The 60,948-nt window shown below is 42.6% G+C and overlaps 1 protein-coding gene across 2 annotated transcripts; it reads left to right on the top strand.

Moving 5' to 3' along the window:
• The first annotated feature begins 740 nt into the window (after positions 1-740).
• Positions 741-31,746, top strand: EGLN3 (egl-9 family hypoxia inducible factor 3). Of its 2 annotated transcripts, none has more exons than XM_017977046.4 (5): positions 741-1,144; positions 25,266-25,385; positions 27,625-27,761; positions 29,774-29,847; positions 30,675-31,746. In XM_017977046.4, the coding sequence occupies exons 1-5, from the start codon at positions 1,070-1,072 to the stop codon at positions 30,704-30,706; spliced, it is 438 nt and encodes a 145-aa protein (XP_017832535.1). In that variant the 5' UTR covers positions 741-1,069; the 3' UTR covers positions 30,707-31,746. The 2 variants fall into 2 exon arrangements, with proteins under 2 accessions (XP_017832535.1, XP_002753845.1); XM_002753799.7 differs by having other exon boundaries at positions 741-1,426.
• The last annotated feature ends 29,202 nt before the right edge of the window (positions 31,747-60,948 follow it).

The raw sequence follows: 60,948 nt of genomic DNA, 5'->3' as shown, positions 1-60,948 counted from the left end.
TGGGGTAAATAAGAAAAGACACTAGGTAAAGACAGAACAAGACCACTAAGACCACTGCTTAATAAATATATTTATTCTTAGGTTTTTTCTTTCTTTTTTTTTTTTTTTTTTGAAATGGAGTCTCGGTCTTGCTGCCCAGGCTGGAGTGCTATGGTGCAATCTCAGTTCACTGTAACCTCTGCCTCCCAGGTTCAAGCGATTTTCCTGCCTCAGCCTCCCCATTAGCTGGGATTACAGGCATGTGCCACCACGCCCGTCCAATTTTTGTGTTTTTAGTGGAGACGGGGTTTCTCCATGTTGGTCAGGTTGGTCTTGAGCTCTCGACCTCAGGTGATCCGCTCAGCTCAGCCTCCCAAAGTGCTGGGATTACAGGCGTGAGCCACCGCTCCCAGCTTCTTGGGGTTATAATTTTGCTCAAAAGTCTATGAGATGTTGCAGTTAACTCCATTTACATTTTCAATGTGAGATCTAGGTTTTCAAGTTTGTTATGTGATTTTACGCAAAACAATATGCAAATCCAGCGCATTCTAAAAATTCAGTTTGTTCTCCAGCTGCTCCCCTGGTCACAAACAACTAAGGTTGGCGCCGGACTCTCCGGGATCCTTCGCGGAGGGGCCAGAGCAGGCGGGGATGATGGGCTGGGAGGAAGGGCGGACCCGAGGCGGGGAAAGGGCGGGGCTGGGGCGGGGCCCGTGACGCGCGGAGTTAGCCGGTTTAAAGGCCAGACCTCTGCCTCTCCCGGAGTCTGGCCACAGTCGCTGCGGTGGTGACTTCTCATCTCCTAAAGGCGTCCTCCGACTCATTGCGCCACCCTGCTCGCCGGGCGAGTCCGGCGCTGGGTCGTGGAGCCCCGCACCACTCCTGCTGGTTCCCGAACGCAGATCCCTTCTCCCGAGAGTTCCGAGCAACTTTCCCCTGTCCCTGGCGCTGCAGCGGCTCGGGGACCGTGGCAGGCTCTGGTTGCTGAACCCCGGGCCACGCTCCCCGCGCGTCGGCTTCGCGCTCGTGTAGATCCTGCTCCCTCTCTGGGTGCACGCTGGGGGTCCCGGACCTCGACTGTGCGGGCGAGATGCCCCTGGGACACATCATGAGGCTGGATCTGGAGAAAATCGCGCTGGAGTACATCGTGCCCTGTCTGCACGAGGTGGGCTTCTGCTACCTGGACAACTTCCTGGGCGAGGTGGTGGGCGACTGCGTGCTCGAGCGCGTCAAGCAGCTGCACTGCACCGGGGCCCTGCGGGACGGCCAGCTGGCGGGGCCGCGCGCCGGCGTCTCCAAGCGACACCTGCGGGGCGACCAGATCACGTGGATCGGGGGCAACGAGGAGGGCTGCGAGGCCATCAGCTTCCTCCTGTCCCTCATCGACAGGCTGGTCCTCTACTGCGGGAGCCGGCTGGGCAAATACTACGTCAAGGAGAGGTCTAAGGTAGGACGCGCTCGGCGCCCTGCCGCGGCTGCCCCCGCGGGGACGGGAGGCACTTGGAGTCCGTTGTGTATCACCTTCTCAGGGCTGCAAGCGAGAACTTTGTTTTTTAACCAAGAAGTCAGCCTGGTTTGTCTCTCCTCGCTGCTTCCCCCCACCCCTCGCCCCAGCTCTTCTGAGCGAAAGTCCACGTTAAGGGGCTCAGGTGAATCATGATGATGACCTTCCGTTGACTTTGAAATATCGGTTCTGGTGGGTGGCAAAAGCCGGACAAACTGTGGCTTTCGTCCGATTTTAAGACAAGAGGTTCTCAAAGATCCAAAGGAGGGAAAGGGTATTAGAAACACTGTGTATCATCTAAGACACACGTGTTCTTATGATCTTAAATGCCTACTTTGAAGCCACCTAGTATTGCCCTTGGTTATGATCAGAAGAGATTTCTACAAAAGCACTCAGAATTCTGGAGGCAGTTGTGATTTTGCCATGTGGCAGTTGGTTTGTGGAGCCGGGCAGGTGTGAAAGGGTAAAACTCCACTTCTGAATGCTGCCTCTGCCCTCTGGGACCATCTTCTTGACTGAAAATTCTCTCCTGTGCTGAGCCCTACCCCACCACGTTCCTTTTCCTATCAATTGATGGCAAAGTCCACTCAAAACAACCAGTTAAGTGCTCACTAGAGAGTAGTCAAGCACCTCCGGAAAGAAACCGTGTTTTTGTTCACATAGCAGGAAGTGACTCCCTGGGTGGTAATTTATCTTGGAAACATTTACAGGTAGATTGGCAGAAAAACGGGAACATGTAGGTACTTCGATGTTGGTGCATGTTTATTACTTTGGGATAAGCTTTCTGGGTCTTTCCTTAAATGATGGTTGAGCCAGTTTTCCAGTGGCAATTCTGAGTGACTTGCAGTTATCTTATGGTCTGGTTAATGGGCATTCAGAACTATGGAAAACTTTTACTGAAACAGCGAAGCAAAGCATATTGGCATGAGAGGGAAGATGGGCATTCACCTATGCACCGCTCTTTGACAATAAATGTAGTCTTTCTCAAATCAGTCTCAAGACTGATTCTGTCTCAAAACAGACCATTGTTCTCTCATTTCTCTATTACACTGAGAGGAATACTCTCAATGAAGGCCAAGTGGTGAGGATTGGAAACGTGTGGGAGTAAAGGGGTGGAGGTGAATATGAGTGTGGTGGAGAGTCATAGGTTGCTGTACACCTTCCAAGCCAGAGGCCATGAATAGAATATCTGAAAGCATCGTTATTAACGCACACAAGTAAAGTAAATCTTAGGAGAAAATGCTGCTTTCTGAATTCTACTTTGGGGAAAGATTCAGTGTTAGCTGAACTCGGTAGAAGACTGATGTTAAAGTGTTTCTTTACTCTTCTACCATTTTGGTGGTGGATTAGTCATTTGTCTTTGACTAGTTTGGTTTTTGCATTAAATCACCTTGCTGTCTTCTATGGTGGGGGTGGGGGAGGGGAAGGGTCGGCCTCAGTGTCACCGAGGTGCTGATAGCTTCAACCTGGAAGAGCAGATGGCTTCCTATCGGGGTTGTGAATGTTTCTTCTTAACTCAGGTGTTAGGAATTTTTCCTCATCATTCTAAGAGTGGAATTTTGCTCTGGGGGAAGTCAGGATTAATTGGTACAAAGAGGCCACTAACATGTTGAAAATTAAATGTTTTTATTTAGCTTTGACCTAATGGTTAGCGGCAGGGTTTCAGACTAGAATTTAACTCAAATGGAATGAAAAACACTAAGTTAGGTTCAAGGGAAAAAAGATCTTGTAGATACAATTCATCAGTTATAGGTTATCTTTTGGGTGGAATGAAAAGCGTTCCAAGTGACCCTGTCAGAAGGTGATCGTGAGTTGAAAAGAAGATTTATCCTGCCCCACACCCAGATTTCCAGGTTTACTTTGGCTGGTTTGTCCCAAAGCTCTTAGTTCTGCCCTTCAGATAAATCTCCTTTCCATTAGAACATTCCCTGGCCAATGAGAACCAAATGCAAACCAGGCTTGAACAAACAATTTGTGTAAATTGTTTTAAGTGTGCTTTGCTTGTATACAGAAATCTCCTTAGTGTTGTCTCTTGGTCTTGGGTTTCTTGTTTGAAGTTCATTATTAAAGTATTGTAGAAACACTTTCCATTTCTATATGATTTATGTTGGTTTCACCTTTATTCCTTTTTTTTCTTTAGTCACTTTTCATCCCTCAACTGAGTTCCTTATTTTGTGCTGCTTTCCAGAGCAGTGATACAGACCCAGTTGACTGGTACATCTTTCACGTGTATTTTCAAGAAAAACTAATGTTTTAAATTTATTTTTAAGTTTTTCTTAAGGATTTTTTTTTTTTTTTTTTAATTTTTAGTAGAGATGGGGTTTCACCGTGTTAGCCAGGATGGTCTTGATCTCCTGGCCTTGTGATCCACCCAGCTCAGTCTCCCAAAGTGCTGGGATTACAGGCATGAGTCACCATGCCCAGCCAGGAAATTTTCAAACATACATAAACATAAGAGGCTAATATAATGAGCTCCCATCACCCAATTTCAACAATTGCCAACATGTATGTTTATTTCGGACCAATTGTTTTTAGCTACTTTAAATTTCTTGAGGTTATGCTTATTAATACACTTACCCAAGTTTTGGTGTTTTTTTTTTGGTTCTTTGCTGGACTTGGAAAGATCATTGAATAATATAATATTCCCCTTTATCTCAATGAAGCAATAACAAAGACATTGTAGTAAAACAGAAAGATATACTGGACCTAAAATTGAAATTGTGGAAAAATATGGAAAGAAACATTAGATGGTCCTGTTCCCTGCCAAAAACGTGGTTAATGGTCAGAGTTTACCTCATTTTTGTTGGACAAAAATCCAAGGGTGAGAGCCAGCTGTGGTGGCTCACGCCTCTAATCCCAGTACTTTGGGAGTCCCAGGTGGGTGGATCACAAGGTCAGGAGTTTGAGACCAGCCTGACCAACCCGGGGTTTCTACTAAAAATACAAAAGTTAGCTGCGCCTGGTGTGTGCCTGTAATCATGGCTACTCGGGAGTCTGAGGCTGGAGAATTGCTTGAACCCGGGAGGCGGAGGTTGCCATGAGTCAAGATTGCACCATTTCACTCCAGCCTGGGCGACAGAACGAGACTTTCTCTCAAGAAAAAGAAAAAAATCCAAGGGTGTTGAAGACCCCTTGGCGGAAGTGGTTCCTGCAACCACTTCCATAACCCCATAGAGCAGTATGGCGCCCCCTAACTTCAAGCATGATCATCGCTTTCAGGTTAACAAAGGATTTATCCGCTACTCCTTTTTGGACATTTTAGACCATATTCAAGATAAATATTGGTCATAATTTTCTCCTTTTTCTTTGGCTGCCTAGATCTTGAGAATGGCTGTTTTCCAGCGTATGTATAATTTATCGAACCAAAAGTGTCTCTGATGCAAATAGCTCACTGCAGACTCACTAGTGACTCTAATAATATGAACTACCTTTTATTGAGCAGTTTCTATTGTCTGGCACTGTACTAAGCACTTTACAAATACTATCTTGTTTCATCTTCAGAAACAGAGTCTTAAACATATTGAGTGATTAAATACTTTGCCCAAAGTTTCAAAGCCAGTGGTAAGAAAGAATTTAACTCAGGGTTAGGAGCTTAGCCTCGGAGTTACCAACCTTGTGGCTTTAGGCAAGTTGCTTGGTTTACACCAGGTGTAAAATGAGAGGAAATAGTGCCTTAAAGCTGTTGGGGCAAGAAGCATTAAATAAGATGATGTATATGAGTTTTTTAGCAGAGTTCTGAGCCTTCATCATTGTTTTAAGTCTCCAGAGGGAAAATTCGGGATTCTACTCAGGTTTGTCTAACTCCAGAGACTATGTTCTTTCCTTTTATGCTCTCCTACTTCCATCCTTTCTTTTTTCTTTTTTTTTTTTAAAGGTGGGGTTTCACCATGATGGCCAGGCTGGTCTTGAACTCCTGATCTCAGGTGATCCATCCACCTTGGCCTCCCAAAGTGCTAGGATTACAGGGGTAAGCCACCACGCCTGGGCCCATCGTTTCATTTATTCAGCAAATGTTTATGGAGTGTTCTCTCGGTGTGGGGTACTGTGCAGATGTGGTGGCGCAGTGATGAATTTATACTTTCGCATACCTTTGAATTGTAGGCTTGTCTCATGCACACTTGACTAATTCTCAGGCTTAAAAAAATACCCTCAAACATTGAAGTGGGTCAGTTGAATACATTTGAAGAAGAAATGGAGTACTGTGCTGGTGTTTTCCTACAGTTATTTTTAGGAAAATATTTCCTGAGAGGATTTGTTCTTAGGATTCCTGACCAGACTAGCTCTGGAAGATGGCATTGTGAGGACTGCATTGTGAACAGACAGATTAGTCCTCCCCTGGAAACAATAAAGAGGAATGATGAAACAGCAAAAAAATCGATGAATGAAAGAATATGTGTTGCAAGGTGGTGTGTTTATTCCTTTGCTGTTGAGCAATAGCAGTTTAGGCCACCTTTCTCCTGTGAGGTCAGGAATATCCATTACTGAATGGAGCTTATCATGGTTGCAAGCTACTTTTAAGAAAAAATGAGATATGTACTATGAAGATCAGGTTATCTCTCAGGATCCAAGTGCAAGAAATGCAGTCAGAGTCCTCAGAAGCCTAGAGGCATGAACTAGGAACCAGAAAGTCCTCAGCATCCAGGACAACTGATGCGTTCTTTTCTTTTCTTTTGAGACGGAGTTTCACTCTTGTTACCCAGGCTGCAGTGCAATGGCGCAATCTCGGCTCACCGCAACCTCCGCCTCCTGGGTTCAGGCAATTCTCCTGCCTCAGCCTCCCGAGTAGCTGGGACTACAGGCGTATGCCACCATGCCCAGCTAATTTTTGTGTTTTTTTTTTTTGTAGGGATGGGGTTTCACTCTGTTGACCAGGATGGTCTCGATCTCTTGACTTCGAGATCCACCCGCCTCAGCCTCCCAAAGTGCTGGGATTACAGGCGTAAGCCACCGCGCCCAGCCGATGTGTTCTTCCCCCAGGAGCCTCATGACCTCCATCGCTGCTTCCCTGCTTGTCCTCATTTCTTCCCCTCCTTTCAATCCAGCTTTTGCTGCCCACCCATGCACATGGCTCAAGATGGCTGCTCCACAATGGCCACCTCAGCCTTCAGTTCCAGATGAGCAGAGAATTGAGGAACATCATCGAATCCCTATTTTCATGGCCTGGGAGAAAGTCTGATTGTCTCACCTTGGCTCAAGGGACCTATCTGCCTTAGTCAGGCACAGTGGGAGGCATGTGGAAACCATGTGTCACAAATATGGTTGCCAGGGCCCATGAGAGGTATAGTTCTTTTGAGAGCTGGATTCCATAAATGGTTCCTCTGCAATTAGAATCTTAAAAATCTATCTGTGAACAAGGTATTTTGGGGAGGAGTGCTGAGTTTGAAGTTCTGGAACATCCTTCTGTAAGGATGTGAGGGAGTCTAAAAGCTTTTGTATTAGAAATAACCTGCCCAGACCGGTGGCTCACGCCTGTAATCCCAACACTTCGGGAGGCTGAGGTGGGCGGATCACAAGATCAAGGAACCTAGACTGACCTGGCCAACGACAACAACGGTGAAACAGCGTCTACTAAAAATACAAAAATTAGCTGGGCGTGATGGCAGGCATCTGTATTCCCAGCTACTTCTGAGGCTGAGGTAGGAGAATCCCTTGAACCTGGGAGGTCGAGGTTGCAGGGAGCCAAGATCGTGCCACTGCACTCCAGCTTGGCAACAGAGCAAGACGCCATCTCAAAATAAATAAATAAATAAATAAAATAAAAATAACTTAGCTCCTGGAGGAAGGAAATTACTCCACAGTAGTAATTTACAGAATGCAGCCCTAGTGACGGTGAAACAAGTCTCTCCAGTGGGCAGGCCTTCAAGGTGTTTTTTTGGTCTATTTTGTGAATGACATTTGGAAACAAAGAAGGCAGGGGGGTGTGTGTGTTTAATTTGTAATTTCTTTTGCTCAATTTTGGGCCACTGGCCACTTCACTACAACCTTATCTGCTTCAGTGAAGTGGATAATCAGGGGATATCGATTTAATTCATTCACAGATCACTCAGTGCTGCACGCTGTGGTAGACCTGTCCGTGGACAGTGGGGAATGGAGGTGCCAAGTCATTATAAAACCACCGAAGAACTAAGCTGAGAGTTGAGCGTACCATGCAGTGGTTGTCACCAACTCTTTCTCTTTTTCCGGTTAAAAAGCACACTTTTACAGTCATTAGCCATTGTTTCTCTTTGGGTTTTCTCCAATTTCTCTGTTAACTTAAAATGAAGCAGCCAGAACAACTGATCAAAACTATACAGGACTTCAATAATATGGGTTTTTAGGGCTAGAGAGATATTAGAAAGCACATCTTGCCAATGTCTCAATTATTCAGCAGTTGTTTTTATATTTGGAGAGATGATATCTTGAGCAGATCCTTGAGAAGGGATGGGTAAAAGGTACTTTAATAGAGAAGGGGTGGTTGGATGCGGTGGCTCACACCTGTAATCCCAGCCCTTTGGGAGGCCGAGGTGGGTGGATCATGAGTTCGAGACCAGCCCGTCCAACATGGTGAAACCCTGTCTCTATTAAAAATACAAAAAATTAGCCAGGCATGGTGGTGTGCACATGTAATCTCAGCTACTCAGGAGGCTGAGGCAGGAGAATCGCTTGAACCCTGGAGGCAGAGGTTGCAGTGAGCCGAGATTATGCCATTGCACTCCAGCCTGGAAAAAAAAATAGAGAAGGAGCTACGCTGGCTGGAGTTGTTCCGTGAGTTAGGTAGACTGGGCCCAGGGTCTGTAGGTTAATTCAGCAGCATCACCATTTTATTTTGGAATTTTAAATATAATTCTGACTGAAAATTGATAAACACCCTTATGCAAACCTGTCTCTGTATTAGGCTTTGGAGCGTCATGAATTATTTCCCTTTCTAACCTTTCTGCTTCAGCTCAAGCAAAATTGGTAAGTTTTCTCCTGATTCCTGAATCTGGCTGGAAAAACTTGTCATTTCATAAGTAACAAACAGCCTAGCATTTTATGACCCTCTCCCAAGAGCACACCATGTATGAAAGACTCCTCTGATGAAGCTTAAAGGTCAGGGTGGAGTTCTACCCAACCTATAATGAGCAGAGTTCAGGCACCCCCAGCATCTCGTGTACTTCATGATAAAGCTTGGAAGGCCACTCATGTTTGATTTGGCAAGGCCTCTGCTTTTGACCTAACTTTGCACCCCTAGGTAAATTAAATGACATTTTGATCCATGCCCACTGAAGACCAAGGAGTCGCTTGCAGGTTAACACTATGGAGACGGTTATTAATTTTTTGTTAATTATAACAAACAGACTTGACAATTCCTAGCAACACTTTGTAGTTCACTAATATTGCTCTAAGAAACAGGCGTTGCTTTTCTCTAGCATTTGTCAAATGTACATGTTCTGACAGTCATGATAGTTCAGATGTATTTTGTTGGTTATCTGCCAGGGGTGCCCAGCAGGTAGCTGAATCCAGAGAATCTGGAATTGTAAATACAACAGACAAATCATTTTATGATGCCAGACTAAGGAGTTCAGCTTTGGCAGATTGCCAGGAGCCGTTGATTTGGCTCAGATTCAGTGCTATATGTCTGTTTGCCAAGAAGATTAGTTGTCTTGGTTAATTATACATGGAATTTGCACCCCCTTTCTCTTGACTATTTCCATCGTAAACCAGTATGGCACTTTAATTTTGCATCTTGTTTCGATATTGATTGTGGGTGAGTTTCTGTCCCTGTTTTCGGTGAGTCTGTAGTGACTACATGTTTTCCTGCCCTGGTGCCAACACAGTCCCAGCCTTACAGACCCTGGGTTTGCTGGTGTATAATGCAGGCTTTCAGATCGTGCACTGGATTCATTCTGTACCTTGTTACGGAGTGTTCTTCGTGGTCAGTAGTGTGTCAATAACTCCTTGTGAAATCAAGCCAATTTTTGATTCTTTAGAAGGTACAATGATCAACGATTCTCAGGTTCTGGAGTAAATGTACCTATCTCATATTAAACATGTTTTTTCTTTCCAAAATGAGGCCAAAATACTGTTGCCATACAAAAATAATTCCGGAATACAAAGAATCTAGTAATATGATAGTAACCTTGATTCTTTGTCAGTGGGAAGAAGGCAAAATGAAAAACTCAATTCCAGGTGTCAGTAACATCAATTTTTTATTCTAATATGAGAACCTGAAGTTGTCAGAACAAAGATTCAGCCCAATAAGAGGGAACCCTCCCTCCAGGTTCCCTCTTATTTCTGCTCATTTATCTGGTCAGACCTGAGGGACCCATCATTCGGAAGTCTTAATGCACCCCACATGACTGCTGAGTTCTTTTTTGGGGCGGGTAAATGATTTCTTTAATGTTCATATTGTTTTGTGGGTTAAACTGAATGATTGGAGTCAAATAAACAAAACTTATATTTATTTATTTTTGTAGAGATGGGGTTTCGCCAAGTTGCCCAGGCTGGTCTCGAGGCCTCCAAAGTGCTGAGACTACAGGTGTGAGTGCTAGGGCAATAAAACCCCTTTTAAACACAAAATACTGATGAAAGACCCAGGCAGGAACATTCAGTATTGTTAGTGAAGGACCTATTGTGCTTTTTTTGTTTAGTTTTGCTTTTTAGGTTCACTATAGAACCTCGAGTCTTGTCTTTTTTTTTTTTTTGAAAAAAACCCTGAATTTTCTTCCTTTTCTTAGTAGAAAAATCCTTGAGGGGGGAAGTTTAAAAGTAACTTACTGTAACCATAAATCACTTGCCTTTGGTTCTCATTCTCCCTGTAATCTATTTTACGTACTTTTGCTGGAGTATAGTAATCCCAAACCCAATTCTAATCATGTAGTCGCCGTGCTTAAATAAAAACAAAAAATCAAAAAATCCAACCATGCTCTCTCTTCATTATCTACCATACAACGCTGTAAACACTGTAAACGTAGCCAGCTTTGAAGGCCCTCTGTATCTGACCACATCTGACCTTTCCACACTTAATAATTTCCCACTGCTGCCTTCCTTTTTTCCCAGTCCCTGAAATGCTAGAAACTGACTTGACCGGCATAATGAGCTTCCCCATTGTCTTCCACTCATCAGAATCCATCTCTCCCGCCTTCTAGTGTTTGTTTCTGGAAGTCTTCCCTTCGGCTTCCCAGAACTCTGTGGTGGCTCAATCCAGGCTGCCCCAGTACATTAATTTATTGGGCTGTTTTTGCTGCCCACTGTGTGCTCAGAAATTTCTTGAATGCAGAGACTGTTAAGCTTATACTTGTAGTGCCTAGAACACTCTCTTACACTTCATAGGTGCTTGTTGGCCTAATTTCATCTTCAAAAGACACTTTGATTTCAATGAATATTTGGGTCTTAAAAAAAACCTAAAATTTTTTTGCAGGGGGAGAGTGGGGGGAAATGAAGGGGGAAGGCGGGTGGCTACAGCTTGGTCTCTAATTTGATGCCTAAATATTTAAATATTTTATTAGAGTTACATGATATGTGAGACCATCTCAAAGGAGGACCTTGGCTTTGTAAGTTTTTTTTTCTTGGTTTCAAAATTCTAGGCTTCACCCTGGAAATACCTGAATCACACCTGGATCCTAGCAGCTCATACATACAGGTCTGGATCAGAGAGAAGCCAGGGCCATTTGGTTCTCATTGTCTCTGTAATCTATCTTATGTACTTTGGCTAGAGTGTAGTAGTCCCAGTTCTAATCATGTAGTCTCCGTGCTTAAATAAAAACAAAAAATCAAAAACCTCAGGGCCCCAGGTTCTGGTCCTAGTTTAGCCCCTGCTAAGTTTCATGGTCCTCAATTTCCACTTCTTTATGGATGAGTTAGATATTTGATTCAGTTTTGAACTTCAATTTGGTCAGCACCTACCACTTGACATTAGGATGGACACCTCAGATTTTATATTATCTTCCTATGATCTTGGGTAAGTCAGTTCTCTGAGCCGACCTTCGTCATCTATAACATAGGCACAATAATACTGTATATCTACCTTTAGGATAAGGGATTAAAGTTGAGACTGCATTTCCATGCGAGAGGGAATATAGTTGCTTTCAGTGCCTCTTATTTGATTCCTGGAGAGAGTAGACTTGTACCAACAGTCAAACCCCGGCACTGATATGACAGTAATCCTCAGAGGCAGAGCCCAACACAAAACAGCAATGCTAGAAAGTTACGATTGGAAAGTTTCCTGCCAGCTTCAGGAATGACACTGCAAAGCTGGTGCCAGAAACTGCTGTAGTACTTCTCCTCATTACTGCTCTACCCATCCACTTTCTGTTCCCCAAATTAACTAGTGCAGTTGACTAATTCCTCTTTACCTTTATCATTTAGGGTGAGGCATTGCACAAGAACTCTTATCTTTGCCTTATAATGGTTGTGCTTCTCTGTGGTCCCTGGATAAGCATCACCATTATCTGGGAACATGCTGTAAATGCAAAATCTTCAGTTTCTCCCCAAACCTCCTGAGTTAGAAACTCGCAGGTTCTCCAGGTGATTGCACACATGCTAAAGTTTGGAACCACTGAGTAAAGTTAGTGCATTAAGAGGAGATTAGATAGGGATGGTGGCATATCTTCCTACGGTTTCCCTGCTAACAAGAAAGTCAGAGGTCAGTTGATCAGACTTTAATTATTTATTGCTAAAACAAACAAAAAAACCAACAACCAGATTGTTAGTTCATTTGGGAAATCTTTGAGAAAAATCAACATGTTAAAACACACACTTTTATAACCTCTCTCTTATTTGTACCAACAAATTAGATTTTCCAGAACTAGAAATGAAGCAAATTTTGGAACCAATTACCTCCTGTTATGGTGAATGTAGGTGAATGTCTGGCCTTTGGCAAGGCAACTGCATTTGAGGCCCATGTGGGCCCTGCAGGGGCTACGGAGATTTTATGGTGGGCTTGAGGTTGGCCCTGTACTGGGAGTAACCAAAGCAAAAGACAAGACAACTTGGTCAACTAGGGTCAATTTCCTTGGCCTCTTGTCTTTTAAAAATCCCCCCTTTGGATCTGTGAGTTCACAGACTGAATACCAAACAAACTCTTTTAAAAAATATTCTTGCAATTTTTTTGTATTTTGTGATTTTTTCTATCACACTGGAAGGGTGATAGGCAAGGATGAGGTAGGTAGAGTCAAGTATTTCAAGTAGAACCAAAGATCTTAGTACTTTCGAAAATTAGGTGGGGGTGAATTCATTAATGTCAGCCATTAGATAAACTGCCTTGGTAAAGTGTGACTTTAAGACCTCACACTCTTCAGCCAGACTAACTGGGTTCAAAAAGGCAAGTTACCCAAGTTCCCTGTTCCTGCATTTCCTCATCTGTAAAATGGAGATAATGTTCCTACCTCATAGGATTGTAGGAAGAGTGAAGAAGGTCAGATTTGTGAAGTACACAGAACAGTGTCAGGCACATAACACTCTACAAATGTTTGTTTAGTAAATAAATATAGCTACTGAATTTCATGAGTTCTAATCTGCACTGACTTGCTGTGTGTCATTTCTTTCATTCAGCAGATCTGTTGTTCCAAGTACTGAAATGCAAATGTAGGTTTCTCCTGTTTTAAGATGATTGCTTCAAGGCATTTTTCATGACATGTTTTGATTGGTAATGACATTTTTTCATACATTATCCGTTAATAAAGTCTTGTCTTACCAATTGTTTTGCATTATCATGGATTCTTTTAAGTATTTTAGGACTAAGTTCAGATGAAAATTTGAAAAGAGCCATATTCCATTCTCAGATGGGCCTGCAGTCACAAGTATTCCTTGTCTCTGTTATGTGCAGAGCCTTTAGAGAGCCATAGGTGATGTTTTATTGTTCCGATAAGGCTGTTTTCATATCAAAGGAAGTTGAATATTATGTTTCTCTATAGGTATACCTGTGATAACGTCTAGGTCCATAGGGTAACTTCTAGGGTTAATGACTTCTACCCAGGACTTGTGAGCTGTATGAATCAGGGCACACACTGCTGCTCACCTTCCCAGTAACCAGGAAATTAAACAAGATATGTGCAAAATGCCACCCAGCTACAAGAGTTCTCAGGAAACAGCAGCTGTTAATATTTGGGGAAAGGCATCAGAAAGGAAATGGTTAAATGCCTCTTGATGTCCTGATCCCTGGGCTGGACTGACTTGCTGATTTTATAATTGTGAGGAAGCCCTGTTGAAAACATTTCTCTGGTGACTGGGGTAGTGATGGGGGAGGGGAATGGTTCCCAGTGTCAGTTCCCAGCTCAGGCTGCCTGGCGGTGTGCTCGGGTGTGGGCTGGCTGCCACCCTCACGCAGCGCACGTAGCCCTGTCACTCAGCCATCACCCTGCTGGCTTAGAGCCAGTCCTCCACGGGAAGGGCGGCCTGCCCAAACTCAAACACCCTCTATGAATATGGCCATGTTGCTGGGCCTGTTTACTGTGCCTAATTGCATGGGATCTGGCTGAATCCCCTCCAAGGAGAAGAATTAACCACAATGCAGAAAGGAATGACAATAGTCTCTTAAATTCCTGGCCTCTGAGCCTTTCAGTGGCTTCCTGGGGGAGGGCGATTCACTCAGAAGGTCGTGGGTGAAGTGCGAGTCTCCTGGAGTAGAATCTTGATCCAGCACAGTTCGACTTTAGAGGCCTTTGAACCCCCTGGGATTCTGTGCAGACGTCTGTGTGCGTGCATATTTCTTACATCCTTTTAATATAGGAATCTCAAAGGGCTATTGTGCCCGGTAGAACTGTCATCACTGACCCCGGAGATCGATGCTTACAGAGTCTGGGTAGTTGATGGTCCTGAAGCTAGGACCAAGTTCATCTGAGGACAGGTTTTAAAGTGAAGGTGGTAAATTCTCTGCTACTCAGGCACAGTGCTCTCTCCTGACCAGGAGGGTGTGGGCACACCCACTTTTCATTAAAGCAACAGAGAGTTGGTTATTACTTCTAATTTTTTTATTTTCAGAAGTTCTGAAGTTTCCACAATATTAGAAAATTCAGGTGTAGGTGCATGATGACCGTTGCTCTACGTTGGGAGGTGAGGTGATGTGTAGCAGTGTTCTGGGTAAGTAGGTTCTGCGAGAGGAAATATTTTTAGTGTGGATTTAGGGTGCAAAAGACGAAGGCAGAAGTAGTTTGCATTGTGGAAAGTAGTAAAAAACATTTTCATCAATAATTCTGGGTTTATTGAAAGGATTACCTACCTGACAGGGATTTGTCTGGTATTCTGAATCTTCCAAATGGTCCAGTGCAATGCTGAAGCTTTGGGAAGGCAAACCTGGTGGCTGGATGTGTTTCCAGCTTGTGTTAAAAGTGTATTTTCTCTTTCCCCCTCATTTTGTACATCCATCTCCAACTAGAGGCAGTAGAAGACAGGAAACAGAATTGCAAGGAGCTAGGCTTGCTCTTACCCAACAGCACAGATAACCAGCGAGATGCCAAGATAACTGATGATGGCTTAGGCAAAATTTCCTCCTGTTCTAAGAGCTTATGTTATCTACAGCTATTTTCTTCATGCCTGTCTAGGTGAAGTTTGAATGTATAAAAATTCTAAGGCACTTTTAATGCTTAGAAGTTAGCGCTACTTCATCATCACATTGAGACCTTTTTGTTCATTCTTGTATAAAGGAGAAGACCAGCTGGCTGCAAGTGTGAACTCTGTGTCACTGACATTTTCTTAAAACTTGGAGAAAGCTTTGCATAGTTGCTGTAGTCTTGTAAAGAGGCCCTGTGAACATTGTTCGGTAGGAATTGAATTTGCTTGACAACAGTAGATCCGACAAAATTTCCTTGAAGATCACACATTCCTGAACAAGGGAGATGATAGAAGCTGAAGTGGTAATTCCAGTTTTCTTTTCACATCCTCCAGATTTAAGTTACAAATGATTTTTTGAGTTGTTTTCTCTCACTCCTTGTCAGAGCCAAGTGGAAAATAATGGAATTGGACATTTGGGCTTAAATTATCTTTAGATTTTTTTTTTTAATAAAACTTGTAAAGAGCATATCTCAGGTTTTTTTCTCACTCCTTCCTTCAATAGCCTGCATATTGGAGTTTGCATACCTAAAGGTTTTTTTGGTTTTTCTTTCTTTTTAAATAGGAGAATTTCGGTTTTTAGAGCTGCTGCTAGCACATGTAGTGCCTTTGTTGCGGTTACTAATCCCCTTTCCCCTCCCTCAGATGAATCACCAAATGGGGCCCCTACTTCAGCAGGGTGCCTTGCTGAAGCCAGGACCTAAAGTCTGTAATCATGAGGATGCCCCACTCACTGGCCACAGTCGAGGTGTGTGTTAAAATATGTGCTGAACGTAAACCACCGGAAAAATAGCCCTGGAAGTGTAGCCTTCAGCTCCTCTATCCACAGCTGACTAAAAACATTGGCAAGTTTGTCACCTAGGCTGTTGTTACCCGAATATAAATGAGACCCATTTCTGGCCAGAAAACTTCAGCTATCGCATTCTACATTGTGATGAGTTGCTTGACTGTTTTTCCGAGCAGAAGAAGGTACATGGTCTCATGTATTTTTTCCCAACTCTTTTCTTTCTTTTTTTTTTTTTTTGAAAGAAAGGAAGAAAAAGAGAGAAAGGAAGAAAGAAAAAAGAGAGAAAGCAAGAAAAAAAAGAGAAAAGAATGAAAGGGAGAAAGAAAGAGGAAGAGAAAGAGGGAGAGAGAACGGGAATCTTGCTCTATTGCCCAGGCTAGAATGCAGTCTAAAAATGGGTATTCAAAACCTCTTTTATGCCAATAAATGTGCTTAACAGCGGAGACAGGAAGGAATAAGGAAGGAAAATAACAAACAAGCAGCCAACCAATATTTCATTTAAACCTGTGAAATGCTATGCAATTACTGAGGAGTGATTTACTTCCAATTATATGGTCACTTTTAGAATAGGTGTGATGTGATAACTGAGAAAAATGTATGTTTTGTGTATTTGGGGTGGAGAGTTCTGTAAATGTTTGTTTAAGTTTACTTGTTCCAGGTCTGAGTTCAGGTCCTGGATATGCTTGTTAATTTTCTGTCTGGTTGATCTGTCTAATATTGACAATGGGGTGTTAAAGTCTCCCACTATTATTGTGTGGGAGTCTAAGTCTCTTTGTAAGTCATTAAGAACTTGCCTTATGTATCTGGGTGCTCCTGTATTGGGTGCGTATATATTTAGGATCGTTAGCTCTTCTTGTTGCATAGATCCTTTTACCATTATGTAATGTCCTTCTTTGTCTCTTGTGGTCTTTGTTGCTTTAAAGTCTATTTTATCAGAGATGAGAATTGCAACTCCTGCTTCTTTTTTTTTTTTTTTTGCTGTCCATTTGGTTGGTAAATCTTCCTCCATCCCTTTGAGTCTTTGTGTATCCTTGCATGTGTGATAGGTCTGGATACAGCATACTGATGGGTTTTGGTTTTTTATCCAATTTGCCTGTCTGTGTCTTTTGATTGGGGTATTTAGTCCATTTAAATTCAGGATTGATATTGGTATATGTGAGTTTAGTACTGCCATTTAATGCTAGCTGGCTGTTTTGGCCATTAGTTGATGCAGATTCTTCATTATGGTGATGCTGTTTATCTTTTGGTATGTTTTTGGAATGGCTGATACTGGTTGTTCCTTTCTATATGTAATGCTTCTTTCAGAAGCTCTTGTAAAGCAAGCCTGGTGGTGATGAAATCTCTGAGTACTTGCTTGTTCACACAAAAAAATTATTTTTCCTTCACTTATGAAGCTTAGTTTGGCTGGATATGAAATTCTGGGTTGAAAGTTATTTTCTTTAAGGATGTTGAATATTGGCCCTGCCTGTCTTCTGGCTTGTAAGGTTTCTGCCGAGAGATCTGCTGTGAGTCTGATAGGCTTCCCTTTGTGGGTAACCTGACCTTTCTCTCTGGCTGCCCTTAGTATTTTCTCCTTCATTTCAACCCTTGTGAATCTAACGATTATGTGCCTTGGGGTTGCTCTTCTTGAGGAATATCTTTGTGGTGTTCTCTGTATTACTTGGAGTTGAATATTGTCCTGCCTGGCTAGGTTGGGAAAGTTTTCCTGGATAATATCCTGAAGGGTATTTTCCAGCTTGGATTCATTCTCTTTGTCACATTCAGGTACACCTATCAAACGTAGATTAGGCCTTTTCACATAGTCCCATATTTCCTGGAGACTTTGCTCATTCCTTTTTATCCTTTTTTCTCTAACCTTGTCTTCTCATTTTATTTCATTAAGTTGGTCTTCAACCTCCAATATCCTTTCTTCTGCTTGATCAATTCGACTGTAAAAACTTGTGCATACTTTGCAAAGTCCTTGTATTGTGTTTTTCAGCTCCATTAATTCATTTATATTCCTCTCTAAATTGTCTATTCTTGCTAGCATTTCATCAAACCTTTTTTCAATGTTCTTAGTTTCTTTGCATTGGGTTAGAACATGTTCTTTTAGCTCACAGAAGTTTCTTATTATCCACCTTCTGAAGCCTGATTCTGTCAATTCATCACACTCATTCTCCATCAGGCCTTGTTCCGTTGCAGATGAGGAGCTGCGATCCCCTGTAGGAGGAGTGACATTCTGATTTCAGGTGTTTTCAGCCTTTTTGTTCTGGTTTCTTCCCATCTTTGTGGATTTATCCACCTGTTGACTTTGTAATTGCTGACTTTCAGATTGGGTCTCGAGTGGACATCCAGCTTGTTGGTGATAAAGTTTTTTCTGTTTCTTAGTTTCCCTTTGGTGGACACCCCTCCCCCCAAGAGCTGGACCTTCCCGGGTTCAGCTGTGCTTGCTGTGAAACTCTCAATCCTTAGTGCTTCCAATTGCTTTTTTTTTGTGGGGGTGGGACCAGCTGAGCCTGATCACCTGGCTCTCTGTCTCAGAGCCTCTTCTTTTTTTTTAGTTGAATGGTCAACTCTCTCCCAGGTGTTCCAGTCACCTGCTGAAAAGGCTCCGGAATCTGTGTAATTTCCCTTGCAGCAACCCACTGTGCCAGCTGAAACAGTGGTATTGAAATTTGTTGTGCTTTTCCGCCTGGGAATCTCCTGGTCTGGCTCACTGCTTCAGTCCCCCTTTCAATCAATTGAATGGGTGACTCTGCCTTCCTGGAGCTCCAAATGCCAACTGAAAGGGCACCCAGTCCCGTATACTCCGCATTGAGAACCACTGCGCTGAGGCACTGGCAAAACAGCCGCATTGGCGACCCATGGGGCTCCTCCGCTAGGAGTCTCCTGGTCCATGGGCAACAAAAATTTGTCTGGAAGTGTGGCGTCCACTCACTCTCTGTGCTTTCACTGGAAGCTACAATCCTGAGCTGCTGCTAATCGGCCATCTTGGATCTCTCCCTCCTTTTTTTTTTTTCTCAGTAGCTTAATATTTGACCTTCCGAATTTTTAAAAAAGATTTATTTTATTATTACTTTTTGAGATGGAGTCACTCTCTGTCGCCTAGGCTGGAGTGCAGTGGCGTGATCCCAGTCCACTGCAACCTCCACCTCCCAGGTTCAAGTGATTCTGCTGCCTCAGACTCCTGAGTAGCTGGAATTACAGGTGTGTGCCACCGTACCAGGCTAATTTTTTGTTTTTAATAGAGATGGGGTTTCACCATGTTAATCAGGCTGGTCTCAAACTCCTGACCTTGTGATGCTCTGGCCTTGGCCTCCCAAAGTGCTGGGATTACAGACGTGAGCCACTGCACCTGGCCCCCGACTCTTTACACATCTAGTTGTCTGAGTCATTGTGCCTTATGGTGGAGAAGGGAAGGATCCTAGGTCTCTGTGGCTCTGCACTGGATGGACATGGGGGAAGGACTTGATGGAGGGAGGTGTGAGGATGCAATTAGAATGCGGATGGCATTAAGGATGAGGCACTGATTTTGGACAGGATGTGTTTGAGTCTGGTGGAAAGAAATGGGGAAAGTGCCCATTCAGGAGCTGTCTCAAAGTAACTTTACTTCTTGGAAGGCCTCACACAGTGATCTCAAAATATAGCCTGATATATGTATATGTGTTTGTGTGTGTGTTTATTTATAGCCCTGATTAAAAAGTTGGGATCAACAATATTTAGGAGAGTTTACATAAAAATTGCCTGCTGCTCTCATAAAATCTGAAGATTTGCTCTCTGAAAATAACAGCAAGTCCCCCCAGTGTAGGTGCCATAACACACACATGACTCATGTATCCCTGACTGACTTCAATCATTTGTTAGTGGCAAACATCGAAAGCTATTTTAGTTTGCCAGTCCTGGATTCAAAACTACAAACACTTAAGTAAAATTGGATCTCTGAAGAAGAGACATTCTGCAGCTCCAGTCAGAAGACAAACATGCCACATCATCTTTAAAAATAGCTAACATCGACCAGTTGTGGTGGCTCACACCTGTAATCCCAGCACTTTGGGAGGCCAAGGTAGACAGATCACCTGAGGTTGGGCGTTCAAGACCAGCCTGACCAACATGGAGAAACCCCATCTCTACTCAAAATACAAAATTAGCTGGTGGCACATGACTGTAATCCCAGTTACTGGGGAGGCTGAGGCAGGAGAATCACTTGAACCCGGGAAGTAGAGGTTGCGGTGAGCCGAGATTGTGCCATTGCACTCCAGCCTGTGCAACAAGAGCGAAACTCTGTCTCAAAAAAAACAAAAAACAAAAAGCTAACATTTATTAAGCATTTAGTGTGTGCCTGGCTGTGCACTAAGCATTTTGCATGGATTATCTCCTTCAGTCTTCATAAACCCATTTTACAGATGAACAAATCAAGGTATAAATAAGTTAAATGCAGATTATCTCATACTTACGTTGCATTTTATTCAAAGTACACTTTTCTCAAGACCATGCTTAATTCAAAATGAATCCTTAAAAAGGTTGGCTGGTATTTCTCCTGAGCAGCAAGAGGGGATCTAGCATTTGTGGGTAGATCAGAGTACTAGTGTAAAGCTCCTCCAGCCAGATAGTTTTGAAATCATGCTGTTCTCGACAAATCCTAAAGAATGGATTTTCATTTATTGCAAATTTTGCAAATAAAATGAGATGTAATTAATATTTGAATTTGCTGAGTTAAATCTTGCATAAAATGCCACTTCATTATAACTTATTCAAGACCGAGTCATACTAGTGAATCTGTCTCCAAAATCATGAGCAATGTAAAATACATTTGTATGAAAATACACTTGGTAACTGTTAGCAGAGAAGTGGTAAGCCTAACCACAGGGTGGTTGTACCCCCTTCTCACCTGTGAGTCTGAAAAAAAGATCATCGTTGCTGAGGGGATGGTGGAGGTTGCTGATGCCAAGTTTTCGAAATCGTTTTTAAATGCAGTCAAGCTGCAGTTGATGGCATGCAAGAGCATTCTGTTTAGGCACTGGAATGAAAATCCTGGACTTTTATTTTTCAGCTTTACCTTTAGACTTGATGAGATAGGTTTTTTTATGAAGTCAGCTCACCAGTAACTTTTTTTTTGGAGACAGAGTCTTGCTCTATCGCCAGGCCGGAGTTTAGTGGTGCGGTCTCGGCTCACTGCAGCCTCCATCTCCCAGGTTCAAGCAATTCTCCTGCCTCAGCCTCCAGAGTAGCTGCGACTACAGGCACGTGCCACCATGCTCTGCTATTTTTTTCTATTTTAGTAGAGACAAGGTTTCACCATGGCCAGGATGGTCTCTATCTCCTGGCCTTGTGATCCGCTCACCTCGGTCTCCAAAAGTGCTGGGATTACAGGCGTGAGCCACCGCGCCCGGCCCACCAGTGACTCTTAACAGAAGCATTGTCTTCTTTTTCACTGTAGCATTTGGGGAGCACATTTACATATTGGGTTTGAACTGTTAATGGTTCTATATATCTGCGTATATCTTTAAAGAATACATACACATTTCTTTTTCTTGAGATGGAGTCTCTGTCACCAAGCTGGAGTGCAATGGCGCAATCTTGGCTCATTGCAACCTACGCCTCCTGGGTTCAAGTGATTCTTCTGTCTCAGCCTCCTGAGTAGTTGGAACTACAGGTGTACAACCCTGCACCTGGCTAATTTTTGTATTGTTAGTAGGGATGGGGTTTCACCATGTTGGCCAGGACGGTCTCGATCTCTTAACCATGTGATTTACTTGCTTCAGCCTCCCAAAGTGCTGGGACTACAAGTGTGAGCCACTGTTCCTGGCCTACATTTCTTATCTGAACATGGCTGCATATGTGTCTAGAACACATATTCTGGTGTAGCACCAGCCTGGGACTGCCTGATTCACCTCTCCACTAATTTCCTATTGCTACAGAGCAAAGGGAGGCCTCTGGGAATGGGGATGGTGTGGGGTGGCATGGGTACACTATATAATGTCAGTTGAGGGAATGGTGAATGTGTAAGTGAACACGTGGATTTATCTGCATATCCAGGAATAGACCTATAGGACTATACTGTGTGTGCTGCTGTAGATGACACTAATGTGTTGTTAAACTTCTGTAAATTTCAAATATTAATCCGGTCAGGAAGTTCAAATAAATAAAAAGCCTGTACTAAAGAAGGCATCCTCTTGATATGTGTCAGTTTATTGCTTGGCATGTTTGTTATATGATCATTAAGTGACTGTGGCCCGTTCTTTTAACAATAAAGCTTTGAAGGTTTCTCCTCTGTTAAACACTCTAAATCCCTTCCCTGGCTTGATGAGGTTTAGATAGCAACTCAGTTGGACTGATCTGCTTCCGGAGTTTGTGACTGCCCCGTGCACAAATTGGCACAGAAGTGAATGGCTAGTTATTGAAGTCAGGCTTGCTTCTTGTGCATCCTTAGCCTCATGGTTTTAGACCTTGTCAAAGAAGAGCAAACAGTTGGGAATGTGCCCAAGCAAAGACCCACTCATCCAGAAAACACACTGATAAAATTGGCCAAATGTAGCCTCAACTGGCCCACTGCTCGAAAATGATTTCCTTCCATTGTTTCCAACTTGATGCATGTGGTTTCTGGAACCAGGAGAGAGGGTGAATATTCACTCTGGCCGAAAAATTATCTCTGTTCCTCCCCTTAAGCAGTCAGACACTTTGCTGACATGTAGGGGTTTTGTCCTAATAGGAAGTCCTCTGGAATTGGCTCTTTGTTCCTGTGTGTTTTATAGATGCAGCTCTTAGTAGAGGATGTACTTTTGTGAGTTTGTATCCATCTTTTTTTCAATATTTTAATCTGAGCTGAGTTCGGAGGCAGAGAAACCTCCTTAATGACCTGAAGAACTGGGTTGCTTTTTCAAGGGTTGCTGCTTAGATTCAAGTCTTAGATCTTCTTGGACCTTTGACAGCTGTGTAACTCAATACCCTCTTTATAGGAAATAGCCGGGGATCACAGTTAGTTGCAGAGTGAACCATGGCAGGTATGAAGACCACTGACTGACCTTTTCCTTAGAGAAGAGCTGTTTAAGCATATAAGATTAGAGCATTGACGGCGTACTTTTTCTTTTCAGACACACACAGTAGGGGGAGCCTGAGATAGTAGGGAATCCAGCCTGTAATTGTTTGTGGCTTAAGCAACTTTCTTTATTGGCTCAGTGGTGGTTCTTAGAATCCTAATAGCTGCTTCCAGGGGTGGGTAATTCTTCAGTCATTATAGGTGACTTTATTTAGCTCTTTTTCTCTTGCTAGACCCATCAGTTCTGTTTGCTACCAATCACCCTTCCTCAAGCCATGCTTTGCTTAGTGGTACCATCATTTGCTAAATCTTTATGACCGACGTTGCCTCATAGTTTCACCTTCTAACAGCCTAACTGAGCTCTAAGGATGACATCACATTGACCTTTTGATGTTCAAAGGCAGGATATGGGGATTGTTTGCTGCATGAGGATATGAAGTTTGAGAGGGATGGTGATTTAAGCTTTAAAATCATTGTAAAGTCAAGTCGCCATTCAGCCTTATTGATCTGGTATGTAAGGTGTGTGATGCCTAGTTCATGTTTTCACGCTACTATTGGAGTGACTCAGCAGCCGCGTTGAAGTTGATTCATTGAACCACTAGCCCGTTAGTTTAGGGATCTACTCAAGTGGACATTTTAACAACGAAGCAACACTGCCACTTACCCAGAAATACATGGCCTGGATCCTTACATGCATGTTTGAAGATAGGTCATTTTAAATGACAGAAATAGCTGTTGATCTAGGTAAAATGTGAACTTACTCTTTAGAGAAAAAAAAATTCACTATTTCATTGATTTATTTTTTTATTTTTTGAGACAGAATTTCACTCTTGTTGCCCAGGCCGGAGTGCAATGGCACGATCTTGGCTCACCACATCCTCCACCTCCTGGGTTCAAGCAATTCTCCTGCCTCAACCTCCCAAGTATCTGAAATTACAGGCATGCCCCACCACGCCTGGCTAATTTTGTATTTTTAGTAGAGATGGGGTTTCTCCATGTTGGTCAGGCTGGTTTCAAACTTCTGACCTCAAGTGATCTACCCGCCTCAGCCTCCCAAAGCACTGGGATTACAGGTGTGAGCCACCTCGCTCAGCTTCACTGATTTATTTATATTTGTTGATTTATTTATTTAGAGACGGAGTCTCATTGTCGCCAGGCTGGAGTGCAGTGGTACCATCTCAGCTCACTGCAACCTCCGCCTCCCGGGTTCAAGCGATTCTCCTGCCTCAGCCTCCCAGGTGGCTGGGACTATAGCCGTGCACCACCATGCCCAGCTAATTTTTGTATTTTTAGTAGAGACCATGTTGACCAGTATGGTCTCAATCTCTTGACCTTGTGATCCACCCTCCTCAGCCTCCCAAAGTGCTAGGATTACAGGTGTGAACCACAGCGTTAGGCCATTATTTATCACATTTTAAATGGACACCTTCTATATGTTAGGCACTGCCCTAGGTGCTAAGAATACATCAGTGAGTAGAACAGGAAAAATAACCCCTGTCCTCATCTTATGTTGCTGATTCTAATATTTTCTTGCACATATTGCATCCCTATAAAAATGTTTTTAAAACCTGGCAGTATCTTGTGAAGAAAAGAACTAACTTTCTATACTTTGCCTTCCCCCCACCTCCCCATTCTGTTATAATTTTTCCGTGGAACAATTAGAAGTGTGTTTTCTCTAATTGTAATTTTCAGTAGAATTTTTGGTGTGGTTTTCTACTCTATTCTTCTACCTGGTTGATACAGGGAGCACTTAGACAAAGAAACAGAACTTGAGATTATCACCTGATTTGTTAATTATCAGGAAGAAGACATGAATTAAGAAACACATATTAAGATACATGCATAGCATTTTCCCTGAAAGGAATTTCTCTATGTTTTCTGTGCTAACAAGTTAAGGTGTGGCTTCCTATTGACTTTTCTCCCTTCCTTCTATCCTAAGCATTTTATTGAATAAACCTGACCTTTTCCTCCTTTGGTGATTGGTTTTGTCACTTTGTATCTGCAAGTATCTTTAGCCATTGTTCTGAAACAGCGTAAGTGATACACAGGGGCACTTGCTAAACAGTCATAATCCCGAGACTCCACACCTAGTGACTCTGATTGTGTGGGTCTAGCATGAGAACCTAGAAACTGCTTTTCCAAAAAGGAGTATCGAAGAAAGGCAGGGCATAAAAATAGGTTATGCAAATAGGGCATGTAGATAGGTTACTTTAAGAAAAACTGTCTAAAATATTCTAGAACTATGGGAATATTTTTGAACCACTTTCCACTGAGCAGAGCCATAGGTGTGACCTGGCCATTAGTCTTATACACAGAAGAGTCCCAATTTATGCACCATACATGTAATTAAGAAGCCAGAAGCCACCTATAAATGTCACATAGCACCCAAGGAGACTGTGTTACTTGTCTGCTCACCAGTGGGAGGAGGGGATGTTTCAGCTTTGTTAACCAGCTTACTTGGGATTTCTCCATAGGCAATGGTGGCTTGCTATCCGGGAAATGGAACAGGTTATGTTCGCCATGTGGACAACCCCAACGGCGATGGTCGCTGTATCACCTGCATCTACTATCTGAACAAGAATTGGGATGCCAAGGTACTTTTGAATAATGGGAGCAGAGTGTGGGGTTAGAAACTATAGGAAAAGGAATTCAGATAAGTTAGAGGAGAGTTTGTATTGAGTTCATAGTTGCCCTGTCTTCCACTGATGAATAATTTGTATTTCCATTTCATAACCTCCTACAACAATGGAATTAGTACTCAAGTTGTTAAGATGAAAACAATGAAGTTAATTTGAAGGGGGATAGGTTGGGTCATTATTAACCCTACCTCTGGGAAGGGTGGTTGATGAAGGGAAGGTCATTTGATGTTAGGATTAAGAACGATTTTTTTTTTTCAGTTTAATTCAGGGTTGCTCTGACTCAATAGAGAATAGGATATACACTTTTCCCTCCCAGCAGCAGCACTGAGAAAGTTCCACAAAAATAGAACTGTAGGATGTAAAACCATCCCCAAGAGAGATTTCCCACACAGTCCTCTCCCTCGGGGTGGTGTGTCTCACTGATGGCTGCTTGCCATGGGTTACTATGGTTTGTGAATGCCAAAGGCTTTTGTGGCTTATTTTTGTATTATAGAACTTATAGATAGATGGAGATATGAAGCCTGGTTCCACGCTTACAGACATTCGTCTGGACTCTGCATGCTTTCCAAAAGTTAAAAATGATTTAGGAGTCTGGGAAGTCAGAGAACTTTTCAAGCTTATTTGGCTTTTGAACCTTCTGCATTGCCATTTCCCATTCATTAGGCAAATACTGGCTGTCATAAAGCAATAATATTTTATCCAGAGTCAGAAAATTGAAACCTGGGAAACCACTGAATCAGTAAAAAGGCCTTTCTCTTCTCCCTGTTTGGTAACATGACTGGAATACATCCATTAGGCCTCCTTTAAAATCTTGAGAGGTGCTGATAGAGACGAGAGAATAAAGTTAACAGATTGGTAATAATAAATTGGAAGGTCTGGAATCATTCAACAAATATTTGAGTTCCTGGTAGTGTCAGGCATTGTATTATGAAGAAACATTGATGTGTGAGGCTTGAATTCTACTCTAAGACGGTTATTGTAGTAGGTTGGAATAGGTTGACATGTAAAAAAAATGTAATTCAGAAAAGAGAGTGATATATGTCATAAAAGGTGCAGATTAGGTGGTCTGAGAGTTCAGAAAAAAAGAGCATGTAACTTCCAACTAACAAGGTCAGAGGGGAGCTAAGGGAGTTCAGAAGAGCTGTAAATTCTAATTGAAGGGGAAGTTATGTGTGATGACTTTTTTAGAAAGTTGTTAATGGTTAGATGGAACCATGTGAAATTGCTGTTTTTTTTTTTTTGTTTGTTTGTTTTGTTTTGGGACGGAGTCTTGCTCTGCCCAGGCCAGAGAGCAGTGGTGCGATCTCAGCTCAATGCAGCCTCCACCTCCTAGATTCAAGCAATTCTCTGCTTTATCCTTCCAAGTAGCTGGGATTACAGGCGCCCACCACCATGCCTGGCTAATTTTTGTATTTTTAGTACAGATGGGGTTTCACCATCTTGGCCAGGCTGGTCTTGAACTCCTGACCTTGTGATCCACTCACCTCGGCCTCCCAAAGTGCTGGGATTCTAGGTGTGAGTCACTGTGCCCAGCCTGTTTTTTTTTTTTTAAAGTCAAAAACACACAAATATTGGCAAATCTGTATGATTCAATTTAATAGTACTGTATTTTATGGACATGGGCTTTATGACTGTGGGGGTGGGAATGCTTTTTTTGGTTTAAGTTGAATAAGGAGATATCTCTAGCCAAGTCTGAAATAAAATTTGGTACAATGTGGCCGGGCATACCGGATCTGCCCACTTCGGCCTCCCAAAGTGCTGGGATCATGCCTGTAAATCCCAGGACTTTGGGAGGCCGAGGTGGGCAGATCACCTGAAGTCGGGAGTTTGAGACCAACCTGACCAACATGGAGAAACCACATCTCTACTAAAAATACAAAATTAGCTGGGCGTGGTGGCACATGCCTGTAATCCCAGCTACTTGGGAGGCTAAGCAGGAGAATTGCTTGAACTCAGGAGGCAGAGGTTGCAGTGAGCCAAGATTGTGCCATTGCACTCCAGTCTTGGCAACAAGAGCAAAACTCGATCTAAAAAAAAAAATTGGTACAAAGTATGAGGTTGAAGTAAGAATCTGAGGTACCATGCATTTGGAGTGGTGGTTAGCAGATGGTATATTTCTAAATGGGGCTGAAGTATGGTTGTTGATAAACTCCATGAGAGGTAGGAAATAATCTACCTTCTTTGTGGCTTTCAGCTACATGGTGGGATCCTGCGGATATTTCCAGAGGGGAAATCATTCATAGCAGATGTGGAGCCCATTTTTGACAGACTCCTGTTCTTCTGGTCAGATCGCAGGAACCCACACGAAGTGCAGCCTTCTTACGCAACCAGGTAAGAGCTGGGGCCATGATTCCCATTCTGGAGCTTGTTGTACAAACCCTAGTTCCAGAGAACTCTCTAAACTTGTGTTATGTGCATGTGGGGGACTGACCATACCTCACAGCTGATAGCAATCTTGTTTGGCATCTACAAAAATTAAAGGGAAACTTTGGATTCTTTAGTATACAAAAGCTAACCTCACTTTAAAAGTACTGTTAACAAGTTATTTTCCATTAGGTGAGCATATTGGATTCCAGCTTCTCAAGAGTATTTTTCTCTTCCCTCCTTTCCTCCCTTCCCTTACCTCTCTTTCCCTTTTTAAAAAACCTAATGTTGAACTATGCCTACAGAATCTTGGCTGTCCCATATTGGGAATACTGTCTGGTTACTTTGGATGAGTTTATAAGTGGCTAGTTGCAAGCAGAGAAAGAATCTTGAAAAAAGAAAGAGTAATTGGTTTTGACTTTTCCTTTCTGTCTCTTTTTTGGTTTGAAATTGGCTTGGGCTTGCTGCATCCAACAGTTGGATGTTTTATTAATCTTTTCTTTATCATGGGCACATGAAGATTCTCAGAATAACCGAACAACTTAGTATTGTGTAGAACCAATCTAGAAAATCTTGATTCCCAATTCTGCCTCTCATTTACGTTTGTCTGTGTTAAAGCAATAAACCAGGCAGCATTGCAGGGCTATGAAGAGCAGCTTCTACTGAGACTAGCATTCAGGGCAGGAGGAGAGAGTTTTGGTAGGATGATGATTAAATCTTAAGCCTAATTAAATTAAGATCACATGTGTCCTCCTGCCAAAATCACACAGCTTAACCCCAAACAGGGTTGTATATTAACTGCCAAATTGGAATGTCTTCCAGATGAGCAGGAAACGAATTCTACCACTGAAGTCATCTTTTGTGTTTCATGGGGTTCAATAACTAGACCCCATTGTTTGTGGCAGAAGCCTTTGGTTATTCCCCAATCTCATGATGATGGACTTTACAGGGAAAACATTAGCAAATGTTGATGAGAAACCCTTGAAAACAACTAAGTGCTATAGAAATTTCAGTAGCAAACAATCATTTGAAAATGAAACTTCAAAAAAAACCCAGACATGAAATGGCTCCCATTACAATCTACCCAATGAATGGGATAAAGCGAATTAGCGGGGATGCTGGAGAAAGCTGTAAGGCGTTGTTATTATTCAATTGCAACTTTGCCTCAATGTCCAAAACGGAAGAAAGCAAGCCAAGAGGTTTAAACATACTGTGATTTACATAAGTTATTTTTCGAAGCTTCACTCAAATGTCATCTCTTCTCTGTGTTCTCGCCACCCACTTGGGTCTCCTACGCTTTACCAGAATGACTTCCTTCTAGTCTTTTCTGTAGAGGTCATGCTTGCCTGTTGCGTTATTGCAAAATCACTTGTCTCCCTTACTTTGAGCCTGAGATCCTTGTGGAAAAGGAAGAGCTGTTCACAGGATCATTTGAATTCCTAATGCTCAAGGTAATTCCTGGCACATACCTGGAATTCCTTATGCGTTTCATTACATTGAAATAGAATTAAAACCAGAGAAGTTAATTTTAAATTAAAATCAGGGTAGACTTCTAATAATAGGGAAAACTTTAAAACTTTCAATGTGAGATTTATAGGACATTTGTGTGGGGTTTTTTCTTGTTTTTTTTTTTTTTGAGATGGAGTCTTGCTCTCTCACCTAGGCTGGGGTGCAGTGGTACGATCTTGACTCACTGCAACCTCTGCCTTCTGGGTTCAAGCAATTCTCCTGCCTCAGCCTCCTGAGTGGCTGGGATTAAAGGTGTACTCCACTAAACCCGGCTAATTTTTTTTTGTATTTTGAGTTGAGATGAAGTTTCACCATATTGGCCAGGCTGGACTCACACTCCTGAGCTCGTGATCCACCCACCTTGGCCTCCCAAAGTGCTGGGATTACAGGTGTGAGCCACCATGCCTGGCCATTTGTGTTTTTAATAGTAGCATTAAACCTCTTTCCTTATATCTGCTTATCTTTCACAGATACGCTATGACTGTCTGGTACTTCGACGCTGAAGAAAGGGCAGAAGCCAAAAAGAAGTTCAGGAATTTAACTAGTATGTGTTTGATAATTTTCTGTGACTTTGATCAAGTTAATCCTTGACTTTTATTCAATGTTACATATTTTTAAATATACTCTGTTCAATCTGTTATAGCTTAGCTTTATATGTAATGATATCTTGATGGGTTTTATCCTGAAACCTTGGCCTTAGGGTTTGTAGAAAAATCAGAAGCAATGCAAGGGGTTTCCCCTGAGAATGCCCAATGAATGTATGATGGTTTATGATAGATGGGAAATAGTTAACTTTCTCTTATTAATGTTAACCAGTCAAATGTAATATTAAATTCTGCCCATGATTTTGCCATATTGCAAAGGAAATATAATGGAACTCAGTTACGATGGCAAATTTATCATTTTGGGTGAGACTGTGACTCTCAGTATAAAAGCAGAGCTCATGTAATATAAACTGAATATGACATAGCACTATTCCTGTCCCTTTCAACCAGTATTGTAAGGCAGCATTTTCGAAAATATGTTACATTAAAACACAAATCCTGCCAATTTGGTAAATTCCTGGTCCCAGAAATGTGGGAAATGTTGCATCCTCTATCCCTCTCTTAAAGAGTCACAGTGGTCACTAGCATGTTCAATTACGGCTCTGAGAGATCCTGCAGTAAGGAGACATGTATGATATTGCCTAGCCCATAGCCCATTTGGACTGTATACCTCTCACACATCACAGAAAACCCCTTTCGCAAAGCTCCATCAGGAGGCTTATATAAGACGAGAAGTGTTTACTGGAGGCTTTTTGGTGACATTTGTGACATAAAACTCATCAGAGCTGACTCTGTACCTCTATTCTCCTTTCTGTCCCCCACCCAGGGAAATCTGAATCTGCCCTCACTGAAGACTGACTGTGCGCTGAAATCCGCTGGCCTTGTACATTTGGGTAATGGTTCCTGAATTCTCTTTAAGAGTTGAGATCCAAAGATGGCTTCTTCAGTGACAACAATCTCCCTGCTACTTCTTGTATTCTTCACATCCCTGTCTTGTGTGTGGTACTTCATGTTTTCTTGCCAAGACTGTTGATCTTCAGATGCTCTCTTGGCCGGATGAACTCATTTGTTAACTCCAGAAATTTCCTGCAGACATCCTACTCGGCCAGTGGTTTACCTAATAGATTCGATAATACTGACTATCAAGAAAAGAGCCTAGGAGCACAGTGAGGGAGTGAACCTCACTTGCACTTTATGTACACTTGCTGATTTGAAAGGAGGAGGTTTGAAGAAAAAAATGGTGGTGGTAGATGCCACAGGGAGGCATCATGGAAGCCTTCACAGCAGGAAACAGAGGAATTTGTGTCATCTGAACAGTTTCCAGATGGTCTTAATGCAGGGCTGTTGGGGTTTCTGGAGAATTATCACAACCTAATGACATTAATACCTCTAGAAAGGGCTGCTGTCATAGTGAACAATTTGTAAGTGTCCCATGGGGCAGACGCTTCGTTTTTTCCCAGTCCTGCAACCTGGATTTTCTGCCTCAGCCCCATTTTGCTGAAAATAATGACTTTCTGAATAAGGACAGCAACACCATTTTTTCTCCATTTTCAGTTCTTACCTGGGAACCTAATTCCCCAGAAGCTAGGAAAACTAGACATTAGTTGTTTTGGTTGCTTTAGTTGGAATGGAATTTGAACTTAAAGGAAAAGTATCTCTTGGTAGTTTTGTGTTAACCTCTGATAACTGTGGAAAGAGCTAGGTCTACTGATATACAATAAACGTGTGCATCTTGAACAATTTGAGAAGGGAGGTGGAGTTGGAAATGTGGGTATTCCTGTTTTTATGTTTTTTTTTTTCAGTTTCCCTTTTTAATGAGCTCACCCTTCGTTGACACAATAAAAAACAGGGTGCTGTATTTTAAAAAAGGAAATGGAAATAAAAAAATCTCAAAACTGTTTGAGTTCTTCCACGTTGTCTGTCCCTAGCAGCCTTTCTTCAGCCCATGTGGCTCTGCAGATTCACTGTGGTTGGCAGTATGGCTAGAATCATGGAATGTGCTGGAACTGTGGAATGTGGAAGCTTCTACTCCTGCAGTAAGCACAGATCGCGTTGCTTCAGTAACACTGTACTGACCACGTATTTCACAAAGATAGTTTTCCTAGTCTTCAATACTACTTCCATGTTTTAAAAAATCCCTTTGAAAATCCCATGAACATTAAAGAGCCAGAAATATTTTCCTTCGTTATGTATCGAGATGTATATATAGTGTTCCAGGATAGAAGTTTACTTTTTCCTCTTCTGGTTTTGGAGAATTTCCAGATAAGACTTGTCACCATTCATTCTCATGACTGCTCTATTTCATTGTAAGGTAATACTTATCACCTTCTAAATTACTATGTAATTTACTTATTTATTATGTTTGTTGTCTTGTATCCTTTCTCCAGAGTGTAAGCGCAGTGAAGACAGGAATTGTGTACATTATTAACCAATGCAGTCTACTCTCAGCACCTTTAAAGAGGGCCTGGCACGTAGTAAGGGCTCAGTGAATACTTGTTGAATAAACAGTCTCCTACATTAGCATTCCAATGGTTTGATTTATTCCATCTTTGGCAGGAAGGACTTGCTAGAATTTTTGCACACATCTTTCTAATATTGTTGACTTACACATTTAGGCTAAGAGTTTTAGACAGCTTTGGTCAGAGTGTCGCTTCATATTTGCTTGCCCATGAATAAGTCATTCACTGACCACTATGAATCTGAAAATGGAACAAATTGTATTTTTGCCCTTCCATATCCTGGGACTGTAGGAGTAAAATAACATTAGCTTCAGATAGGACAGAGTAAATTCCCCGCTTTCGAACAATTTTGCAAATGTTCAATAGGGAAGAAAGGAGGTTTATTGGAAGTTTTATGTTCTATAAAATTGTAACTATTTATTTTTCATGATTACCAATGTCTTAAGAGTGATAGTGACAGTATTCTGAAGGATTAGTTCCAAAAGCATGTCTTGTATTTTTCATTTTAGTCAATATACCAAAAGATCTGACCTCCAATACTTTGCTTATTCCTTTCAGACAAAGGTCCTATACTCTAACAAATCAGTTTATTTATGTGCACGGATTTTTTTTTTTTTTTTTTTATGGCTGACTTTGAGTCCTAGAAAATTAAGCTGAAAAATACAACTTTAATGCTCAGTGTCTGTTTTTTGTTCCTTTCTTTGACAGCCCACTTAGGGGAGGAGTTAGCCCTGCTAAAGAAACATTATTTGGCAAATAATCTGATCAATTTCATTTATATTCCCAGCAATGAAATATTAAGGGGCTTCCTCACCATCATGTCACTTATATAGTGCAGAGTCCTTGGTAGGAGATTACATTTTGAACCAAAGATCCAATTTCATGGAAATAAAAAGTCTTACCTAAGTGCATTAGATAGATCCTTAGTAGAGTAGTTAATACCATTAAATGTTGGACTGTCAGAATCATGACTTATCCATTCAGACATGATTTTGTTTTTCTTTAACTCAGGTTTTTCAGAGGCTGGGTCATCCTAATTTCTCTTGGCCGGTATTGAATTGTTTTGCATATTGGAGAGCAATGATGAGAAACGCCATGCTGGGTCAGCAGTTTGTGTAAGATAGGAGTTTGGTAACGTCAGGTACTTATGTGTTGGATCGACTGTGAGGACAAGCAGAGGGAATATTCTTAGTAAAGTTACTTTAAAAATGATACAACATGGACTTAGCTTCGGTCTTGAATCTTGTGAATGGTATGAAGAGTACTGGTTAGTAAGGTGATTAGAGACTACTGTCAGAACAGAGTAGAAATAAACTTTTCAAATGAAGCTGTCTACAGTTGAACTCTATTGGAAAATATATGCTGTTTTATATTAAAGACCCAGTCTACTTTCAGACCCAATCCACCCTTATCCCGATATGGTTTTTAGTATGCCGTTTCTTGTGTTGCTAGGTCAGGATTTTCCATGGTTTACCACCTTTACATTTGCAAGGCCGCGGCTAGAGAGGTTAAAGAGTTGTGATGTAAAGAAGCCGAGAAAAATGGCTAAGATGACTTGAAATACTCAGAGAATACCTACATGCTGGCCCCTGTGCTACGTGCTCCCACATATTTATTCTTTGCAACCACTGTGAGACAGCTCTTCCTCTTTCACAGCTAAGGAAATGTACTCAGAACAGTTAGGTGGCTTGTCTCAGGTTACGCAATGATGGAGTAGCACACCAGGATTTGACTCGAGACCTCTAGCTCCTCAGTATTTGTTGTCTTTGGAATTGCCTTCCTGCCAAAAGTTCAGGAATAAGTGGAGATGGGAGAAGGGGAGTTTTAAATGCTTGCTGCTCGATATTCTTATATAATGTTATGTTTATGAACGGGTGTCATGCCATCGTTAAAAGAGTGTCAGTTATTCAATAAAAACCACACAAGCAGAAAACATCACATTTGGAGTCCTCTTGACTTTGCAATGAGATCTTTCCTGGATGCCTCACAGACTGTGGAGGAACTCTGGGTTTATATCCAGCATTGGCCTTTTGGGCTAATGCTGAGCATGAGTTGTATGAAGTGTGTCTTCACTCACATATCAGAGTTAAGTAGTGTAGACCATCTGGAAGAGAAAACAGGCTGAGATTTCCTGGGTGCAATTTGGAGATCTTCCATCAGGCCAAAGCATACTGGGACAGTTAGACAATATGCAAGCTGTCACCCTCACGTCCTTGTGTCAGATGCAGCTAGGGGGAGGAAAGGAAACATTTCCTTTCTTTTGGATACACATAACTTCCCAGTTTGGACTTAAGGTAGAGCTGAGATGTCAGTGGAATTCTGTTACTGACAATTCTGCATCAAGTAAGTTAGATGGCCTACCTTTGTCACTTCTGAGGGACATTAAGTAGAGATGTACAAACTTTTTTTATTTTTTTGAGACAGAATCTCACTCTGTCACCCAGGCTGGAGTACAATAACGCACTCTTGACTCACTGCAACCTCTGCTTCCTAGGTTCAAGCAATTCTCCTGCCTCTGCCTCCCAAGTAGCTGGGATTACAGGTAGGCACCACCATGCCTGGCTAATTTTTTTTTTTTTTTTTGGTATTTTTAAGTGGAGACCGGGTTTCACCATGTTGGTCAGGCTGGTCTCGAACCCCTAACCTTGTGATCCGCCTGCCTCAGCTCCCAAAGTGCTGGGATTACAGGCATGAGCCACTGTGCCCAGCTACATTTTTAATTCTTAAAGCCATTTGAGCCATGTCTACTTATTTTTTTTAAGGTAGCCTGTAGAAAGATGCTATTTTAATTTCTTTAAAACACAGAAATTAAATACCATGAAAAAGTATGAATATTGAAAAACCACATTTTTTTCTTGGCTCTTGCTTGTTTGATCTCTGAAAAACAGCACATTGCCAGGTGCGGTGGCTCATGCCTGTAATCCCAGACTTTGGGAGACCAAAGGTGGGCAGATCAGGAGGTCAGGAGTTTGGGATCAGCCTGGCCAACATGGTGAAAACCATCTCTACTAAAAACACAAAAATTAGCCGGGCGTGGTGGTGGGCGCCTGTAATCCCAGCTACTCAGAAGGCTGAGACAGGAGAATCACTTGAGCTTAGGAGGTGGAGGTTGCACTGAGCCAAGACCACACAATTGGCATTCCCGCCTGGGCGACAGATTGAGACTCCGTCTTAAAAAATAATAATAATAAAAATAAAATAAAAAATAGCACATGGAAAAGTCAGCTTTTCTGGAAGTATTTGCTGTTTTTGCTCCTGAGGGCTGAATTTTTTCAGAAAATAAAGGCCCTTTTGTGATTCTTTTTTTTTAAAGTGAGACAAACATACAATGGCTGTTGTGTTTTATTGTAAACACAATAGGAGTGACTAAACACTGGGTCATTAAAAACGAATTAAACATGTACATACCTCAGAGATGTTGTAGGTTTGGGTCCAGACTACCGCAATAAAGCAAAAATTGCTCAAGTGAGTGACAGTGTTTTTTGGTTTCCCTGTACATATAAAAGTTATGTTTGTACTATACTGTGTCTATTCAGTATGCAATAGCATTATGCCTGAAACAAACAATGTGTATACCTTAATAAAAAACATTTTATTGCTGAAAAATGCTAATGATCATCTGAGCCTTCAGCAGGTCATAATCTTTTTGCTGGTAGAGGGTCTTTCCTCCATGTGGACAGTGGCTGACTGATCAGGGTATCGTTGCTGAAGGTTGTGGTGGCTGTGGCAATTTACAAAACAAGGCAACAGGGAAACTTGCCATATTAATTGACTCGTTCTTTCATGAAAGATTTCTCTGCAGCATGCAATGCTATTTGATAGCCTGCTACTTTTGGTAGAACTTCTTTCAAAATTGGAGTCAGTCCTCTCAAATCTGCTGCTGCTTTATCAACGAAATTATATAACAGACTAGGTGCAGTGGTTCACATCTGTAATGCCAGCACTTTGGGAAGCCGAAGCAGAGGGGCCACTTGAGCCCAGGAGTTCAATATTAGCCTAGGCAAGATGATGAGACCTTGTCTCTACAAGAAATAAAATAAATTTGTCATTTCAACAAAAGTATCATCACCAAAAATAGATTCCATCTCAAGAAACTACTTTCTTTCCTCATCCATGTAAAGCAACTTACCTGTTCAAGTCTTACCATGAGATTGCAGCAATTCAGTCCCAACTTCAGTCTCCACTTCTGGTTGGAGTTTTCTTGCTGTTTCCACTACATCTGCACTTCCTTCCACCACTGGAGCCTTGAACCTCTCAAAGTTGTCCATGAGTGTTGTAAACGACTTCTTCCAAACTCCTGTTAATGTCGATATTTTGACCTTCCACAAATCAGTGTTTTTCGTGGCATCTTGAATGGTGAATTCTTTCCAGGAGGTTTTCAGTTTACTTGGCCCACATTCATCAGAAGAATCACTATGGCAGCCATAGCCTTATGAGATATATTTCTTAAATAAGAAGACTTGAAAGTCAAAATTATTCCTTGATCCATGGACTGTAGAATGGAAGTTGTGTTAGCAGGCATGAAAACAACATTAATCTCTGTGCACCTCCATCAGAGCTCTTAGGTAACCAGGTGAATTGTCAATGAGGGTAATATTTTGAAAGAAATCTTCTTTTCTGAGAAATAGGTTTCAACTGTATGCTTAACATATTTAGTAAACCATGGTATAAAAACAGATGTCCTGTCATCCAAACTTTGTTCCATTTGTAGAACACAGGCAGAGTAGATTTAGCTTCATTCTTAAAGGCCTTGGGATTTTTCAGAATGGCAAATGAGCAATGGCTTCAACTTAAAGTCAGCAGCTGCATTAGCTCCTAACAAGAGAGTCAGCCTGTTCCTTGAAGCTTTGAAGTCGGGCAGGGACTACTTTTCTCTAGCTGTGAAAGTCCCACATGGCATCTTCTTCCAATAGAAGGCTGTTTGATCTACACTGTTGTGTAGTCACCTTTATCAATGATCTTAGATCTGGAGAACTTGCTGCTCCACTTTGGACTTTTACATTATAGAGACGGCTTCTTACCTTAAACCTCATGAGCCAACCTCTGTTAGTTTCCAACTTTTGTAGCTTCCTCACCTCTCTCAGCCTTTATGGAACTGAAAAGAGACTTGTGCTCTTGGAGACAGGTTTGCAGTCAGCGCTCCTTCCGCTAGGATCTGTTTACTTGGAAAGAAGAGAATCTGCACTGCACACTTGGGCATTGACATTTAATTTTGGGGTCCCTTATATAGCAGGGGGGAGTAAGTAAACCGATTTTTTTTTAAGCAGGGAGGGTTTGATAATCCTTGGCAGACTTGGAGGAAAAGATTGGGGTACACTTCATAACTCTTTTAAAAGTCACCCTTTAAACAGAAAAGTCTGCTGTTTTGTATTAAAGACTTTGGAATTCGGCAATTGGTTAGAAATGAACATTCTTTCACCTCATTCACACCTTAAGAACCAGGAAGTGACTGATTGCTTGGTTTTACCCCCAATTCCAGAAGGCACGCAGTGTCGGCAGGTGTATTAAAGTCTTTGAGTATTTTGCTCCTGTATGATTTCTAATGTATTTGTAATTTACCTTACAAATCGCCTAATCTGCTGTGTTAATGTATTTATGAATTAAAAGATGACTGTACAAAAAAATGCCAGGTGTGGTGGTTCACGCCTCTAATCCCAGCACTTTAGGAGGCCAAGGCGAGTAGATCACCTGAGGTCAGGAGTTCGAGACCAGCCTGGCCAACATGGTGAAACCCCAACTCTACTAAAAATGCAAAAATTAGCCAGGCGTAGTGGTGGGCACCTGTAATTCCAGCTACTCGGGAGGCTGAGGCAGGAGAATTGCTTGAACCCAGGAGATGGAGGTTACAGTGAGCTGAGATCATGCCACTGCACTCCAGCCAGGGTAACAAGCGTGAAGATCTGTCTCAGAAAACAGAAACAGAGAAGAACCTTGCTCTGGATTAGGCCTTGGCTAAAGGGACCGTCGTAGCTGGCTTGATCTTCCATCCAGCCCACTCAGGCTTCCTCCATATCAGCCATAGGCTGTTTTGCTTTCTTATTTGTTCACAGGAGTAGCCCTTGAGGTTTTCTTCCAGAACTTTTTCTGTTGTATTCACGAGTTGGCTAACCGGTGCAAGAGGCCTAGCTTTTGGCTTGTCTACGTGCCTTCCTCACCGACTAACTTTTGACCTAACGTTGGAGATGTGTGACTCTTCCTTTCGCTTGAACTCTTAGAGGACATTGTAGGGTTATTAACTGACTTTGTTGCAAGATTGTTGCGTCTCAGGGAGGCCAAGAGAGGGCAACAGCCAATTGGTGAAGCAGTTGGAACACAAAATTTATCAGTTAAGTTTGTCATTTTATATGGGCAGAGTTTTTGGGACCCCAAAATAATTATAATAGTAACATCAAACATCACTGGTCACCAATCACCATAACAGACAATATAATAATGAAAAAGTTGGAAATACTGCAAGAATTACCAAAAATGTGACACAGAGATATGAAATGAGCATGTGCTGTAGAAAAATGGTTCCAATAGTCTTTTTTTTTTTGAAACAGTGTCTCACTATGTCACCAGGCTGGAGTGCAGTGGTATGACCTTGGTTCACTGCAACCTCCGCCTCCTGGGTTCAAGCGATTCTCCTGCCTCAGCCTCTTGAGTAGCTGGGATTACAGGCATGCACCACCACACCTAGCTCATTTTTGTATTTTTAGTAGAGATGGGGTTTCACTGTGTTGGCTAAGATGGTCTTGATCTCCTAACCTCGTGATCTGCCTGCCTCAGCCTCCCAAAGTACTGAGATTACAAGCGTGAGCCACGGCACCCAGCCTCCAATAGTCTTCTTAATGCAACATTGCTAGAAACCCCAGTTGGCAAAAAATGTCTATGAAGCAGAAGAAAGTGGAGCATAATGAAATGAGGTATGCTTGTAGTCTTTGTTTTGCCCCCCGCTTTTTTTTTGAGGAAAACCGCATATCCCTTATGAGTGGGTGCATGTTTTGAAGTGAGCTTAGAGAGTAGATCAAGTTCACAGATCTCTGAAAAGCTACAGGGATGGAGCATGGGGGTTCCCAGCAAGCTTCTTCACTTTAGGCTGCAGCAAGGACTGGGTGTGGACACCAGAGCAGAAGGGAGGAACTGGGGCAGGATTTAAGTGTTCACCAACTATCTGGAGTTTCCAGATTCTCTGGGGGACCAGCCTATTTGCCATAAAATGCTAGGAGTAGGAATATTCCAAGAATTGTTTCCATAACCATTTACCTTTTTTTTCCTTTTAAAGGTAATATATGCACATGGAGGGAAAATGGAAACAGTCCAAAAAGGTATAGAGGAAAAAAGTCTTCCCCCGGAAACAGTTCCTTGGCCAGGGTTTTTGGCCTTGACTCATTCTCTTGGGGGAGTCAGTGGGGGAAGCCGAGCAATCCTGGAAAGTCAGCACTTCTAGGATGAGAGGCGTCCTCTGGCTGTTTGGCACGTTTGCTGGATCATTTCCTCCTATTTTTATGCTTATTCATCCTGTGGCCTGTGTTCTCCTTGACATGCCTATTTTTTTTTTCCACCCTCCTGTGGGGAGAGATAACATTCTCAGGACCTAATTCTCATCTGATAAGTTTTATTTTTAACCAACTTCTACACCCTTTCCTCTTTGCTTCTTACTTTCATGGGCCCATATACTTCTCAACCTTTTCTGGTTTTCTCAGGAGGCATGTGTGGAGCGTCTGGTGTGATATCTTGTGCCGGGGGTTTTTCCAAATGGGGACAGCTGGTCAGGGTACTGGGAACCTGGCTCAGCTTCTAAGGGCAGGGAAACTTTCCCCTCTGCACATGTTCCTGTTTTTAACCCAGCAGTTCACTCTTACCTCCTGCTTCTCCTCTGGGTTGTCTGTAAATTTCATTTTATCAGTAAATTTATATTATCTTGATGCAGGAAACCCTCTTTAGAAAAACAACAAGATGGCTGTGACTCTTAGTGATGAGCCTGGACTAGTCCCTCATTAGCAGTAGTTTTGTAGCCACTTAAGGCTTCCACGGTGTGACAGTAAGCCATGAGTTTACATGATAATTCTTGGTTTGAGATTTAACCAGACTAACCAGTTGCCCACCCGAATGAAGAGAGTGTTTTGTTTTGTTGTCACGTGATCTCCAATGAAGGCTTTCCCAGACAAGTATGTTAGGAGTAAACTGTTAGCTACTTATATATATATACATTCTTGGTTTTTTTAGCTTCTGACCCACCACTCCCCTCTCCCCAAATATAACTAAATATGGTTGTGGCTGAAACTTTTCAACTAACATCAGGGCGAAGAGGAACTTTTTAACCTGGAGACTGGAGTGGGGTTTGCAGTGACTGGCTGCATTCCCCTGAGAGGGGTGTGCGTGGGAATGCGGCTCTGGACTTGAACTTCGTGGTCTCCAATTGCATTTCGTTCTCAACGGACCAGTTGTGAATCGTGTGTGTAGTCATCGTGTATTAGCTCTGTTGTGATAGTGTATGTAGTCACTAAGCATTTCCTATAACACTGTATTAGGCACTTGGAAACAAGAGTTAAAAAAAACAATCCATGGGCCAGGCGAGGTGGCTCATGCTTGTAATCCCAGCACTTTGGGAGGCTGAGGTGGGCAGATCACTTGAGGTCATGAGTTCAAGACCAGCCTGGCCAACATGGTGAAACCCTGTTTCTGCAAAAATTACAAAAATAAGCTGGGTGTGGTGGTGCCTGCCTGTAATCTCAGCTACTCAGGAGGCTGAGATACAAGAATCGCTTGAACCTGGTGTTAAAATTCGTGCTGAATGAAGAGACCCCCCCGCCCCACAATAGGCTTTGTGTGAGCAACATGGCTGTTTATTCACCTGGGTGAAGATGGGCTGAGGCTGAAAAGGGCATCAGCAAAGGGCGATGGGATAGGAGTTGATTTTATAGGTTTGGGGTGGGCAGTGGACAGTTACAGTTTAGGGTGTTTCTTTGCAAGCTGAGAGGGGGTCATAGAGTGTGGAGTCATGAGGTTGATCAAGGTTGGTTACAATAAGGAACAATAGAGAATGTCTCAGAGTTAAGTAGACACTGCAGAGGTTGATCATTTCTTCCTCTTTCTATGACTTTGCAGCTACTTCGGGTTTTCTAATTCTGGAAGCCCCTCTGGAGGTGTAGTGTGGTACCTGGGGGTTGCCAGGGTTACCCCCGGGAGGCAGTGGTCTCAGCGAGCCGAGATTATACCACTGCACTCCAGCCTGGGCAACAGAGTGAGACCCTATCTCAAAATACATAAATAAATAAATCCATGTTGTAGATTCACAGGATGAAAGAGTATTACCAAATGACTTAAGAATACTACCAACAAAATTACACACCTTGTCATGGTGGACCAACAGATCCCAGGAGACAAATTAGGATAATTGGAGGACGGTTATATAAAGGCACATTTTACCAAAGTAGGGAGGGTATTGGAAAACCACAAGGTGGGGAGGGTCCACGGAAACCCTAGTGCAGTGCTCTAGGCTGCAACAGCAGGTGGTACCACCACTCAGAGGCAAGAAGGCTGTATGGGAAGAAGCCAGTAACCAGAAACAGAGAGGCCTGCAAGGAGAGAATGAAGGGAGTAAACACCCCGTCCTTTCCCTCTTCCCTCCTCAGAACTGCAGGAGCACACCCTGGGCTGAGCACATCTTGAAGTCAGCAGTCAATGGAGTCTGTTGATATAGCCCATGCAGGGCGAGCCCCTGTGGCTCGAAGTGGGGGCATAAGGATAGAGAACGTGGAGAGGCAAAGGGAAGGCAGTCGATACAAATGGCCTCCAGAGTTCCTCATGATCCAGCCCTGCCTGCTCCTCTCAGCCCTTCTCCTGCCACACTTTCCCCTATTTGCTGTATTCTTGACACACTGCCATCCTCTTCTCCAAACAAGTCAAGGCTGTTTCTGCCTCAGGGCCTTTGCATTTCCTCCCTCTGCCTAAAGTGTACCAACAGTTTCATTTTAAAATGCGGTTTCCTATATACTGGAAGTCGTATACTTTGTAGCTATTCAAGCTTAAGGTGAAAAATCTAGATGTCAACCTTAACATTAAGCAGTGGGTACCTCTTCGTATGAACCTCACTGGGAATGTGCAAACTAAAAGACATGCGGACATCCCTGGCAGGGCATAACCGCTCATCAGGGTCTGCTGGAAGGACTGAGTCATGAAAGGGTATGTCTGTGTTTTCACCGTGGTGATCTGCACTGCATTTCCTTACCTACGAAGACTGACACAGTCTTTCCCAAGGGCTTCAGAGAGATCCCACTTCCCTCTGATGGCCACGCCCTGGCCCATTCTAACTCAGGTGGATATAAAGAACCACGATCTGAAGTGACTACTTTGGTTCCACCTAAGGACTTGGTTTGTGTGGCAGACCAGGGCCATTTCCTTGTCTTTCAGAAGGCCTCACCCATTCCCTTCAGGCATCATCCACCAGGGACTGAGGTTTGAGGAGCCAAGACTGGGTGGGAGCAATTCGAAGATTGTATCACACTTGAGAATTTATAGTGAGCTTTCACAGCATTGGCTTCATTCAGAGAAGGACATGAAGCTGTTCTCAATGGCCTTCCTCCAAGTGCCATGACATTCCTGACTTAAGCAGGTGGCCGGGATGCACCTGCACTTTCACTGCCTGCCTGTGATAGGGCAGACCTCCATTCTCACCAGTGGCGCCCACGCCACCTAGTTGTTCAGTATTTTCGTGATCACACCTGCTTTTGAAGACAGACACAACAGTTTTGGTTTGGAGGTCAAGGGTTTGTTCCCTGTTCTGCTGTTACTTGGTGGGCTGCCATGCTTGTCCTCTGGTGGTGCTCTCTCCTCGTGTCTGAAGAGGAAATGTCATGGACATCTAAGGATAGAGACCAAAGCCACACTGGACTAGAACCTGGAGCCAAGAGGACAGCCAGGACTGAGGAAACTCTCAGGGCAGCCATCAGCCTCTCTCTCCTGCCTGCCTCTTCGCAGCTGCTCAGTTTCTTTGGGACCCTGGGACCCATGTGATTTCGAGCTATTCCAGCTGCTTTCAGTTTTTTAATTCTCAAGAAAAAATATGACTTACAAAGTTCATCTTTTTGAGCCAGACCAGAAGTCTGGATGGACTGCCTGCCCTCTGGCCACATGTTCACTAGATGGAGGGATGGGGTAGAATCACGTGGTATCCTATCCTATAGGGCTGTTTACAGCTGTTTCTCTCAGAAGGGGATGTGGACAGGGCAGGCAATGGCAGGCATGTTTTTTCTCGGCGTATAAGCAATAGAGCAGATGTGCTTTGCCTGGCAAAGAAGTTTCTTTTTCTTTCTTTCTTTTTTTAAGATGGAGTTTCACTCTTGTTACCCAGGCTGGAGTGCAATGGTGCGATCTTGGCTCACCGCAACCTCCGTCTCCTTGGTTCAGGCAATTCTCCTGCCTTAGCCTCCTGAGTAGCTGGGATTACAGGCATGCGCCACCATGCCCAGCTAATTTTTTGTGTTTTTAGTAGAGACGGGGTTTCACCATGTTGACCAGGATGGTCTTGATCTCTTGACCTCGTGATCCACCCGCCTCGGCCTACCAAAGTGCTGGGATTACAGGCTTGAGCCACCACGCCCGGCCCAGAAGTTTCTTTTTTTGAGATGGAGTCTTGCTTTGTTGCCCAGGCTGGAGTGCAATGGTGTGATCTTGGCTCCATGCCAACTCTGCTTCCTGGGTTCAAGCGATTCTTCTGCCTCAGCCTCCTGAGTAACTGGGACTACAGGCGCATGCCACCATGCCTGGCTAATTTTTGTATTTTTAGTAGAGACAGGGTTTCACCATGCTGACCAGGCTGGTCTTAAACTCCTGACCTCGTGATCCACCCACTTCAGCCTCCCAAAGTGCTGGAATTACAGGTGTGAGCCACCGCGCCCGGCCAGTTTAAGAAGTTTCAAGAATCAGGTCTGCCCCTAAAATATCTTGCAGGCCCTGAAGGCAGTACCTGAGTTGAATTTCTGCTATTATTCACTGAACGGCTAGTATATCTAGAGTCATTCAGCACTGGGGTTAGATTCAGGTATTAGTATAAGCACCTCTTCCATCTCCGCTGGATCGCACAGGGGCATGTACCCTCTTTTGGTCTGTCAAAAACAGAAGTGAATACTGGGTGTTTATCCAAAGGAAAATAAATCAGTGTATGGAAGAGATACCTGTACCCGCATGTTTATTGCAGCTCTATTCACAATAGTGGAGACATGGAGGCAACCTATGTCCATCAGTGGAAGAAATGATAAAGAAAATGTGTGTTCAGACACAATGGAACACTACTCAGCCTCAAAAAAGAATAAAATCCTGTCATTTGTGGCAACATGAATGAGCCCGGAGGACATTGTTTTAAGTGAAATTAGTCAGGCACAGGAAGGTGAATACCAGATGTTCGCATTCATACATAGGGCTAAAACAGCCATTGAGCTCATAGAAATAAAACTCAGAATTGTGGTTATTAGAGACCAGAAGGCTGGAGGGAGGAGAGCCTGGCTGACAGATACAAAGCTGTGGCTGACAGAAGAACAAGTTGCAGGGTTTTGTAGCACCGTGGTGAGTACAGCTAGCAATCATGTGGTGCATAGCTTCAGAAACCTAGAAGAGAGGATTTTGAATGTTCATAGCACAAAAAAAATGGGAAATGTTTGAGGTGATGAATATACTAATTACCTTGATTTCACTATTACACATTGTATACATGCATGGAAAATCACTCTGTAGCCCATAAATAGGTACAATTATTACATGCTGACTAAAAATAGAAGGAAAATACAATAAAATTAGGCCCATATTTTGCACCACATGCAAGAAAAATCTCCAAATGAGTTTGAAATTTACATGTAAAAAGTGATAGCATGTAAGTAATGGGCGATTTCCTCCTTACTCTTGATGTACATAAAGCTTTTCTAAGTATAACAGAAAATTCAGAGACATAATTAATAAATCTGACTATATTTAAAAAAATAAGTGAAACAATTCAAATTGTCACTTAAGAGGTGAACAGTTACGATTTGCTAAAAATACACTTTTTCAGTCTTCTAGTAGTGTTAAACACTTTGGTGACAACAGGTCTGTTACATCAGCGTGTGGAGGTCTCAGCTGAGGGTCAGTGTCCCTGAATTACCCTCTGTTCTTATCACTGGGGCTGCAGAACACACAGAGGAAAGGAGCTGGGGACTGTGGCTTTGACTGAGGGACCAGGGCACAGGCACACGCCCTGACCCTGCAGCTCTTACCAGTCTCATCTCATGGACTATATCTGCCAGTCCCCGGCAGGGCCAGATTTCCAGTTTGTGCTGAACTGGAAAGATAACAGTCTTAGGTGTTGTCAGTTTCACTGGTTATCATTAGCAAGCAACGGGAGGTGGTGACATCACATACTGGCTGACTTCAGAAGACAGGGGAAGTTTGAGATTGCTGTCTCTGCTTGTTTGGAGCAGCAGAACAGAAAGTCTTAAGAAAGGCCTAGCTTCTAAGGAAATGATACATCCTCATTTGGGTTCTTCCCAAACAACTCTTTCATATCTCTTGAGACTGCAATAGGGACCTTTCCTCTAATTTTAAGTGGAGAGCAGACTTGCCGTTCCGAGCATTTGGAATGGTAAAAGCCAAACCTGTGTTTGTGGGTATGTTGTATCGAGCCCCCATTAATCTCAACAGAGAAGGCACCAGGTTTAACAGGCCAAAGAAGAGCCCCAGCACCAACAAATAAGACATGGGGTTTTATCAGGTGCTTCTGTATACAGGAGAGAGTCCGACAGCAGTGGGCCAGCCAGGAGAACTGCTACCACCTGCAGACATCATGCTGTTTATGTAGCATTTTCACTTAACACTCTCTCAACAACCTCTACCTAGGAACCTCCATTTAACCCATAACTAAGGGCCTCAATGCCTTGTACAGGCTGTGTTTCCTGAGATGGACCCAGGGCTCAGATATTTGCCATAGGCAAGGAACGAATCTCCTGGTTGGGCATGCCTGGATTCCCTAACTGGAAATACACATTCAGGTGCATCTGCCACACAGGGTCATTCTATTGCTATCAGGTGCATTTACCCTATGGCATATAGGTGAAAGTACTGAACCTTTGAAAATAGCCTTATCTTACTAACTGTGTGACCTTAGGTAAATTCCTTACCCTCTCTGTGCCTCAGCTTTCTTGCCTATAAAACTGGGCTGATAATAGAACATATTTCCTGTTGGCGTTTATGAGGCTTAATGAGTGAACATTTGTGGAGTGGTGGCCACAGTGCCTGCCACAGATGACCAGCATATTCATGCTTGTTAAATACAAGCACTGTGGTAACTACTGCCCTGGTAGATGAAGTTAGTGTCTTATCTCCAAAGATTTAAATAGGGGGAAGCTAACTATTTGCCTCCTGCTATGTGCATCGACTTGCGAAACAGACTGGCCATTTGACAACTGGACTCTGAGAGCATGAGGAGCAGGAAACAGGGCCGGGCGTGGTGACTCACGCCTGTAATCCAAGCACTTTGGAGGCCAAGGCGGGAGGATCACCTGAGGTTGGGAGTTCAAGACCAGCCTGACCAACATGGTGAAACCCCATCTTTTAAAAAAAAAAAAAGAAAGAAGAGAAGCAGGAAACAGGTTTCAGACGGTGCCAAGCAGAGCCGAATAAGACCTTGGCCCAGGGAGCTCGGATGGAGGTGTGGAGGAATGGGAGGCACCCTGCCGTGGGGCAGCAGCTGAAGGCACTTTTTCTCGTTTCACATTTCCCAAGGTGCATTCTGCCTCCATACTGCACTCGACTCATTGGGAAAATGGAATGAATAGATGAGTAATACTTGACCCTGTATGAGCACTTATAGCTACACAAACTCAATCATGTCTCAAACCCACGTAGGAGCCTGGTCTTGGCGATGACCTCTACAAATGAAAGTAATGCTATTATGAAGTTTCGTCTTCAAGGAGAATAATTACATCATGGCCATTTCTTTCCCTATTAAATTATGGCCAGCTGTCCCTTAATAAAAAATCAAAAGAAGGCCTCTGCATTTACTGTAGGTCCTACTTAATGTTTTCCCCAAACCCCAGCCACGTGTTTCCATGGAGATAGAGAGCATTGTAAAACAGAGATATCTCAAGATTGTGAAGAGGCATTGATGACCTTTAACCTATAAGGGCTGAGCTCTTCTGCAGCTGCTGCTGTTTTACGGAACAAACTGCTGAGACTGGAGGAGACTTTAGAGGTCAGCTCGTTCCTCCATCAGAGGCTTGACTCCCCCTTCTCATTACAGCTGTGCCTTCCTTCTGCAAAACCACACTTAAGCCAGACTAGTGCAGGGTTCACTTACCACAGGGTTGGAAGTGTGTGGCCATGCAACTGCCAAAGTTCTGGACACATCAGCTAGTTCTTGCTACAGTATTTTCAAGCCTGGAAAAGTCTCAGCTCTGGGATAAGGTAAGGACACTCGATTTTGACATCCTTGGGTATATGGTTCTGCTTTATGGATGATAAACACACAAATGGGCAGGGAATGCTGCAGGAAGCTCAGCACAACTATCAGTGTTGTGTGTGTGACATGTAAGTCGTCCTCTTAGACGGTGAGAGACAGAGTACCGGATGTTTGTGGTATGAAATTGTGTTAATTAATTACCAACACTTCACAGTAGCTTGGCAGGTAGAAACAATATGTATTGGAAACAACATGGACTCTGGAGTCAAACCTGGTTTTAAATTCCAGTTCAGTTGTTTATAACTGTGCAAGCTGTGTATGTTATTTAATCTCTATATGCCTCAGCTTCCTCCTCTGTCACCTTGCCTCCACTCCCAATGGTTATGTGATAACTTACCAAATGTTTCCTGCCCCCATGAATCTGGGCTCTGCTAGTTTAGTGGCTTTAGTACCCAAAGGACATACACTTCCACCAGGAGGTAGTGATACCTCTGTTGAATCTGGATATTAAAAGCACCGCCTAGCCAATTTAATTACTACTAGGTAAGTAGGCAAACACGAACAACAGAAACCAGTGTTGGCTGCAGTAATCGAGGAAACTATCAAGGGAAAGTAAAAGTCACTGTTGCCCAAAGAAGATTCAGAGAAACGGGGTGGAAGATGTCAAGGCTTACCCTGGGATCCATCCCTGGACTAATGTGCCCCGTAATAAAGGTTAAGGGACAGCTCTAGCAACACTCCTCAGGCAGCACTTCCCGGAGTTCAGCCCCATTGGGAACGAGGGTTTGGGTTACTCTTCCAGGCAAAGAGCCCCTAACAGCTGTGGAGCTGGTTGAAGGAAAAGTGCAATGGTTAAACAGTTCCCAGTTGACTCCACATCCACCCTTCATTGCCCGGATAATGGAGCTAGGCCCTGGAAACATTTCTCCCTTGCCATCTCGCACATGTTAAACTTTGTCAGTAGAGGGCGCTGGAGGAATGTCTCAGGAGAAAGGGACTCTTCCTGTTTTCAGTGTGCACCTATTTTGGCTTGCTCCATGGTTTGCAGTAGCATATATGTGGGACACCACGTGGCACTTACCCTTTAGCAAGTTTTAGCGCTAGTCCCCAGCCAGTGTGCTCAGCCCATGGCACCCAGTGGGAGGCTGACCACCAAGCAGCCTCAGCTCTCAGAGTTTGGACCAGCTCTGGCCCACCATTCAGTGGGCTGCAGCCCAGCCTTGCCAAGGGGCTGCCCTTCCAAGTTTGTTCCTCCCTCAGCTACTCCTCTTCAGCCCTAGGACGTCTTTTATGTCCTATACATATTTCTTCACGTTAAACCTTCCCTGTTCAAATTACTTAGTAGTTTCTGTCTCCTGCCTGGACCCTGACTGATGGAGAATTAGTACCGGGAGATCCCTGCTGAAAGCGTCCATGCATACACACACACACACACACACACACACACACACACACACACACCCACATTCGCGTTGTTTGAGGGACTCGTTTGCGCCTAAGTGCAGTGCTCAGCCTACTTGCCAATGGGAAATGAGGTGTGGATAGTTTATTGCATGCAGTGGCATCACAATTAAGCCCTTGTGTTTAACTGTGATGAAATGTCAAAGAAAGCCCATTCCTTGGAATCCCAAGCAATTGCTTGACCTGTTAGAGCAGTAATGATGACTACATGTGCTGTGATGTAGAGTGGATTTTCCTGCCTTTCCTAGAGTATTTATAGAGGAAAAAATGGTGGCATCAGGTCCTTTAGCGTCTTTCAGCTCAAGTGACAGTCTGAGAACCAGAGAGCTTCTATTTTAGCCCTAAAAGAATTGCTGTTTCTTATTACCACAGACTGCCACTTCTGAAAATAAGACACAAAATTTAATTGCATGGGTTGCTGAATTAAGATAGTTAAATTCACAGTGTTGGAAGATTTCTTGTGTTAAAATGTAGGGCATTGACTTGGAAAGAATGGGATTCTGCAACTTGGAATTTCTGACTGGATTCAGATACAACTGACAATTCTGCAACCCCGAGTCATGCTGAGCTTCCCTGGCCAGTAAAAGTCCCTTGTCCTTCATTATCTGAGTAGAACATCGTTAGCTTGAAAACCTTTATAACCTCATTTGGGGTAGATGCCTTGGAAGGGGATGCTGGTTCTTCTCAAGACCCACCACTACCATCCCTTGCTCCATTAGCCCTGTAACTAAGGTCAATTCTCAGCATGCTCCAAGGACAGGTTAATACTAGGATCGGAGAAGAAATAACTCGGACACTAAGCGAATTGCAAGACTGCTAATACATCTGTCGGGAGAAACCTGGAGAAGGAGTATGGAAGTGGCTTCGAAGGGTGTTAGACCTACTGTAATTATGGATTTTCTCCACCTTATGTTTTTACAAGGCTTTTTGCTTTATGTTCTTTGAAGTCCTGGAGAGAATGCACAGTTCTTTGTGCCTATGACAATTTTTGTGAATTACAATTTTAAAAAATCCCTTATTTTTCCTTTGGTGATAGCAGACAAACTAGGGTTCAAGCGACTATTAATATTATTATGCTCATCTTCTAGGTAGCATCTTTTTTTCTTGTATTTTTATCCATCTGTTTTCAATTTTTAGGTAATAGTTTATTTTAGGGGTATCTCTTATAAATAGCCCATAACTTTACTGCTCTTCACGTAAGCCCTCTGTTCTAGGCACTGCGTGTTAGATTGACATGCCATATTTTACCCTATTTATTTTCTTGTTTGTTTTGTTCCTTTTTGTCTTTGATCAGATTTTTGTTTGCTTACTTTTATTCTTGTTTCTGTTTTTTACTCTAGTGGTTCAGAAAAAATAAACTTTTTCTAGTAGTTAACCTTAAATTTTTGACACGTATTTGCCATTTCTCTATCCCGTAATCAGAATGTATACCTTCCTCTTGCATAAAATGTTTGCATGTTTTCTTCCTGTATTTCATCCATCTCCCATGTTAAGATAATCTCAGATATTAGTTCTGCTTTTTTCTGTAATAAAGCATTTCTAGAGAATTTTTACTGCCTTCTTGATTGCCATTGTTTTTATATTCCGTGTATTTCTTTTGTATTCATTATTTTTTCTTTAGCAAGAGGACAGCCTGCAACAGTATTTCAGAAAATATCCATGGATGCTAGGCTTCAGATCCTTGCATGTCTGGATTTGCCTCCTCTCATTTAAATGCTACTTTGGCTGCTTGGTCTATCATTAACCGAGATTCAGGCTGAAATCTCTTGCTATGAATGTAGGTTTCTCTATTTCTCCACATAGTTATGTTGATTTTGCTTTATCTATTGAAAAACAAACATTTTATTAAACATATGTAACTGTAGATCTTTTTATAAATCACTTGGTGATTTGAGAACTTTTTGAAAAATCATTGAGATGGTCGACGTCTTTCTCTGGTGATGCTTTTTGTTTAAAAATCTCTTGTTTGACATTGATAGCGCCACTTCAGCATTCTTTTTAAAAAATCATCTTTATTGTCAATCTTTTAGCATCCTTAGGCTTAAAAGCGGTTCTTATCAGGCCAGGTGCAGTGGCTTATGCACTTTGGGAGGCTGAGGTGGGAAGATCACAAGGTCAGGGGTTTGAGACCAACCTGACCAATATGGTGAAACCCATCTCCACTAAAAATACAAAAATTAGCTGGGTGTGGCCTCATGTGCCTGTAGTCCCAGCAACTTAGGAGCCTGGACCCAGGAGGCGAAGGTTGCCGTGAGCTGAGATTGCACCACTGCACTACAGCCTGGGTGACAGATCGAGACTCTGTCAAAAAAAAACTGCATATAGTTGGATTTTTAAAATGATAATCTTTGTTTTTTAAATGGATAAATGTTTCAGTTAAATTACTTTTCAGTTAAATTTTATTTTGTATAAAAGTTATATTTTTAAAAATTTAAATCTATAGAAAATTTGCTAGTATAGTAAGCACCAATTAGATCCACCAATTATTGACATTTTACCCATTCCCTCTATATTAATGTGTGTACATAAATGCACAGATATACATAAACTTCATAAATATATACACATATATGTAGTTTTGTGAACTAAAGAAGAATTTACTATTAGGAACATTTTTCTTACCACAGTAAAACTATCCACTCTAACATTTTCACACTGACACAATATTGTCATCTAATATACAGTCCATATTCAGATTTCCCCAGTTGTCCCAATAAGGATTTTTATAAATATCCCTCTACCCAGGATCCAACCAAAGGTCATGAACTGCATTTCATTTACTTTTAGTCTCACGTAACGTAGGACAGGTCCCCAGCCCCCTTTCATTTATTTTTCTTTTTAAAAAAGTTTTTCATGTCATTCACTCTTTTTCTCTTTCTGTGTGTGTGTGTTTAAAATCCATCTCAGTTTTATAGATATCCTTCTATTTGGATTTGTCGGATGCTTTGCCATTTCCTGATTAAGTCGAGGTATGCATTTTTGGCAGGAGTATTACACAGATGAGTAATGTTCTGTCCTTCTCAGTGTGGTATAATAGGGGTGTGTGTGACACAGTTGGCCCTACTGTTAGTAATGCTAAGTTTGGTCAGTTGGTTACAGTGGGTGTCTGTCAGATTTCTTCATATTCTGCTTCCCAACAATCTCCTACCCAATATTTTTTATCCTTTGGTGATTTCTTTTTTTTTTTTACTAGTTGTAAAGAAATCTATTGCTATCGTTGCTTCTACACCTGCAGTTGGCAGCCTACTCTAAGAAAGAGCTTCCCCTTCTTTATTCTTTGCCTCATCCTTTTTGTTTTTTTCTTGGTCTTTAGGCTCTGCAGAGTCTTTTTTTTAAATTGCATTTTAGGTTTTGGGGTACATGTGAAGAATATACAAGATTGTTACATAGGTACACACATGGCAGTGTGATTTGCTGCCTTCCTCCCCATCACCTGTATCTGGCATTTCTCCCCATGTTATCTCTCCCCAACTCCCCACCCTGCCTCATCCTTTTAAAAAGAAATTTCTAGTATCAGCATGGGTTCAGTGTTATAATCTATTCCTATCACAATACATTTTAAGGTTTAAATGATGCTAGGTTTGGCCTTGGGAGCTCTTTGAAGTGCCTTTGTTAAGGGATTTTGTGTCCTTTTGATAGTACCCACTAGTTTTTGGACACTTCTTTACACTCTGGTATAAGATTTTCCTTTCTACCTGGCCTGTCTCCACCCTGTAATCAGTTCATCTTGTGTCATGGGGAATGGTATTCAGAAATTGAAATTTGGATGCTAGGAATGCTCTTTGTACAGAGATTTAATTGCTTCTAGGTCCTTTCTGTGGCAGGAACTAAGAAATAATAATGAGTCTTGATTCATACTAATAACGCCTCAATTTTGTTCTAAAACTATAGCCCTTTCTTTTCTTTCCTGCCCACGCTGAAAACCTGGGTTCCCAAGAACACATTTGCTCAGTCCTGTACTATATTCAAAATACTTTCTTCATCAACGACAAATTTAGTAAGTCAAATTTAAGATTTCTTTACAGTTTTCTTTCTGTTCTTAGACTAAACTGTATTTCACTGAGGGTATATTGTCAGAGTACTATGTTCAGAAGTTATTTAGATTTTTTCCTTCTGTGTAATTATGTATCAATGTGATATATAGCTATGTTCTTTAGTTTCTGTTTGCATTTGATTTTAGGGTTTCCCCATTCTTGTTTTCAATGTACTTTTTAAATACACAAAACATTAATATGGTTCAAAAGTCAAAACTATATTAAAAAGTAAACTCAGAACTCTGATTCCATTTTCTATCCATTCTGCCCCGTTAGGTAGCAAATTTTATTTCATTTATTTTTCTGTTTTATTTTACAAAAATAAACCTGTATCTATTCCCATTTCTTCTTTCTTACACAAAGAGGACATAAATTTTTATACCTTTTTTCACTTCCAAATATATCCTGAAAACTACCTGTAACAGCTCCTAGAGATCCTCTTCATTTTTTTGTTTGTTTCAATTAGATTATGTGTGATCATTGGTTGATTTTTAGATCTAAAATCTTTTGTGCTTTGATCTTATCCTGTTTTGTTGAACTCTTTTGCTTTCTTGCGTTTTTCAGTATTTTATAATTCATTTTTTCCCCCAACTAGCTTAGACTTTCTACATTCTTTTTCTATTCCTTTTAGATGATATCCTGGAAATTACAGCATGTATCAGAGTTTAAAATTTATTGGTAACTTTACCATCCTTCTGGAAAATGGAATGATCCTATAATATTTTAATTCTACATACCCCTCTCCCAATTTATATACTGTTGTCATGTATTTTATTTCGGTATTTCAAACCTTCAAGACCTATTTTATGCATTCAATTTTTTTTTTGAGACGGAGTTTCGCTCTCGTTACCCAGTCTGGAGTGCAATGGCGCGATCTCGGCTCACCGCAACCTCCATCTCCTGGATTCAGGCAATTCTTCTGCCTCAGCCTCCTGAGTAGCTGGGATTACAGGCACGCGCCACCGTGCCCAGCTAATTTTTGTATTTTTAGTAGAGATGGGGTTTCACCATGTTGACCAGGATGGTCTCGATTTGTTGACCTCGTGATCCACCCACCTCGGCCTCCCAAAGTGCTGGGATTACAGGCGTGAGCCACCCCGCGCCCGGCCCGCATTCAATCTTTATTTAGATGACCTTGCAAATCCTTCTCACATCTCTTAATTTCTATGTTGGATCACTGTTACTTCTACTTGAGAGATAGCAGTTAAGTTTTCCTTTATTTAGTTGACAAACTCTGTTTACGTTTGCCTGAAAATATCTCATTTCACCTTGCTTCTAAAAACATTTTCACTGGGAATAGAATTCTAGGTAGATAATTATCTTCAACCTACAAAAGAAAAGATCATTCCACCGTTTTCTGTCTCGTTGCTGTTGATCTTTTGAAGGAAATTGGTTGTTTTTTTCTTTGACTTCACTTGGGAACACTCTCCTTATCGTTGGTTTCCAGCAGGGTCACTGTTGTATCTAAGTGTGGGCACATTTTCACTTGGTCTGACTGAAATTCACCAAACTCCTTGAATTTGGATTGGTTATAAAAAATTCTCAGCCATTATCTTTTCAAATGTGGTCTCTGTCCCACTCTCCTCTTCTTCAGGGACCCCAGTTGAATGCCTTTTTCTTGCCTCTGCCTTCTTACCTGACCTTTTGCTTTTTCTATCTGTTGGTCTCTTTGGAATACATTCTGATAACTTCTTTTGACTGTGTGTGTGTGTGTGTGTGTGTGTGTGTGTGTGTGAATTCATGAATGTGCCTGACCTGCTATTAACTTATTTACTGAGTTCTTAACTTTGGTCATCACATTTCTTAATTCTAGAAATTCTATTTGGTTCTTTCCCTCATTTGCTAAATCGTTTGTAATAGTTTCCTGCTTCCTGTAGATATTTTCAAGCATATCTTCCATATTTCTTTAGACCTAATAATCAGATTTCTCTCATAGACAGTCCAAATCTGGGGTGTATGCGTGTGTCTATGCATGCATGTGCACAGCTGATGATTTTTCCCCTCATGGGGACTTGTGTTTAATATCTATCCTCATCACTGGTTACTGACTATTGTTTTGGAAATATCTCTTGAAACAAGTGGATAACCAGAACAAAATTACAGCCTTCTGGAGAGCTTTTAAGTTTTCTTCTGCTAGGTACCAGAGGGAAAATCCAGTCCTGCACCACCTTAGTCAGTTCAAGGCTTTAGTTCTGGTATTTCATAGGATGCACAATCTCACAGGAGGCCTGGATTCCTCTGGTTCATTCTCACCTTTGGGCCTTCAGGTTATTGAGGGGAGAGGCTCCTATTAGACTTGCTGGGAATCATTGGGGTGTCGCTTCACCAGCTGGAAACCTCTGTGGCCAGTGGTGCCTTTGCCCAAGTTTTGCTTGGGCCCATTGGGCCCAGCAGGCTGTGCTCACTTTGCACTCTCAGCCTGGATCCCATGCCTGTCAAGGGCAAGCAGAGTGGCGAGGGGTGTGTGAATGAGCCTGCATGGGGTCCAGCCACTGCGCACAGCCAGGCATGCTGTGGGGTGGGCAGCTCCAGGTGCTGGCATGGTTGCCAGCTCCCTGTGAGGCTGCAGCTTGACCAGGTGACCTGCAAGCAGCTTTCACAGCTGGCACCAGGGAACCTGGTGGCACCCAGAAGCCTGGAGATGCCAGGAACTGCAGAGCCCCAAAAATGGTGTCACAGCCCTAGCTTGGGAAGCCCCTAGGTCTGGTCTCCCTGAAGGGCCATAGCTCTTCTTCTCTCCCTCTTGTAGCATGCAATGTGGTGAGCAGGGGTGTGTCTCACCTCCATTTGTGTTACAGCTCTTTCAGCCCTGCCATTCAGGAGATTCCAAGTTCTTGTCCCGTGTCAAAGAAGAATGAGGTACCCGGACAAGTAGAGGGTGAGCAAGGAGAAGAGGAGCTTTACTGAGTGATAGAACAGCTCAGAGGAGACTTACAGTGAGTAGCTCCTCTCCACAGCCAGGGCGTCCTGATGAGTTTTCAGTTCTCAGCAGAGAGGAGACTCTGGAGTGGGTAGATCCTCTCCACAGCTGGCTGTCCCAACATCTGCTCAGCTCTCAGAGAGGAGACCCTGGAGTGAGTAGCTCCTCTCTGCAGCTGGCTGTCCTATGTTTTTCTGAGTTTAGATGAGTCCAGGGTTTTTATGAGCTTCCGAGTAGGGGATGTGTATGCTGATTGGTTCATGAGTAGCCATGGGTGGGCCCAGAAAGAGCACCATAAGTTCCAACTCCTGTCCACAGGACTGGCAGCCTGGCCCCTAGACTTCAGGCCTTCCCTGACTTGAACGTGAGGCTTTACCGGGAACCTGCTTGTTTCTACCCAGGAGCCTTTTTGCCCCCTACTGCTGTTTATGGTACCCAGGCTGTTCATGCTGATGGGTGCCTGCAGGGCAGTGCAAAGCTGCTCTCAGTACCCCCCTTGGCTTCCCTCCCATGCTCATTGGTGCCCAAAGTCCAGAGAGTGCCAAGGAAGTATGGGGCTATCATCTCAGTGCTTCCCTGAGCGTGGTCATACCTGGCTGGGTTGCAAGAGCATCTGGGATCTGCCTCAACTTTTCTCCTAGATTGGAGTGGGCACTGGGAGTGGGGAGAGGCCAGACAGTGGGAGCAGGCACTGCCAAGCCTCCTCTGCACTTCCTTGAGAGTGCAGAGATGTCTGGATCTGCAACAGTGGCTGAGCAGCTGCAGTTGTGCCTAGGAGGGTGGGACTCCTGCTCACTCCCAGCCCCCAAGAGCATAGGGATCCCTGGGTCTGCAGCCATGGCAGAGGAGTTGCTGTGCCTGAGGAGTGCAAAGCTCCTGACCTGTCAACTCAGAAGGGAGAAGGGCTTCAGACTGTTCCTAGCTATGGCCAACTCCGTGGAGTGCACAGCCCCAGCCACACCTCCTCCACTGAAGCTGGCATCATGGCAGCGACCGCTCCAGACAGGCCACTGCTGTGATCATTGCCACCTTATATGGGTCTGGGCTTTAACATATGTCCCTTTTATAGCCAAAAGGCATTAACATGCAAGCTCAAATCTAGTGGGAGCAACAGACACCTTCCAGACAAAAGCGGCTTCTGTACTCATTTACTTCCAGAGTTCCTTTTGTTCTAATAGCTTCTAACTATGTTGTTCGGTGCTCTTACCTTTAAGAAAGGTGTGCATTTCTCTCTTTTTTTAATGTTTTAATCAGAGATTTGAGGTCTGTTTTTGCTTTGTTTTCAAGAGGGCTTGTTGATATCCTAGCCAATTATTACAGATGATCTGAAGTCTTACAGTTTCCTCTTACAATTTATTTCTGCCTGCTCTCTGACTTTGGAGAGTTGGTATGCTTCCATTTTTTATTATAAAGCAGGCCAAATGCTGTTACTTTCCAGTGCTGTATGTATATAGAATGCATATAAAATGAAAGAAGGAAGCTTTTCTGTGTCAGGCACCATAGTAAGTGTTTTATAATTAATTAGTCTTTACTACAACCCTGGGAGATGATAGAATTGAAGGTGGCCATTGTTTTTCCCATTTTATGTAGGAGGGAATGAGGTTAAGTACCTCCACTAAGGTCATAAAACTAGCAGGTGGCCGAGCCATAGAGTCAAGCCAAGGTCTAACACCCATAGCCTGGCTCTTAACCACTGCATCCCAGCAGTTTCCATTTACAGAGATTTAGCCAGTTACTGTAAATAAAATCATTAGAGATCTAATCTCTTAGAACTCAATTTTGACTCAATATGCATAGAAATCATAATTGACTCAATATGTACTGATGCTGTAATACTCACGCCACTGCTGGTCAAAGCCATGATTCCAACCATATTTACCCTGTGTCTGTGTACATACATAGGTCTGCGCTTCTTACCTTCACACCATCAATGGAGACATTGACTAATCCTTCCAGGGCAACACCACTTCCATTCTTTCTTTTTTTTTTTCTCCTCTCTAGACATTAAGTGCAGAAGGAGGCAATAGGTTATTTACTGTCTGCCATCATGTTGCAAATTAGGTTCACTAATCAATTTTTTTAAATACAAAAACAATTATTAAGAGTATGAATTTTATCCTTATGGCCAGTCATTCCTGTGGATTTTTATATGAAGCCGCACATTATTGTGGTTAAGAATGTGGGCTTGACAATTGGGCTGCCTGGGTTCAATTTCTGACCCCGCTGCTTACGAATTACATGACTGTGCAAAGTATTGGACCTTTATGTGCCTTGTTTCCTTCAGCTGAAAAATGGAGAAACAGGATCTATCTCATAGCATGAGGATGAGGATTAAATGTAAAGCAGTTGAAACAGTGTTGAAAACAATCAAATGCTTATTCTTACTATTATTTTCATTGTTGATTTCTGAATAGTCTCTAACTTTAAGGTTTATTTTCTGAATCAAGAATTTTTTTTTGTAAAAATTTTCAAGCGATTAGTATATTTGTGTTTATTTTTACTTGTTTCCAGGTTTATTACCTATATATATATAGAGTTTCACTCTTGTTGCTCAGGCTGGAGTGCAATGATGCGATCTCAGCTCACTGCAATCTCTGCCTCCTGGGTTCAAATGATTCTCCTGCCTCAGCTCCTCCAGTAGCTGGGATTACAGGCATTCGCCACCATGCCTGGCTAATTTTGTATTTTTAGTAGAGACGGGGTTTCTCCATGTTGGCCAGGCTGGTCTCGAACTCCCAACCTCAGGTGGTCCACCTGCCTCGGCCTTCCAAAGTGCTGGGATTACATGTGTGAGCCACCATGCCAGGCTGGTTTATTACATATTTTAAATAGAACATAACCAAAATTTCAAAACTGTAAGTCTTATAAGGATTTCAGTAATCTAATACCTAAACAAATATTGCTCCAGAAACATTTGAAAATGTCTGTTTTCTAAAGAATGGAAAGTTATTTGTATACATATAGATCTCTATGAAATCATCATTGTTAATGTTAATTTTCTAATACTCTATAGTGTTTAGCCTACTAATCTGAAAATCAGAAACTTTCTATATTCTCTAGATATATGTATTTTGGATTTAGATCTTAAAAAAACAAGGTTGCTTTGTAGTTAGGGGATTCTTCTGATCCTTGCTGAGGAAAATAAATCTTCTTCTTTTTTTTTTTTTTTTTTTGAGACAGAGTCTTGCTCTGTCGCCCAGGCTAGAGTGCAGTGGTGCAATATCGGCTCATTGCAACCTCCGTCTCCTGGGTTCAAGCACTTCTCCTGACTCAGCCTCCTGAGTAGCTGAGATTACAGGCATATGCCACCATGCCCACCTAATTTTTGTATTTGTCGTAGAGACGGGGTTTCACCATGCTGGTCAGGCTGGTCTCGAACTCCTGACCTTGTGATCCGCCTGCCTCAGCCTCCCTAAGTGCTGGGATTACAGGCATGAGCCACCACGTGTGGCCAACTGAGGGAAATATTCTTGATGAATTATTCTTTTTCCTGCCTTTATTACTGTTTTCTCAGAATCTCTGAGAGTCAAATTTGGTTTAAGATTAGGACACTTCCTAGGAGCTAGAAGAGCAAGCTGTTCTCCCTGTCACTGGCTTGGCACCAGCAAAAACAAGGACTGTGACATTGAGATACTGAAGTAAGAAGGTGGTGGAAATGTACAGTTAAGCTTGTTCTTGCTCATTTTTAAACCATAATATTTCTTTGGCTTCCAATAACACAACAGCTTTTCTCCTCCTCCTCCTCTTCCTCCTGGCAGCCCCAGGAGGAAGCCAAAAGAGCCAAGGGGAAATCAGATTCTACATGAAGAGGTAAGAACACTCTCCCAAACCTTATTAACGGGGAGCAGCCTGCTCTCTCACAGGGCAGCTCTTTAGAGATTGTGTTTTGTGACATTGCAGACATGGTGCCTGCCTATTCTCAGGCTTCCACAAGAATTTTTCCTCTCCACACTCTACCTGTGAAAGTTGCTAGGCAGCAAGGAGATAAAAGTGTTAGAGGATGTGACCGTTTTCCTGCAAGTTTTTGTCTGTTTCTACCTACGTAGAGCAAAGCAGCTTTCCTGTAGGGATTTATCTTCAAAAGCAAAACACTCTTGTCTTTGCTTCTCTGCCTACATTATTAGTAGTAATGGAATGGCCCAGTTTTCTAAGACTACAAAATCAAGGGAGCACAACCTCCGCATTTAACTGCTTGTGCTGTACCTCCTGCCCTGAATGCCTTCCCCTACCATGGAAAGACTTTGAAGGTTGCTTAGTGCAGGGGTTGGTACTTCACTAGTGAAGGGAGTGATTTGCTGCCAGATGTTCTCTTGTGCAGCTGTGTCCCTTCATTCCCACATGGGCACTGTCCTTTGTGTAACGATGACATCTTTGCCTGCCATCAGCTGGACTGGTCTTTTGAACTCCTGATCCGGTAGTGGTGATGTTACTCTCACTCACTACTCTTTATCTAGCAATCACTACAGTATCTCTAAAGAGCAACTATCTGGTATAAGAGAAGAAAACTTCAGCAGGGTTTGACTCTCTTGTTCTTTTACCTACCAAAATCTTATCTTTGCAAGACAAGTTTAAATACTTCTTCTGTTTGTATCTTTTACCTTACTTAATTTCCCACTACATAATGCTGTGAATTTCGAGCAACTCGTCGTATACTTCCCTTGTAGTTGTTAGTGAGAATGTTTTATTTTACTTGGGTTTGTATGTATCTTTGGGGAAACAAACTAAATGCCTTTTATAAAGTAATCATTTAACAGCAGTTGCATAAGTGAGTGAGAAAATCTGAAGTGGTGGTGTTTAGCACTGTTCTGTCACCATCG

This window comes from Callithrix jacchus, chromosome 8 (genome assembly GCF_049354715.1).
Source record: "Callithrix jacchus isolate 240 chromosome 8, calJac240_pri, whole genome shotgun sequence".
NCBI classification, from domain to species: domain Eukaryota; kingdom Metazoa; phylum Chordata; class Mammalia; order Primates; family Cebidae; genus Callithrix; species Callithrix jacchus.
This window is presented reverse-complemented; position numbering and strand designations above follow the sequence as displayed.

Excerpts from the sequence above, each read along its gene's own strand:
- EGLN3 (XM_002753799.7), top strand. The coding sequence starts at position 1,070 with ATGCCCCTGGGACACATCATGAGGCTGGATCTGGAGAAAATCGCGCTG. Across the intron at positions 1,427-25,265 it reads ACGTCAAGGAGAGGTCTAAG|GCAATGGTGGCTTGCTATCC; the intron begins GTAGGACGCGCT and ends ATTTCTCCATAG. Across the intron at positions 27,762-29,773 it reads CAGCCTTCTTACGCAACCAG|ATACGCTATGACTGTCTGGT; the intron begins GTAAGAGCTGGG and ends TATCTTTCACAG.